At 35.2% G+C, this 72,089-nt stretch overlaps 1 pseudogene across 1 annotated transcript; it reads right to left on the bottom strand.

The window, feature by feature from the left end:
- Nucleotides 1-19,689: 19,689 nt before the first annotated feature.
- Nucleotides 19,690-32,767, bottom strand: LOC308343345 (large ribosomal subunit protein eL20-like; annotated as a pseudogene). The gene is made up of 2 exons: nucleotides 32,732-32,767; nucleotides 19,690-20,235 (listed from the first exon to the last, which is right to left on the bottom strand). The product of its transcript is annotated as a large ribosomal subunit protein eL20-like (transcript).
- Between the last annotated feature and the right edge of the window lie 39,322 nt (nucleotides 32,768-72,089).

Here is a 72,089-nt window from a genome sequence, read left to right as displayed (position 1 = left end):
GAGAATAAATGCATTAGTATTACTTTTTTGAGTAAATATTGTGTATTTATATATAATAGAAAATTAAGCCCTACTAAATCAGACTATGATCTTTGGAGAATCATTATTTCTTTCATTCTTTAAGCTTTTGATATCTATTTAGGATTATATGCTTGCTTATTTTTAAAATAATCACTCTCCTAAATGATCTTTTTGAAGTTTTGTGTGCTTATCTGTTGCTCTTATGCACATAAAAGATACATCTGTAGATTAGTTCTTCAGAATATTCAGTGAGTACAAAGATATAGACCCTGCTTTATGGAATTTATGTTTTCAATAGAAAGATACATAGGATTCATAAATATTCAAGTAACAAAAAAATCAGGAAGTCATACTTTTATAGTGAAAGAAAAATGGGGTGAAAATAAAAGAAAGTAAAATAAGTGATGTGATAGGACTGGAGAAGAGGTGTGGTTTTGCTTTGGATTAAAGCATCAGGGAAAATCTCAATATCTAAATCATAATATCTAAACTGGAACATAAGTGACAAGACAGTTGTAGATTTGTGAAAAGTCTGGTGACTTTTCTAATGGTGACTATGATGGTTAGTTTTATTTATTAACTGGGTTATAGAATGCTTGATAGCTGGTAAAACATTATTTCTCGGTGTGTCAGTGAGGGTATTTCTGGAAGAGATTAGTATTTGATTCAGTAGACTAAGTAAAGAAGTCTGCCCTCACCACTGTGAGAGGACTTTATCCAATCTATGGGGGCCTGAATGGAACAAAGGGAAAAGGAAGGACAAATTCACTCTCTTCTTGAGCTAGAATGTTAATCTTTTCCTTTCCTCAGGCATTAGAGCCTCTGATCCAAGAGCCTTTGGGCTTGAATTATACCAGTCTGTAGAGGGCAGATTATGGGACTTGCAGACCTATATAACTGGATGAGTCACTTCCTGTAGTAAATCTCCCCTCCCCTTCTTTCCTTTTGTCATTCCTATCTATCTACCTATCATCTATCTATCTATCTATCTAATCATTCTGTCTCTATCCTATTAGTTGTTTCTCCAGAGAACCTGACTGGTGATACAGTGACCATTTCAGGTAGAACAGCTTTAACAATCACCCCTGTTTTTTTGGCCATACTTTAACACTTGCTCCCTTTTGCCTATTTTCTACTTCTCCTTTTCAGCAAGAAAACAAACAAAAATTAAACAATGAAAAAAAAGTGAAACCACCTTATCTTTCAAGATCCAACTCAGTTATCAACTTGCCTTTTTTCACCTTACAAAATAGTCACTTTCCCGTCTATCTTTTCAGAATGTTTTACCACTTATATTGTATCACTAGTATTTGGCTTGTTGTTGTTTATTTTCTTACTAAATGGAACTTGACTGGAGTAAATGTGTTTGTTTTTGGTTTTACATGGGGTGGGATGTATGTTTGTGTTTACCTCAGTGTTTGGCACGTAATTAACTCAAAAAAATGTTTCTTTAATGTAGTTTTGAATCCAAACCCCATTTTTTTTTTTTTTTTTAATGTTGAGACTGCCATTTGATAGTAAATTCTTCATGGAAGACTTCAGTTCATTCAGTTATATTTGACCATGTGTTTTTGTGTCTTTGCCAATCCACTATAGATGATATGATGGGAAAAACACCTGATAACTCACCTGGAACAATTTTAAAACTTGAAAGAAAGTTTAATGAATTGACTATGTTTTCAGTCAGTGATAACCCCTGAACAAGAGAGGATTGATACTTGTTGTATGGGATTTGCACCTTTTCTAACACATTCCACCAACTAATCACCTCCTGTTAAGTGTAAATGTGTTTTCAGTGTCCTGCTATCTGAAGAGCTACTGTAGTTATTGTTTGGTAATTACAGGTTAGCTTGTCTATTAACAACTGTGAAAAAAAATAACAGTTGTGATAAAGCCATAAATGTACATTCTCATGCAAGAAAAAAAAAAAAAAACTGGGGAAGAAACATCCTTTTCTCCCCTTTGTTTTCCTAAAACTCTAGCATCCTATTTCTCCTATCTCTTCATCTGCCTTTTTTTTTTTTTTTTTGCCTACCTTGAGTTCTCTTCCTATTTAACTATGGTCCTTGTCTAAAGTCCTAAGTTTGTTTGATGATACTTTGTCTAAATTCTTGCTACTTAATACTGCATTGTTATTTTGTTATTTTGGTTTCCAAATTATAGGAGTGATGATAGTAACAACTGATAACTAGACTACACTTCAGAGTTTCTAAGGAAATTCCCACTAATTATCACATTTGATAAAGCTTTTATGAATCTATTGCCTGCAAAATAGCATTTTTAAAGTACCTGTCCGTATTTTAATTTTTTGTGTCATCCACCTCACTGTTATGCTAAGGTTAGTTTCCTGACTGACTGCTCTGTAATGATGGCGGTGCTGATACTTCTTCATTATGATGACTTGTTAGTTGCTTTCATTTCACTCTCTTACAAATATGCTCTTTATCAATTTTAAAATTTCAAATTCTCCTTTTTTGAAACATTCTCTCAGCCTTCATCATCATCTCCATTCCATAACATTAGGAAAGCTGACCAAAGTTATTATTTTATCCTATTGTATGTTGTTAGAGGTTTTTAAAAAATATTTATAAGTAATAATGGAAATTCCTCAAAAGAGGTAACACAACTTTAACTTCTTATTACTTAAGGTCTTGTATATAACAGGTTGTACAATAAAGCATTGTGGCAGATTGACTTTCAGGAGAAATGGTTTCATTAAATAATTTGGTAAACCAAAATATAAGTGAGGAAGATGACTTTTCACATGTTCTGATAAAATATAAATGTTCTTATATTAAAATCCAATACTGTTACACTTTGATATTATAGAGCCCCTGAGTTCCTATAGTCCCACTAAAGCCTGCTTGAAGTTGATAGGTTTTACAGAAAGGCAAAGTTTAAATGAATTAATCTTGGATTAGGAATTGTATTCAAAGCATGGATTCGGTGCAGAACCTGAAGAGTGAAGAGCTGCTCCTTGAGAGGTTATTAATAACACAATGAAGATGGTAGCATAATTCTTGTTGAGTTGATGACCTTCTTAATTAGATGTTGACACATGTATTCAGTTGAATTTAGTTATTTTTTGAATTACTGATCATCAGCCTGGAAATTCTTTTTTCAGCTAATAGATCAACACTTAGTACACTTCCTATAATAGGACTTAATGTTGAAAGCCACAATTTAGAAAACTGAGAAGGGAAAATGAATGGTGCCCATTACTTTTATCAGCCAGTTGTTTTTCTTACCAGTCAACATAATCAGGGGTTACATCTTAAGTGCCAGACTCTGGTGAACATGTATCTTATGGTATTTAAATAAAAATAAAATACTTGTAACTTTGAGGTGGGGGAAATGTTAAATGTAATTAATACAGAATATGTTGATACCTAGTTCTTTTGGCTCTCAGTTGGATCTGCATTATCTAGGTAGAAAGGGTTCTTTCAGTTAAATGACATGGCTTATGTATAAAGTCCTATCACTGAAGTAACTGAGGCAAGAGTTAGAAAAACTATTGCCATGTAATCAGAGAGCTGAGATGATGGGGGGTTTGGATGGAGAGATAGTACCTTTTATGACATTCACAGCCATCTAATTAGGAATAAAAAATCCTAAGTGTTAATAACAGAGATAGAAATTTGTTTGAAGGGCACCTGGGTTGCTCAGTAGGTTGAATGTTCCAACCCTTCTTTTAAAAAAAAATAATTTAACTTAATTTTTTTTCCGTGTTCCAAAATTCATTGTTTGTGCATGACACCCATTGCTCTATGTAATACATGCAACTATTATTGGAACCTATGTTCCAACTCTTGATTTTTGGCTCAGGTCATGATCTGAGGGTCATAGTATTGAGCCCTGTGTAGGGCTCTGTGCTCAGTAGAGAGTCTGCTTGAGATTCTGTCAGTCCATCTCCCTCTGCCCCTACCCTCTGCTCTCACTCTCTCTCAAATAAATAAATAAATCTAAAAAAAAAAAAAAGATAAATTTGTTCAAAATTAGAAAATTAGAAAAATGTAAAAATGAAAAATGTAAAATGTAAAAATGTAAAAATTAGAAAATTAGAAAAATGTAAAAACCAATGATAAATAAAAATGTAAAAATTAGAAAAATGTAAAATTAGAAAAATGTAAATTAGAAAAATGTAAAAACCAATGATAAAGACTCTACCTAAGAGGTCAACTTTAAAAAAATGGTAGATGCAGACAGACATTTATGCAATCAGTAATTTAGACCAAATACATAGAAGTAACTTCATAACACAGACTGGCATAAATGATGATTGTAATATCCAGAGTTACAGAATAACATTAAGTAGGTGATATCGAGGGAATATTTGGCCTGATTGGTTCAAAAATAATCCTTAGACTGCTGTAAGGATTTCCAAGGCTTAAGGTACTAAGAAATTATATCAGAAACCCACTTTTTATCATGAAAATAATATAATTATACTTTCAGTAAATAACACAATAAATAAAATATCCTGTCAGGGAATTCTCTCATTCTTTTTTTTTTTTTTAAAGATTTTATTTATTTATTTGACAGAGATCACAAGTAGGCAGAGAGGCAGGCAGAGAGAGAGAGGGGGAAGCAGGGTCCCTGCTGAGCAGAGGGCCCTATGCAATGTGGAGCTTTATCCTAGGACCCTGAGATCATGACGTGAGCCGAAGGCAGAGGCTTAACCCACTGAGCCACCCAGGATCCCCGAATTCTCTCATTCTTAATCAGTTGTGTTGTTAATATGATAAAATTCATTCCCAGATAATATGTGATAGTTAAACAGGAAAGATATTTGACATGGTGAACCTCCCTTCTCTCTTATTATCATAGTTAAGGTGAGAAAGTAGGGTTAGATGTATCCTTAACAGAACTTGGTTTCAATAAGTCTTGTTTTTGTCCCTATGTGTCATATTCAAACTTAGACTTACGGAGAATATATGCTGGTGTCAAAGTATTTAAAGAAGGAGGCCATTAGTCTGGGATGGCTCTAATGCCTCAGTAATCTATGTAAGCAAACCAAACCTATGCCAGAGTCAATGCACCTGAATCCAAGAAAATGAAACCTAACGACAATCAATCACAAACAGATGCTGAGGCTTTCTCAAGGCACGCAACTGCTTAAGCTATAACCAATCAAATAATTGCTTTGCTTCATTGTCTTCTCTATAAAAACCTTGCCCCTAGCTTTTGTCTGTTCAGTGCTTTCAACTGTTCTTGGTTTGCCTATGTGATTCCATTAAAAGTGTGCTCAAATAAGCTCTTGAAGATTTTAAGGTGTCTCAGTTTTCCTTTTTATACAGGAGAACATGGCTAATTATAAAATTTTCCTTGTAGAAATTAAATCCCATCAGAGAGATTAAAAACAAGCATTTATTAATATATGCTAAATAATTTAAGCCTATATATTAATAAATGATAATTCTTACAGTTTCAATTTCTATAGGAAATCTGAAGTGACAGTGATCACTGCTGTGTGTCAATTAAGACTTTTGGTTGCAAGGTACAGAAAATTTAACCCGGATTGGTTCAAACAAAAGGCAAAATCATTGTCCCTAGAAACTGACACTTTTAACCGTACATGTAAACTCATTAGCTGCTTGAGTCAGAGGATCAAACAATGTCCTTCAATCTATTTGCTTTCTAGATCTTGGTTCTCTTTCACATGAGCTCCATTCTCAGACAGACGTACTCCTTGTGTTTGCAAGTTGGGTACCACTAGGCCAACTACTGCAAAGAAAGCAGATGAATTCTGTCTGAGAAATCTTAGTAAAACCTGCTCAGTTGGTTCTGATGAGGTCACATATTCATCTTTGAGCCAATCACTGAGGCAGAGAAACGTGAGTCTTTTATTGGCCAGGTTTGTCACATGCCAGGCATATAACTACAAATGGAATCATTTTCATGGGAACCACACGTGTTGAGAATAGGAGACGGCTATTTCCCAAATGAGAATAAATAGCCAAAAATATGTATTAGCTACTGCATGACAGATCTAGAATAACCTGGGAGTTTTATAAAGGAGCCTGGAATAGTTTGGCCTTGAAGAATGGACAGACATGATGACTCTAATAAGTAAGAAAATGGAAATTGAAGAAGGATTCAGAATCTTGAATGTTATCGCCACTAATAGAATTACTGTCAGTGAAATAATGCTTTTAAAGAATAAAAAAGATCATACTAAATACAGACAAACTAATAAAACTTTTACTAAATCATAATCAATCATAAAAGATAATTTACAAACTAATTTATTCCAGAATCAACTGTTTCTGAATTCCAAAAAACTAGAGAAAGATTTGGATTATTTTTGTTTTTAATTATATGTTTTTTAAATTGTTTAGGAAAAGTTAAAATTTAAACACCAGATTATTATTGTACCCTAAAATCTCTCGTGGATTTTCTTAGGCTTCCTGAACTTCAAGTTTGCAAAAAATAATCAAGTGAAAAATAACCAAATAAGAGGTGAATAGAAGGAAGGATTGCCACTTTGAAAATGTAAGCTGTACTATAGATGTTGTATCCTTAGTTTTATTTTCTACAGAGACTGTTGTAAATCTTTGGTGCTCAATCATTTAATCGATTTGATTGGTTTATGCATATTCGATTAAGGCAAAGTTGAAACTTATTGTTTATGGTGTGATTTAGTAAGGAAACATGGTTGGGAGTCAAAGAGGAGATAACAGGGAAGGGGAGTGAAGGGAGAGGAAGAGGGAGAGAGAAAGGAGAATAGTCTGGAACATGAAATGAAATATCCTCATATGCCAGATATGAGAGATTCAAATACCTTTTGATCTGTAGAACGTGTGAAGTATATTTCTATTAGAATGGAAATGCCTTGCAGTGTGAGTTTTCTGCATTATAAAGAAGGAGATTGGTTTTCTGTTCATGCTTCGGCTTTATCTTTTTATCATCAAAGGTGCTGCTATTTTGGTGTCAGGTCCTGAAATGTGATGACAACATATGACCTTCACAGATTCTGAGTGAAATCCAGTGGGTGGCATGTACACTCACACCTGTGTTCTCTCAGACACAATTACTTATACTCAGGATAACTTTACATCAGCTGTGTTAATGATGTTGTATCATCAAGTGATAACATGATCACAGCTTTTGACACTGATTTTCCTAAGTATGGCATCAGTTTTCTTATAAACTTATTACCTTCTTCTTTTCTTCCATTAAGCTCCATTTTATTTTGACTGTGAGGTTAATTTTCATTAGGACTGAGTGAAATACTGAAGGAAAAATATAGACTCTGACAACTTCAACAAGAAAGGGAAAAGAAAGTGGCAGAAGATTTCACAACAAATGTAAAGGAAGACAAGGCAACATTGTGTGGTTAAAATTAAAAGGAAAGAAAATAGATGCTTGGAAACTCAGCTGTGGGGGAGTACTGGAGTTTATGTACTGTTTTTAAAGGGAGGTTGAATGGGCCTCAGAGTCTGTTTTATTTAGCTTATTAGGCAACTATACAATATGTAATTAGAATTGTCAGTTAATTTTTAAAAAATATTTTAACTGTTGGAAAAGATTGAAATGTAAATAATGAGATGAATAAAACAAAGGATGAATTTATTTTAGTGTATGATCTACCTTGAACTTGGGGATATATTATTTGAACTTTATGAAAACATTATTCATTAAAGATGACTCTAGAGAACTGTACTGGATATGTGTATATGGATATGTGTAGTGTTTGTATTTTATCTTTCTTTTTAATTCACATAATTTTGTGTTGATGTGTTTTAAGTTTGGGCTTGCTGAAAGTAGTTATTACCCCATAAGAACTACCTCTTGAAGATCTACTCATTTAGTGTTGAGGACAGAATTGTAAAGCTTAGAAAATTAGAAAATATCACACACTGTACACACATTCTCAAGAACTTACAAGTAAATAAATAGGTCCTTTACCTGGGAACTTTGAAGCTTAAATCAAATTTGCCCAATTTTGGTACATATTGAAAAATATTTTGTTTGTTCTATTTGTTTGTATTTGAAACAAACAAAATTTATGTGTCTGAGTATTTTGAAACAAAAAAATGGGTCAGACACAGAAGTTTCAGAGAATTTAAGGAACTGCAGTGACTAAATATTTAATATAATGAGAATTTTCAGTTTTCCTTCTTCTCCCTGCAAATAGAGGTGATAAACCTGGAGGATTACTTAAAGCTTGTATCTCAATAATATCATCAGCATTGTTCAGAGATTTCAATATATAAACCCAGTAATAATCTAGAAAAATACTATCTCATTAGTTGATCTTATCAGATTTGTCTTAAGTCTGTTTTTTAAAGGGTGAATTTCTTTTTGTATTTTTATAATTAAAAAATTGGAAAAGTTGAAAATGAAATTATGGAAGAAAATAGTATTGGAAGCATCCATAATCCTCTACTCAGAGAAAACATTTTGTATATTTTATTATTACCTTTGCATAAATACAATTTTTATTTAAATTGAGTTTATATCACATATTGTTTTTGCATTTTTTAAAGATTTATTTATTTATTTACTAGAAAGAGAGAGAGGAAGAGAGAGGCAGAAGGAGAAGGAAAATTTTCTCAGATTCCATGCTGAGGGCAGATCCCAACACAGGACTTGAGTTCATGATCCTGAGATCATGACCTGAGCCGAGACGAAGAATTGGTCGCTCAACAAATTGAGCCATCACTGTTTTTTTTGCATTTTATTTTAAAATTTTATCATAGATGATTTCCAAATCATAGAGAATTCTCAGGATCATTTTAATGAATACATGGTATTTCAGTCTTTGAATATGCTGTAATTTATTTAAAATTTCCAAAGAATTTGAGTATGTTGTTCTTTTTCTTTTCCATTTTAAAACAGAATTATAAGTATTTATATACATTAATCTTTACAAATTAGATCATTTTAATATATATGCATATATATAAAAGCAACCTTAACTGCTAACTGATAACGATACAACACTAAAGGCACAATGCATGAAAGAAATAAATGACAAAATAGATTAAAATTAAAATTAAAACCTTTTGCTCTGTGAAAGATAATGTCAAGAGAATGAGAAGACAAGCCGAACAGAGAAAATGCTTACAAAAGACTTATTTGATGAACAACTGTTGCCTAAAATATACAAAGAACACTTAAATATCAACAATAAGAAGACAACTCATTAAAAAATGGATCAAAGACCTTAAGAGACACCTCACCAGAGAATATATATATAGATGGCAAATCAGCATATGAAAAGATGCTTCTTCACATCATATGTCATCAGGGATTACAGATGAAAAACAATGATGTATTGCTATATACCTATTAGAATGGACAAAATCCAAAACTATGGACAACACCAAACTCCAGTAAGAACGTGGAGCAATGGGAATTCTCATTCATTGTTGGCTGGAATGCAAAATGATGCAGCTATTGTGGAAGAAAATGTGGTTGTTTCCTTACAAAACTAAGGATGACCCCAGTAATCTACTACTTGGTATTTACCCAAAGGAGTTGAAAGTTTATGTGAAAGTCTTACGTCCACACAAAAACCTTCACATGGATGTTTGTAGTAATTTTACAGAGAATTCAGCAAAACTTGAAAGCAACCTTTTAATGTCCTTCTGTGTGAATGACTAAACAAATGCTGCACATCTAGACAGTAGAATATTATTCAGCACTTAAAAAAAGAAGTTATCAGGCCTTAAAAAGGCATGGAAGAGATATACATACCTGTTACTAAGTGAAAAAAGCCAATTTGAAAAAGCTATATATACTGTATGATTCCAACTATATGACATTGTGGAAAAAACAAAATTTTGTAGGCAATAAAATGATATGTGGTTGCCAGACATTTGGGGGAGGGAAGGGAAGAATAGGAAGATCATTGAGGATTTTTAGGGCAGTGTAATGATGGATATACCTCATTATACATTTGTTCAAACCCATAGAATATTTCAGTAAGAGTGAGCTGCAGTGTGAACTGTACACCTTGGGTGATTGTGATGCTTCCATGTAGGTTCACCATTTGTTAACAAATGTATCATTTTATAGGGGAATGTTGATAAAGGAGAAGGGTGTATGTGTGGGGAGCCATCATGTAAATAGGAGATTCCTGTATCTTCCTCTCTATTTTGCTGTGACTCCAAAACAGCTCTAAAAAAATTCTAAATTAAAAAAAAAATGCTGACTAGATAGACAAAAATCATATTATATTTTAATTTGCATTATATGTCTAGTAAGTGAGAAAATAACTTTTTTTTTAAAGATTTTATTTATTTATTTGACAGAAATAGGGGCAGAGAGAGAGAGCACAAGTAAGGGGAGCAGGGGGGGAGAGGAAGAAGCAGACTCCCTGCTGAGTAGTGAGCCCTAGGTTGGGCTCAATCTCAGGACCCTGAGATAATGACCTGAGCCGAAGGCAGATGCTTAACCGAGTTACCCAGATGCCCCAGAAAAGAACTTTTAAAACAAATGTATTATTCAGTCTGAATTTTGTTTCTTAATTGCATATTTATATAATTTGCCTCATTTTTTAATGGCTTTTTAGTATTTTTTTTTTTTTTTGGTATCCATATTCAGTTGTAAGAGCTACTGGGACTTAAAGGTTTTATGAAGATTATAAACATTCTTTCAATAAAAAATAATTAAGTAGCATTTTCATACCTAATTTTTGAGCTAGTAGCCACTTAACTCTTTTTTTTTTTTAGATTATTTATTTATTTATTTATTGGACAGCGAGAGAGAGAGATCACAAGTAGGCAGAGAGAGAGAGAGGCAGGCAGAGAGCGAGAGGGGGTAACAGGCTCCCTGCTGAGCAGAGAGCCTGATGTGGGCCTTGATCCCAGGACCCTGGGATCATGACTTGAGCTGAAGGCAGAGGCTTAACCCACTGAGCCACCCAGGCACCGAGCCACTTTACTCTTTTTGCTAAAAACATCATTTGCAAAGCTTGACCTTGTCCAAGCTACATAACATGACTGTAGTGGTATTGCTAGGGACAAGTCTTAATTAATGGGGAGGTAGTCTAAGGTAAGCTGCTATTGTCAAATGTTTTCTAGAATTTCAGATTTGCTATTGTATTTTGATAACATATCAAACATTCATTCAACATGAAATTGAGATGACAGAAAACTTTTGGGGGGTGAAAATAATTTTGACACATAAAAATGTTTATGTAGTTATAGGTGTGTTCAAGACTATGTATTTGTCCAAATTATCATAGGCCTGTTCCAAAACCAAACAAACCAAACCAACAAACGAAAGAATTAAGGTCCTCCAAAGATACCAGAGTGTATGAGTCAGATGGGACTATCATAACAAAATATCACAGGCTTGGTGGTTTAAACAATAGAAATTCATTCTCTCACAGTTCTGGAGGCTAGAAATCCAAGATGAGGTTGTTGGCAAATTTGGTTTCTTGTAAGGCCTCTTCTGGTTTTTCAGAGGGCCACCTTCTCATTGAGTCTTCACATGGCATCTTCTTGTTGACAGGGAGAGACAGTTTTCTCTTCTTAAAAGGAAATTAGTCCTATTGGATTAGGGCTCACCCTTATGACCTCATTAAGCCTTAATTACCTCCTTAAGGACCCCAGCTCTAAATAGTTTCCCTGGGGGCCAGAAATTCAACATAAGAATTCTGGGGAGATAAAATTCAACCCATAATAGATATTTACAGCTTTTGCTAAACCAGTTTTTTAATTTATAAGGGAAAGAAAAGATTCTGGGCACCAGATTTGTAATATGTAAAATTTCTAAAATATTAATGAGGAATTGATATCAAAATAAGTGGAGTAGTACAATAAAGAAGACTCTGTTTCCCACCACTCACAGTTCATTTCAACAAGTGGGAGCTGTTCATAACTCTGAGTGACCATGTTCTATGACATAGTTTCTTGCTTAAGAAAAATGCAATGCCGTGGACAAATTTAGGCAAAATGTGCACTTTATTGTGAAATTTATAATGTGGGGTACCTGGGTGGCTCAGTCATTAAGCATCTGTGTTTGACTCAGGTCATGATTCCAGAGGCATCGGGGATCAGCAGGGAGCCTGCTTCTCCCTCTGCCTGCTGCTCTTCCTGCTTGTGCTCATTTTCATTGCTGTCTCTTTCTCTCTCTCTGACAAATAAATAAATAAATAAAATCAGCCACAGCAACTTCTTTCAAGATATGTCTCCAAAGGCAAAGGAAACAAAGGCAAAGATGAACTTTTGGGACTTCATCAAGATCAAAAGCTTCTGCATAGCAAAAGAAACAGTCATCAAAACAAAGAGGCAACCCACGGAATGGGAGAAGATATTTGCAAATGACAGTACAGATAAAAGGTTGATATCCAGGATCTATAAAGAACTCCTCAAACTCAACACACACAAAACAGATAATCATATTAAAAAATGGGCAGAAGATATGAACAGACACTTCTCCAATGAAGACATACAAATGGCTACCAGACACATGAAAAAATGTTCATCATCACTAGCCATCAGGGAGATTCAAATCAAAACCACATTGAGATACCACCTTACACCAGTTAGAATGGCCAAAATTAGCAAGACAGGAAACAACGTGTGTTGGAGAGGATGTGGAGAAAGGGGAACCCTCTTACACTGTTGGTGGGAATGCAAACTGGTGCAGCCACTTTGGAGAGCAGTGTGGAGATTCCTCAGGAAATTAAAAATAGATCTTCCCTATGACCCTGCAATTGCAGTGCTGGGTATTTACCCCAAAGATACAGATGTAGTGAAAAGAAGGGCCATCTGTACCCCAATGTTTATAGCAGCAATGGCCACGGTCGCCAAACTGTGGAAAGAACCAAGATGCCCTTCAACGGATGAATGGATAAGGAAGATGTGGTCCATATACACTATGGAGTATTATGCCTCCATCAGAAAGGACGAATACCCAACTTTTGTAGCAACATGGACAGGACTGGAAGAGATTATGCTGAGTGAAATAAGTCAAACAGAGAAAGTCAAGTATCATATGGTTTCATTTATTGGTAGAGCATAACAAATAATATAGAGGACAAGGGTAGATGGAGAAGAGAAGGGAGTTGAGGGAAATTGGAAGGGGAGGTGAACCATGAGAGACTATGGACTCTGAAAAACAACCTGAGGGTTTTGAAGGGGCGGGGTGGGAGGGTGGGGGAACCAGGTGGTGGGTATTAGGGAGGGCACAGATTGCACGGAGCACTGGGTGTGGTGAAAAAAACAATGAATACTGTTACGCTGAAAATAAATAAAAAATTTAATTAAAAAATCAAATCTAAATAAAATAAAATTTATAATGTGTATAAGCAATATAAGAACTTTTAAAGAATAACTTAAATCCTTCATTGTGTCACAGTAAATGCAGGAAATGCCAGTTTATCTCTGTTTCTTTTTTCCTTCTTACAACTTCTTATATACCCACAGGTTAGAACAAAGTTATTTAAAATGTAGTCTCCAGGAGCCATCTGCCACTCCCGTTCTCAGATTCTGTTGGGTCACCTCTGAAGTTTGTAAGAAAGTGTACCCCTTTAAGACCATTCTAACAGATGGTTATTTTGATGGTTTCCCAGATTATTCTGTGTTTTAAAATGAATGTATTGGTGCCCATCTGAGAAAGTGTCCACTGAGAAAGTGACATTTTTCTTTGCTTTTGTTTTTTAATTTCCATCCAACTGAAACATCTATTTATGAAAATGGCTTTATGGGGAAATTGTGACATTCCCTAAGGCAGTCCTCTCACATTATCTGTAGTGAACCACCCTATAAGCAGAAGCAGATCTGGTTGCCTAATAGAGCTTTTATATAGCAAAGACTGTATTACATATTATTTTTCTGACTGTTTTCAGGGTCATGGTCTTTCCTTCACTGAAGACTATATTATAATGGTAGTCTTGAAAATAAGTATTGCTTTTCTCCTTACAGATTATAGTATTTTATAGGCTAAGGGTGTAACTTTTCTCTGCTGCTTGGAGTTATAGTGGTTTAGTATGCCTGTGCTTTTTTAGATTTGGGTGTGTAATTAATCTTTGAATTCGTGTTGTTGTTTGTCTGAATCGTGTTAAATATGAATATGTACCAGTGGCTACAGTTTAGATCTAGACATAAACATTTTAAAAGTATTTTAAAGGTTAATTTTAATGTACTGTTTTATTCCTTCTTTCAGAATTAATATGAAATTATAATATTAAACATCATGAAGTTGAGATACATGGTATGATGAGTAAGTTGTAATGAGGGAATAGATAGTGCTCAGTGAAGTTAGGGAAGGCTTTCTTGGGCAAAAGTGTTTTTCCTGATATCTGAACTGTGAGGAGTAATTAATTAAGCAAGGGTATGGTCAGCAGAACCCAGAATTTGTAGCCAGTGGTTGACCACTACTAAGTCTTCTGAGCTTTTACTAAATAACTAGAAAAGGCAATGCAAAATATTTGAGCAAGGAGTTACTTCATCTTCTTTATATATTTAAGTAAACACTTTGATTGCTCAGAGATGAGCAGAGGTTATCAAGAATGGATGCAGGCAGACCATTTAGAAAGCCATTGCCTCCATCTGGGTGAGAGATAATAGAAATTAATCCAGAGAATTGAGGAGATTGCTGGAAAGAAATCCTGGGTTTTAGCAAATATTTAGGGATGAGGTTGATAAGACATGGCGACTGATGGGATATGGGAAGTGAAGAAGAAGCTGATCTAAGAATGATTCCATTTTGAGTAAAGTCACTCATCAAATTTGGGCATAGAGGTTTCATTTTCAGTGCATGGAGTTTGAGATGCTCTAAAGACTGCTAAATTTAGTATGCCTGTGCTAAATGGAGAAAAAAATGAAAATAAAAAGTTGCGGGGCACCTGGGTGGCTCAGTGGGTTAAAGCCTCTGCCTTCGGCTCAGGTCATGATCCCAGAGTCCTGGGATCAAGCCCCGCATGGGGCTCTCTGCTCAGCCGGGAGCCTGCTTCCCTTCCTCTCTCTGCCTGCCTCTCTGTCTACTTGTAATCTCTGTCTGTCAAATAAATAAATAAAAAAAATCTTTAAAAAAAAAAAAAAAGAAAAGAAAAAGTTGCATGGAACTAGAACACAGAAAGAAATGTTTTAAGCTATGTATCTATAAAATATATATGATTGTGAGTGAGATTACCTACAAAAATAATATAAAGTGCTAAAAAATGTTAAGAAAGTACTTCAGTTTACATGTAAGAGAGATTATACTTGTTCTTTGTAGTTCTAATGTAAATTAGTATCAGTAGGTATGAATTACAGATAAGATAAATCCATATAGGTATTAAAAAAAAAGTTTTAGATCCTCATAGCTTTAGGAATAAGAAATTAGTTTTGGAAGTGGTAATTCATCATTGACATTTAGACATTGAAGATTATATTTTAAACCTGATATTATTATTTCTATTATAAAATCAAAAAAGAGGGGGGCCTGAGTGGCTCAAATGGGTGACTGACTCTTGGTTCCAGCTCAGGTCACGATCTCAGGTTGTGAGATCAGGCCCCATGTGGGGTCTCCATAGTCAACGTGGATTCTGCTTGAGGTTCTCTTTGTCCCTCTCCTATTATTCCTCCCCCTACTGTCTTGCTCCCTTTCTCATATTAATAAATCTTTAAAAAAATCAAAAGAGGGGTGCCTGGGTGGCTCAGTGGGTTAAAGCCTCTGCCTTAAGCTCAGGTCATGATCCTGGGGTTCTGGGATCGAGCCCAGCATCGGGCTCTCTGCTTGGTGGGGGGCCTGCTTCCCCCTCTCTCTCTGCCTGCTGCTCTGCCTACTTGAGATCTCTCTCTCTCTCTCTCTGTGTCAAATAAATAAATAAATAAAATCTTTAGGGAAAAAAAAAAGAAATAAAATATTTTCACTTTGTTTTTTTGTAACTTGTCATAAAGAATATTGATTCTTTAATGATTTTAAAAGAATACTATTGATGATTACAAGAAAATAAAAATGAGAGGAAGAAATAAGAAAAAGAGTTGACAAAAGTCAATAATTTTCTAAATCATTATATGCCATCTGTAGTTACAAAGCTAAAATTATCATACTTTCAAAAAAATCCCTATTTAAAGCAGAGGTTTGATGTTTCCATGAATCCCAAGGTTAGTCATCATACTTAGAGAAATGGAGAAATTATTCCATGTTTCACTTAAATTTTATGGAGCATTTTGCAGTATTATTTAACTGTTTCAGGTTTTATGTCCATCATGGTAATTGTCCTCCCACTAAGATATGATAAGAAATAGAGCAATGGGAATAAGTCTGCAGATAAGTTTTATTTTTTATTTATTTATTTTTAAAGATTTTATTTATTTATTTGACAGACAGAGATCACAAGTAGGCAGAGAGAGAGAGGAGGAAGCAGGCTCCCCGCTGAGCAGAGAGCCGGGTGCAGGGCTCGATCCCAGAACCCTGGGATCATGACCTGAGCCAAAGGCAGAGGCTTTAACCCACTGAGCCACCCAGGCACCCCTCTGCAGATAAGTTTTAAAAGCCACTGTAAACATCACATAACCCAGCAAATTTGGTATTTGGTTCTTCTTCTATGAATTATTCACGGCCAGGGAGTGCTGCATCATTTACAGGAGTGGGGTACTTATAAAATGTTACATGAGGAATCATTGTACATTTGTCACCAAAAGAGTAACTATGTGAGTGGCCATAGTTTTTTTGTTGTTGTTGTTGGTTTTGGTCTGCTTTTACATAACCATTTTAATGTGTAAAGAATGCTAGAGTTAGGAGATACAGAGTTTCTATTCAACTTCATACTCCATCAGCTATTTTGAATGTTATTTCTACATAATAACACATTATGTTGTAAGCAATAGAAATACTATATAATTATTGGATTGTACTCTGAAACACTTTAAAACTTGGTTCTTGTCCATTCATACCTTTAAACAGCTGTTTTAAAATCTTGGTTATTTTTAAAGAGGAAGAATGAGCAAAACCCATGAGAAATGGTGGGGCAGATAATAGGGTTTCCTATAATATTCTCCATATCTGCATTCTTTTGTAGGATACATTTACTGAGTGTACTAATTTTGATCTTTGTGCTCAGGCAGTACTGCCCAATAAAATTGTAGTGGGAAATGGAAATGTCAATCATATATGTAATTTTTAAGTTTTTATAACCATACCATTATACTATACTTGGTAAAATTATTTTCATATGTTTTATTTTAACAAATATATTAAAATATCAGCATTTCAACATCTAATCCATATAAAAGTTAGTGACATATTTTACCTCTTTTGTTCTAAGACATCAATATCTGCTTCTAAACTTACAGCACATCTCAATTCAGACTAGTGACACACTTCAAGGGCTCAATAGCTGCACATGATTAGTGGCTTTTATATTGCATGCAGAATTGTAGGTACTCATACATGGCCTATTCATAATTTCTGATTATCCCAATAGATATGTGGAAATTGAGAGATAAGACTAAGGATTTCGGGATTGAAATCTAATTGCTAAGAACATAAAACATTACTTACATATGAAATCAATAAGTGAATTGTTTGTGAATAAAACAGAGTATAATGCTAGGTAATAACTGATAAGGTTCTTGGCTTTGCAGGTAAATCATAACTGTGACATAAGAGTTATTCATATTTGATAGTGGAATATGTACAAGTAGAACTCTTAATCACCCATGGTGGAGTTAGGGTCATAATGGTATACAGACCCAAGGAAAATTAGAAGGAAGAGGCCTCAAAAATTAACCAAAAAATATCCTTTGAAGTAAGGAGTGCACCTTCATTTAATTATCTCCAATTCCCAAGAGAAACTAGAGAAAATTGGTCCATCTTTTGGTAGCTTATTAAAAACTAATTCAGATGAGTTAAATGAGTCAATTATAATCAGTTATAACATTGCCTGGGGATTCCAGAAGAAAAATTAAATTAAAAACATGTTGACTTTTTCTATCTTTTAGTTATAAACACCACCTAAAAATCACCTAATTTTTGTAAAAGATATTCTACATATCAAATAAGACTGCCTAGATGACACAAGTTTGTTTTTTTTTCCCCCAATATAGCCTATTTAAGTATTTTTTTTTTATGGCATTTCTTTGCCATCTTATCTTAGTGGTTCTGATTATTCTCCTAGTATGATGATCAGCATCAGGAAAAAGGCAAACCTTAAAATAAGCTCTTACTAAATGTAGCAAAATTAAGATGTTAAAAATTAAGACATATATTTTTTCAGGGATGTAATCAGGTAACTTTTCTCTGTGGAAATGGGATTTAATATTTCGTAATTACAGTTTACAGTCTTCTTTGTAGCAAGTAAAATATGGGTATGTTTTATTTTCTGCCCTACTAAGTCACCTCTAATAGCCAGACATTTTGGAGGAACAGTTAGGTGTAATGAGTCATTCTTTAAGATTTCACCAAGAGTGAGAATACTGAATTTCTTTTCAGGGCTAAGTAAAGCTTCAGTGTAAGTACCAAATATTTACTAGGGTCACTAGATTTGTCCAGTTACTTTTCCTATTAAGAACTTGATACACAGGGATGCCTGGGTGGCTCAGTTGGTTAAGCAGCTGCCTTTGTCTCAGGTCATGATCCCAGGGTCCTGGGATTGAGTCCCACATCAGGCTCCTTGCTCAGCTGGAAACCTGTTTCTCCCTCTGCCTCTCACTCTCTCTCTCTCTCTTTCCCCCTCCCCTTCTCTCTGACTAATAAATAAAATCTTAAAAGTAAAAAAAAAGGAATTTCATACATAGAAAAGTGGCATAAGAATTATATACTGTTCTTTTAGCAATGTAGCTTCTTAAATCTTTTGAATATGTTTTAAAGTTGTATCAGTAGATACCAGCAAATTTATTCATAATGTCTATGTGTGGCAAATAAGCATTCTGTAAAAATAATTCTCACTGTATGAAACTTATCATACAGTATGTACTGTATAAAACTTATCATACAGTAGTGTAAATTTTCTGAATTATAATATGAAACATTAAAAGGGTTTTCTTTTTCTTCTTTCTTTTTATAGTATACTAGGACTCTTACATTCCCTGAGAAAATTGAGTAACTAATATTTGGTAATTTTTTCAAAATTTGTCTCATTAATATTTAATACCTTTTATGGCAGCTAGGGTCTTGGAACTTTTCTCTGGTACTTCTCTCCACACCACTGCCCAACTTCAAGGACAAATTTCTAGAGTATTGTATGCATCTCACTATCCTTTACAACTCTTCAGTTTCTAAAATCTTAAACTTATTATCTGAAACCCTGTATCCTTCCAACTTTCCAGTTCCCTCAGTGGCACTGCTACCTACCCTAGCCATCATTCTTCCTCTCCCCTGCATCTCCACCTACTTACCCCATCCCGCACCTCCAGTGACCTAGAACTTTGACTTCCATTAATGAGTCAGTCTGTAGCTGGCTTTGCTTACCTGTTACCAAGTCTGGACATATTCATTGCTTATTTCAACGGGGCTCTCTTCAGATTTTTTATTCTTTTGTTCCCTTAATTAACCTTACACCACAGAAAACTTGCCACTGAGAAAAGGAATCAGTCCAAGCATTTGATTTGTCTTTTCCTTATCTCAGCTGCTGAGGACTTCTAGAGAAACATTACATAGCCTCACTGACCAGGACCATTAAGGTTATGAATATAGAATCTTTTGACTTAACTGAATTCTTCCCCTCTCTCTCTCTCTCTCTCTCTTTTTTTCCCTGGTTTTTCCACGGAGTTTATTTGGGCAGACCTAGGGACAGGGAGGCTCTGCACGTAAAAGAAGCTGCCTCTTGCTGGTGAAGCGTGGCTTGTGTTGGCAGCTCAGGACCTGGCAGGGCATTGGGAATTTGACCTTGGAGTCATGGAACTGCTTGGCTGCCAGTGGGCACTTGCTGGCTGCAGTCTCCTCCACCATTATGATCTGGATTGAGTGGGGCCAGACACAGTGCCATTCATCCATGTGTCAGTAGCACTGGGAGACACTTCCTGCAGTGGTCAGGTCCTGGTCCTCTCAGTACATGTTGTGGTTGCCACTTCCAGAGTCATAGCATAGTCAGGTGCCGAAGTTCTTCACCCACAAGGTGGATTTCTTCAACACCTGTCCATAGGCAGACAATTTATAGATAATTTCCCCTGAAGACTTCAGTCTTCAGCTGAGATGCAAAGTACCAGAAGTGAAACTTGGCAATGCCATGATTAGGAGCAAAGATTCACTTGGATAGAAGATAGGAGTGTGCCTTTTGGAGGTGGGCAGGCTTCGCCACACCACCTTGTACTCTCACAATGTGCCTGAGGCCTTCAGGGTGCACTATCTGCTCTCACTGCCACCCATGAAAGGAAGTGTTAACTGGATTCTTAATAGTGCCTGATACCTTGTTCTTTCCTTTCTATTGGTTCCACTTCTCTTTTTGTTGTGGCTCTTCCAGTGTTACCAAGCTACTAACCCTTACCCTCAACAGATGTCTTGGATTATTTCCTGACTGAGAAAACAAGTCATCAGTGATAAAATTTCTTACTGACTTCTCCCTTTAGCATCTATCACAGATCCCTCACATTGGGCAATACTATTTATCTCCCTTTCTCCTCCAATTTCAGAGAGTGAAATACCTTTTCCTTTTCAGGGTTAGTTCTCCAACTATGTTCTTGATATCTCTTTCTTCTATGTACTCTAGGAACTACATTCATCAAATTTCTCCTCACTCTCTTGGATCTTCAAACACATCTTTCCCATGGACCCTTTCTTAAAGCAAACTAAAATGTTTACTTTTCCCTGTCGTTAAGTAATCTCTCCTGCAACCTTACATTTCCCCAAGTTAAATTTCCATCTCTGTCCTATTCACATTTATACTTTAAAAATGACTGAATTCCCCATCTCCTACTCATCAATTTGCCCAATGTAATCTGTCTTCTATTTTACCCATTTTCTCAAATACTCTTTTGAATACTGACTATTGCACTCCCTATTTAATAAATGAAGGTTTTGTTTTTTGTCTCACTTCAACATGGTCACAAAGTGACATTGTTGGAGCCTCATGTTTTTAGTTAGATTGTTTATATTCAATAAGAGAACATTATATTCTTAGCTGTGAGTGCCAGGCCAGCTTCTAACAGTACCCAGGCCTTGGTGTTAGTGTCAGCCAATTCCTGGATATTAAGGGGGTGATTTTCTCCTTCTCAACAACAATGATGGTGATGATGTCAGTAACAAATGATAAGTGCATTTGATGCTTATATTGTTACTGTTTTAAATGATTGATAATATTAAATCCTTTTAATCCCCACAGCACTCCTCAATAGGTACTGTGGTTTTCTCCATTTTGTAGAAATTAAGACACCGGAAGGGAAAATAACATAAGAGAACAACAAAGCTGATAATATTTAGAGAACAGATATATCAGCTATTTCTTACATACCATTGCATAGTTCCCAATCGTACTTGTCTCAGGAACTTGGCCTCTTATTTTGCATTAGCTTCCTTGTGATTGTGTAACCAACAATTCATCAGTGCCTTTTCCATTCATGCTGAATCTTTCTTGCATCCTGCCACAAGACATCTCTGTTGCCACTGAGGCCCACTTCTATCTTTGCATGAGCAAACTAGGAAAGACAGGGAGCTAAAGCTTTTGGAGCAAATATTTAATGTTGCTGAGAGTTGGTGAGTATTCTCCATTTCATCCTCCACATGGACTAGTCTGAAATATGATAGTTCAAATGCCCTCTTAGAAGACTGTCCTACAATCAAGAGATCAAGTGTGTTTAACGTAATACTGAATATTTGTTCTCTGTACATCCTTGACTCACCCAAATTTCTCTTCACTTCTGCTTCTTTGGAATTGTCCTTCCTAATAAACTGGTAGTATACAAGCTTTTATGCCAGGTTTTGCTTTTTGAAGAACCTAGGCAAATTGGATCCAAACTGTGAAAATTCCACCGGGTTGTCTATAGTCTGTTCTTATCATATAGAGCATAGAGGTTGACAACATTGGCTTTAGAAGGTAAGTCTCAGTTGGAGTCTGGATATTGCCTCTAATGAGTGATGTGACCTTGAATAATTTATTTAATCTCTCTTATCCTGTCTTAAAAACTAGGGGTAACAGTACCTATTTAAATAGCTCTATCTCCCTATCAAGGGTTATGACAAATTTAATAGTTTTCTGTGTCTAGCACACTGTCTGACATATAACATGAAAATATTATTTTTTGTTATCATTATTAATATCTTTCAAAACTTGTTCTTTTTCCTTCATTCCAGTATATGTGAACATTAATACCACCCAAATGAAACAAATTTTAAGGAAATCATTGTCTCTTCCATCTGCTTCAACTCTTTCTCCTCCCAAACTTTCATCATATAATTGCTGAATAACTTAATAATTATTTTATCTTTCAAATACTCTCTCATATCCATTCTTTATTAATCTTTCTATCCTTTTCCCAGTATCTCACCATAATTTTCAATAATAGTGTACCAAGTGAAATGATTTTTCTTGCCTACTCTCCTTGACATGTCATAGTCTATCCTTTACTTTTCTCAGTCTTTTAAAGCATATCCCCATTCATCACTAATACTACTGAATTGTAATTGATTACTTATTTCTCTGTGACTCTAAAGGGTTTACCTGTCTTGGCAATATTGGTATTTTGGGATGTTTAATTATTTTTCATGGGGGCTACTGTTCTATTTATTGTAGGATGTGTAATAGTACCTCTGGCCTCTACCTAGTAGATGAAGGTAGTGTCCCCTCCCCAGTTGTGACAAAGAAAAATATCTCCAAACTTTGCCATATGTCCCCTGAGGGTAAAACCACCCTGGTTTAGACCACTGCTCTAGAAAGTGAGTCCTGTTTAGAAAACTCTCTAGAAAGTGAGTCCTTTACAGACAGGGGTTATGTTTTATTGACATATATCCCTAACACCAACCACAATGTTGGAAAAATAGTGAGTATTCAACAAATATTTTAATAAATGAATGAATGAGTCCTCTCTCCAAAGCATTTTTTTAACCTCTAGCCACTCTTCTATCTATAGCTTTTAGCAGTTTGCTGTGCCTATGTCTGTTTCCCCAATTACAATGTATGACTTCCTTATATCCTTAACCCCCACAGAATGAATGGAATACATTAGGTTCTCAATAAATCCTTATTCAGTTATATTTAATTATAAAATTATGTCTGTATAGTCCATGAATATGTTCAGGCCATGTTTTTCTCATTTTGAAGCTGCTATATAACAATTGTATGCTCTCACATCTTGCATAACTTTCCCTTTGTGAGACTTGTGGCAGCTATAATTAACAACTGTGTACCCAATTGTTTAATACCTATCTCTGTAGGGTATTTGAGACTGAAGACAGTGGATACGTCTTTTTTCCCCCTCCCACGTGGCTAACATAGAATTTGTGCAGAGTACATATTCAGTAAATTATAAATCTTTGTCAAATGAATGAATCGAAATGAATTCATGCTATTTCTAAATGACATGGAAAACTTATGTACTTGGAGAATTTGGTTCAATATATGTATCATGGTTCACTGATTTATATGATGCAGCATCTTTGAGCCTATATTATGAAGTTTTAAAAAGTCTCATCTTTGTCAAATTAGTGAAAAAGTAATTTGCCTCTCTAAATCACTTCACAAAAGAGAGGACTTGAGGCTGTCATAAGTCAATACAGATGTTTGATATCCCAGACTTGCAATCTCTTGTTGCTCAGCATGTTCATTTTTTTCCGGTACTAATGAATTAGCCCACAGATCTTAATTGACATATTGACCTTGAAAACTCTAGAAAATGATCTCTTCTGCCAGCTTCATTATCTATGGCTTTATTAGCCAAGGAAATTTGACAATAAAACATGAAACAATCACAATTAATCTACATACAAATACTATAAATTATACTTCTATCAAGTAAAAAAAAAAAACCAAAACAGTGTAATCCCTAACATTGGATTGCACAAAAACATTTTAGTCTCATATTCCAAATATAAAATGAGTAGCTTTGTTCTGTTATTGTCTGAAACTACTTATTAGCCTATACTTTTAAAATCTCAACAATGAATGTTTTATAAGAATTTCGTAGAAAAGAATATTGTTTAAAGACTCTAAATTTAGTGTCTTTGAGGAAAGTTCTCACATCAGAGGAAATCAGCATGCTGTCTTAAAGAACATTAAAACTAAGAGAGAAAAAATTCTCTTTTCATGCATATTGTTGTGTATTTTCTTTCCTTACCATGGTTTCCAGTTGTTCTTGGTAGGGATCCCAATTTTAGAATATGCGGTAGACATCTGTACTATAGAAGCTAAAACTAAAAATTGCTCAGGAGAGACTAAGATATGGCTTTTCATTTGACAAGAAATTGGAAGCAAAGAAATCATAGTATACAGCCTGCAATAAATAACCTCTAATAGAAGTTTGACATTTTTTTTTCAATTAACTGACTTAGAATTTTTTGCTGGAAATATTATGCCAAAATAAATTTGAAAGTGATCCTAACCACAAGCACTCAATTTGGGCACCTGTTGACTCTTCTATATCACACATAACTTAATGAAAAAGACCATTCTATCTCACAAAAGTGTGTGACTATGTTTCTGACAAGGAGTAAAAATTACAAAAGTAATAAACTGTCTTTTTAACTTAAAAGCTACTGAAACTTATGTGGATATTTTATTTTAGCTAAAAGCATGTCTATTATGTATGATTTTATTCCTTTTTAACTTATACTGAATACACAGATATTTTCCTGGACATAAAATGTGTTATTATTTTGTTGATCAATTGCCTGTAGAATCATATCCGAATCCCCGAGATAATAATGGTCATTCTTCTATCTACCTTTCTGATCTTATTCCCATTTGTCCCTTTGTTCCTGTCCTTGTAATTCTATGCAGTATGAAAGCATGCCCAAACAGACAGTGTTTCTGGTTGTGTTACTCCCTGTGCCTAGAATGAAAACCCCATTGTTTGTCTCCCCAGAATATTATACCTTGCCTTTCAAACCTCATTTCGAGCCAACCTTATTTCCTCTCTGAAGCTATCATTGACTCTTCTAGGCAGGCTTAGCTGCTTATTCCTCCACATACTCAACTTCTTTGATCCCCGCCCCTGCCTACCCCCACCACACTCTCTTCACTCTAGAACAAATTATCAGATGTGTTAGTCGTAAAATCAGTGGACCTGGTAGAGTCACTTGCTTCTGCACTGATCAGACCACATTTAGAAAATATCTTTAATTCTTGGCTATTGTAGAGCAACATTGATGAATCAGGGTATGTTCAAAGAAGAAATGTATCTTAAAGCCATTATATCATGAGCTTCCATTTATGCATTTATAAATTGGAAAGAGTAGTATTGGCACTGTTATAAAAGTGCATTAAAATAACACATAAAAATACTGTTAACTTGAAAAGTAAATTTTTATGAAAGTGTTCTATGCCTGTTTACCAACTTTACTCTCCCCGTATTTACTGCCCACCATCTTGAAAGAATAGACTCCCCTCTATGCTTTTGTTTCCTTTATTTATAAACTTGCAGCGAAATTATTTTTAAATTTTTGTTATTTTTTATTAATTATTTTTATTTACATATGATGTATTATTTACCCCAGGGGTACAGGTCAGTGAATCGTCAGGCTTATACACTTCACAGTGCTCACCATATCACATACCCTCCCCAATGTCCATAACCCAACCACCCTCTCCATAACCCTCCTCTCCCCAGCAACCCTCAGTTTGTTTTGTGAGATTTAGAGTCTCTTACGGTTTGTCTCCCTCCCAATCCCATCTTGTTTCATTTTTTCCTTCCCTACCCCCCAAACCCCCCCACTCTGCCTCTCAAATCCCTCATGTCAGGGAGATCATATGATATTTGTCTTTCTCTGATTGACTTATTTCACTCAGCATAATACCCTCTAGTTCCATCCATGTGGTTGCAAATGGCAAGATTTCTTTTCTTTTGATGGCTCCATAGTATTCCACCGTATACCACATCTTCCTTATCCACTCATCTCTTGATGGACACCTAGGTTCTTTCCATAGTTTGGCTATTGTGGACTTTGCTGCTATAAACGTTAGGGTGCATGTGCCCTTTGGATCACTACATTTGTATCTTTAGGATAAATACACAGTAGTGCGATTGCTGTGTTGTAGGGTAGCTCAATTTTCAACTTTTTGAGGAACCTCCATGCTGTTTTCCAGAGTGGCTGCACCATCTTGCATTCCGACCAACAGTGTAGGAGGGTTCCCCTTTCTCTGCAACATTGCCAGCATCTGTCATTTCCTGACTTGTTAATTTTAGCCATTCTGACTGGTGTGAGATGGTATCTCATTGTGGTTTTGATTTGTATTTCCCTGATGCCGAGTGATGTGGAGTACTTTTTCATGTGTCTGTTGGCCATCTGGATGTCTTCTTTGCAGAAATGTCTGTTCATGTCTTCTGCCCATTTCTTGATTGGATTATTTGTTCTTTAGGTGTTGAGTTTGATAGTTTCTTTATAGATTTTGGATACTAGCTCTTTATCTGATATGTCATATGCAAATATCTTCTCCCATTCTGTCAGTTGTCTTTTGGTTTTGTTAACTGTTTCCTTTGCTGTGCGAAAGCTTTTAATCTTGATGAAGTCCCAATAGTTCATTTTTGCCCTTGCTTCCCTTGCCTTTGGTGATGTTTCTAGGAAGAAGTTGCTGTGGCTGAGGTCAAAGAGGTTGCTGCCTGTGTTCTCCTCAAGGATTTTGATGGTTCCTGTCTCACATTGAGGTCTTTCATCCATTTTGAGTCTATTTTTGTGTGTGTTGTAAGGAAATGGTTCAGTTTCATTTTTCTGCATGTGGCTGTCCAATTTTCCTAATACCATTTGTTGAAGAGACTGTAGGCTTTTCTAGATGAGAAAACTGGCTTTCAAAAAGTGAAGTGATTTTCCCCAGGTCTCATATTTGTAAGAAGGACTAAATTCTGTTTCCTGAATCACAGCCTTAGACTTTGTGATATATATAGTCCTCATTAACGAAACAGAAAAATGGCAAACAAACAATAGAATGAAAAATAGAGAGAGAGATGTAGGAGATGGAGCAAATTATCCTGAAAAGGAAAATCCAGTGCTCAACCACCAACAGAAAAGAGGGTGCAAAATAGACAGTTATTGTAAAAATTAAAAGAGAATGATAAAAAGGGGGGGCTGTCCAGGTGACAGGTTAATATATATAACAGGATTGAAAGGACTTAGGCAAATCCATCAGATTTTGCCATTATGTGAATGAACAGCAGAATGTTTAGAAATATCTTCTTGAAATAGAAAGGGTAATGATTTTTATGGATAGGTTCACATTTGCTTAGAATGGTCTATTTTAAGCAGGGTTTTGTTGGTATTAAGGAATAGCTCCACTCAAGTTCAAGAAAAATATGCTTATAGTAAGAATAGACATGTGTTAAAATTTGTCAGAACCCTGGAGAGTAGACTTTTTTGTCCATTTTGGCTTTTATCCAGCACATATCCTCTATCTGTTAAATGATTAGCTACCTGTTGATTACTCATCCTCTTACATAATTATTTATGTTTCAGAACATGGATATTTAGTTTGCCTGGTCAGCTCCAAGTCAAAATCAAGGAATTCTTATTGGTAATACTCTGATACTCCACCTCTACCTGGTAAATGTTCTAGAGAGAGAGAAAGCATTTGTTGGAGCTGACCTCTCCCCCTTTTTTTTTTTTCCTCCAGTCATGGAGGGCTTGGACTAACCTTTGCCCAGTGATCATCCCTTTTACTAAACAGTGTACAGGGAAAGTCACACACTGTACAGCTGAGTCATTTACAGTTGTGTTTCAGAAAGATTCCCTTAGAAGTCATTGTATGTGGGACAGGTTATTATAACTGTAAAATCTTATGTCAGAAAAAGATGATATAACATTTAGGGGGGTGTACTGGGTCATATAGGTAGAAACTGTATTAAATATAATGCAGTGATTTTAACAATGTGTGTTATTTTAAAAAATCACAGATTAAAGTTTTATTGCAAAAGTTAGATGAACATTAATTGTTGGCATTATACCCTAAATGCCATAAAATCTCAATTAAACAAAAAAGAAATACTTTTCCTTTTAAAAAGTAGTTTCAAAGGTATACTAAGAAAAAAATATAAATCATATTGAATGAACTACATGCTGATTTATATTTACTAACCTGTGATGGGAGGGGAACCTGAAAATAAAAGTGATTTTTTTAAAGTAAGTAAGACTTTAAGTAAGACTTATCTGGAAACATGATAACAGAACTCTTAGGAAAGCTACACAATGTTTTTTTTTCTTTTTACTTTCCTTTTTTTTTTTTTTCCCCTTTGGTATCGAGTTCAGATAAAAAAGATGAAATATTTTCTCCTCAAAAATTTGACTCCATTATATTGTACTATTTTGTTTTTCTTCCTGGGCTAAACTGTGCAACTGGAAACGTTTACAACTGAAGTGGAATTGGTAGGGAATCTTGCTTTCACTAACATACTTTATACAGGCCATTTGTCCACATGATCATTTCCCATAATTTGTCACAGCTAACCTACATTCTTACTCCATTTGTTGGTAGTATTCTTAAAAGTCATAGTTACTGACCTACTTTTCCCTGTTCCCTTGCTGGTACCTGCATTCCAGAACCTTTTAGTCTTGCAAGACACTAAGTATTCACTGGTTGCAAACTCAAGGTCATTTCATGAACTGCTTTGGACTTACAGACACTCATCTTCAATCAAAGAATATTAATTTAATATCAAATAAAAGGAACACTTCAGATACTTTTATCAATTTTGGTTTATCCAAGCTATATTTTATTTGATATGCAACTGTAAGTAAGCCACCTAAAATTTCAACCAATTCAGGGGAAAATTATTTAATTTCAATTTTGTAAAAAGTAAGGAGTCTTCCTATTTAAGAAGTTCTTCAGTCAATAACTGCAGTTCGTTTGCTAGGAAGAAGTTGCTGCGGCTGAGGTCGAAGAGGTTGCTGTGGATGAGATCGAAAAGGTTGCTGCCTGTGTTCTCCTCAAGGATTTTGATGGATTCCCTTCTCATATCAAGGTCTTTCATCCATTTTGAGTCTATTTCCGTGTGTCGTGTAAGGAAATGGTTCAGTTTCATTTTTCTGCATGTGGCTGTCCAATTTTCCCAACATCATTTGTTGAAGAGACTGTCTTTTTTTCTTTTGGGCATTCTTTCCTGCTTTGTCAAAGATTAGTTGAACATAGAGTTGAGTGTCTATTTCTGGGCTCTCTATTCTGTTCCATTGATCTATGTGTCTGTTTTTGTGCCAGTACCATACTGTCTTGATGATGACAGCTTTGTAATAGAGCTTGAAGTCTGGAATTGTGATGCCACCAACTTTGGCTTTCTTTTTCCACATTCCTCTGGCTATTCAGGGTCTTTTCTGGTTCCATATAAACTGTAGGGTTATTTGTTCCATATCTTTGAAAAAAATTGATGGTATTTTGATAGGGATTGCATTGAATGTGTAGGTTGCTTTAGGTAGCATAGACATTTTCACAATATTTGTTCTTCTAAACAATGAGCATGGAAAATTTTTCCATTTCTTTGTGTCTTCCTCAATTTCTTTCATGAGTACATCATAGTTTTCTGAGTACAGATTTTTGTCTCTTTGGTTAGATTTATTCCTAAGTATCTTATGGTTTTGGTTGCAATTGTAAATGGGATCGACTCCTTAATTTCTGTTTTCTCTGTCTTGTTGTTGGTGTATAGAAATACAACTGAATTCTGTGCATTGATTTTCTATCCTGTATGAGTTCTAGCAGTTTTAAAGTGGATTCTTTTGGGTTTTCCACATAAAGTATCATATCATCTTCAAAGAGTGAGAGTTTGACTTCTTCTTTGCCAATTTGGATGCCTTTGATTTCTTTTTGTTGTCTGATTGCTGAGGCTAGGACTTCTAGTGCTATGTTGAATAGCAGTGGTGATAATGGACATCCCTGCTGTGTTCCTGACCTTGGCAGAAAAGCTCTCAGTTTTTCTCCATTGAGAATGGTATTTGCTGTGGGTTTTTCATAGATGGCTTTGATGATATTGAGGTTTGTACCCTCTATCCCTACACTGTGAAGAGTTTTGATCAAGAAAGGATGCTGTATTTTGTCAAATGCTTTTTCAGTATCTATTGAGAGTATCATATGGTTCTTCTTTTATTAATGTATTGTATCACATTGATTGATTTGTGGATGTTGAACCAACCTTGCAGCCCGGGAATAAATCCCACTTCGTCATGGTGAATGATCCTTTTAATGTACTGTTGGATCCTATTGGCTAGTATTTTGGTGAGAATTTTTGCATCTGTGTTCATGAAGGATATTGGTCTGTAATTCTAGTTTTTGATGGGGTCTTTTTCTGGTTTTGGGCTCAAGGTAATGCTGGCCTCATAAAATGAGTTTGAAAGTTTTCCTTCCATTTCTATTTTTTGGAACAGTTTCAGGAGAATAGGTGTTAATTCTTCTTTAACTGTTTGGTAGAATTCCCCTGGGAAGTTGTCTGGCCCTGGGCTCTTGTTTTTTGGGAGATTTTTGATGACTGCTTCAATCTCCTTACTGGTTATGGGTCTGTTCAGGTTTTCTATTTCTTCCTGGTTCAGATTTGGGAGCCTATATGTGTCTAGGAAAGCATTCATTTCTTCCAGATTGTCAAATTTGTTGCCTTAAAGTTGTTCATAATATGTTCTTATAATTGTTTGTATTTCTTTGGTGTTGGTTGTGATCTCTCCTCTTTCATTCATGATTTTATTAATTTGGGTCCTTTCTCTTTTCTTTTTGATAAGTCTCTCCAGGGGGTTATCAGTCTTCTGAATTCTTTCAAAGAACCAGCTCCTAGTTTCGTTGATTTGTTCTACAGTTTTTTTTTTTTTTTTTTTTTTTTTTTTTTTTGGTTTCTATTTCATTGATCTCTGCTCTGATCTTTATGATTTCTCTTCTGCTGGGTTTTGGCTTTCTTTGCTGTTCTTTCTCCGGCTCCTTTAGGGGTAGGGTTAGGTTGCATACTTGAGAACTTTCTTGTTTCTTGAGAAAGGCTTGTATCACTATATACTTTCCTCTCAGAACTTCCTTTGCTGTGTCCCACAGATTTTGAACCGTTTTGTTTACACTATCATTTGTTTCCATGAATTTTTTCAATTCTTCTTTAATTTCCTGGTTGACCCATTCATTCTTTAGTAGGATGCTCTTCAGTCTCCATGTATTTGAGTTCTTTTCAACTTTCCTCTTGTGACTGAGTTCTAGTTTTAGAGCATTGTGGTCTGAAAATGTGCAGGGAATGATCCCAGTCTTTTGGTACCAGTTGAGACCTGATTTGTGACCCAGGATGGGATCTATTCTGGAGAGTGTTCCATGTGCACTAGAGAAGAATGTATATTCTGTGCTTTGGGATGGAATGTTCTGAATATATCTGTGATGTCCATCTGGTCCAGTGTGTCATTTAAGGTCTTTATTTGCTTGTTGATCTTTTTCTTGGATGATCTGTCCGTTTCAGTGAGGGGGGTGTTAAAGTCCCCTATTTTATTGTATTATTGTTGACGTGTTTCTTTGATTTTGTTATTAATTGGTTTATATAGTTGGCTGCTCCCATGTTAGGGGCATAGATATTTACAATTATTAGATCCTTTTGTTGGACAGACTCTTTGATTATGATATAGTGTCCTTCCTCATCTCTTATTATAGTCTTTGGCTTAAAATATAATTTATCTAAGAATTGCCACCCCCCAGCTTTCTTTTGATGTCCATTAGCATGGTAAATTTTTTTCCACCCCCTCATTTTAAATCTGGAGGTGTCTTTGGGTGTAAAATGAGGTTTTTTTTAGACAGCATATTGATGGGTTTTGTTTTTTTGTCCATTCTGATACCCTGTGGTCTTTTGATTGGGGCATTTAGCCCATTTACATTCAGGGTAACTATTGAAAGATAAGAATTTAATGCTGTTGTACTGCCTGTAAGGAGCAGGTGACTGTTACTGTATATTGTTTCTGTTCCTTTCTGGTCTGCTACTTTTAGTCTCTCTCTCTGCTTAGAAGACCCCTTTCAATACTTCTTGTAGGGCTGGTTTGGTGTTTGCAAATTCTTTTAGTTTTTGTTTGTCCTGGAAGCTTTTTATCTCTCCTATTTTCAATGATAGCCTAGCTGGATATAGTATTCTTGGCTGCATATTTTTTATTTAGTGCTCTGAATACATCATGTCAGTTCTTTCTGGACTGCCAGGTCTCTGTAGATAAGTCTGCTGCCAATCTCATACTTTTACCATTGTATGTTACAGACTTCTTGTCCCAAGCTGCTTTCAGGATTTTCTCTTTGTCACTAAGACTTGTAAGTTTTACTATAAGATGACGGGGTGTCAACCTATTTTTATTGATTTTGAGAGGGGTTCTCTGTGCCTCCTGAATTTTGATGCTTGTTCCCTTTGCCGTATTAGGGGAATTGTCTACTATAATTCACTCCAATATACCTTCTGCCCCCTCTCTTTCTTCTTCTTCTGGAATCCCTATTATTCTAATATTGTTTCATCTTATGGTATCACTTTTCTCCCAAATTCCCCCCTCATGGCCAGTTGTTTGTCTCTCTTTTGCTCAGCTTCTTTATTCTCCGTCATTTGGTCTTCTATTACCACTAATTCTCTCTTCTGCCTCATTTATCCTAGCAGTAAGAGCTTCCATTTTTTATTGCACATCATTAATAGCTTTTTTGATTTTATTTCTCCATAAAGGTCTTTTATTACTCCAGACAGGTTTCTCTAATATCCTCCATGCCTTTTTGGAGACCAGCTCTCACCTTGAGAATCATTATTCTGAAGTCTAGATCTGACATATTACCAATGTCCATATTGATTAGGTCCCTAGCCTTCAATACTGCCTCTTGTTCTTTTTTTTGTTGTTAGTTTTCCACCTTGTCATTTTATCCAGATATGAATATATGAACAAGAGAATAAAATACTAAAAGGGTAGCAAAGACCCCAGAAAAATATATGCTAACCAAATCAGAAGAGACCCCAAATTGGGAGAAGAAAGGGGGTAAAAAGAAAAAAAAAAGATATAGATATATAGATATAGATATAGATATAGATATAGATATAGATATATTAGACTGGTGAATAGAAAAGAGTCACCCATTTGATTTTGGGTGCATTTTGGTCTCTTAGAAGAAACTACCTCCCAAAATTTTAAAGAAAGAAAAACTTATATAAATACAAAAATAAACGTAAACTCAATAAAGGAATGGGATAAGACTGTAAAGATGAAAATTTAAAAAAAAATCAAGAAAAGGAATTCATAAGATAAGTTGGTTGGAAAAGGAAAGAAAAAAAAAAAAAGTGGTGAGAATATGCTCAGGCTGGAAACTAGAACAAAGCCCTGTGCTAGATTTAGAGTATATTTTGATCCATTAGAAGAAATTGTATCCCAAAATTTTTTGGGAAAGAAAAACCCTATATGTATACAAAAAATAAGGTTAAATACAATGAAGGATAAAAAATGACTATAATAATGAAGGTTTAAAAAGATTTTTTTTTTTTAGAAAGGTATTGTTAAGATAAAGTCGTTAAAAAACGTTAAAAGAGAAAAGAGAAAAAGTTTAAAAAAATTAGAATAAGAAAAAATAAAATTAAAAAAAAGATTAATTTAACTTGCAAGACTAAAGGATCTTAGGGAGAAAGCCATGAATTCCATTCATTACTTCCTCCCAGCTCTGAAGTTCCACGGTTCTCCTTAATCGGTGAGCTTGGTCTTGGCTTGATGTTCTTGCTGATCTTCTGGAGGAGGGACCTGTTGTAGTGATTCTCAAATGTCTTTGCCTGAGATGGAATTGCACTGCCCTTGCCAGTGTCCAGGCTAAGTAATCTGTTCGGGTTTGCTCTTGGGACCTTTTGTTCCCTGAATGCTTTCTGTAGAGCTCTGGAGGATGGGAATGAAAATGGTGGACTCCCAATCTCTGGCCTGGAGGAGCCAAGAGCTTGGGGCCTTACTCCTGAGTGTACCCTCAGAGAAAAGTGATCAATCACTCCCGTGTCCCTGATCTCCAGACATGGTCCAAGCTCACACACCCTGTGACTGAGCGTTTCTGTTTCTGGCACACAGCCCCATTTGGAGTCTCCAAATCCAGCATATTCCTGCTGCGCTGCTCCTCCAGAGGAGGAAGCTGAGTATCCCTTGATCTGCCAGTTGTGGGGTCCCTGCTCAAAGAGCAGTGGTCCATCTGTGCTGCAGATCATGGTTTAAGGTAACCCTGAGCTGAGAGCTCACTCCTCGGCTCTGTCTCTGTAGTTGGCTTCCCCACTCTGATACCTGTGAGCTCTACCACACTCAGACACCCCCAGTCTTTTTGTGACCCCGTGGGACCTGAAACCACACTGTCCCCACAAGGACTCCACCCCCGCTTAGCCTCTGGAGCAATGTCTCTCAGTGGAGTAGACTTCTAACTAAAAGTTCCAATTTTGTGCTCTGCTGCTTTGTGGCTTGCCAGGAGCTGGCCCCTCCCCCCATGGTCTATGTTCCCATCCCTTCGGATTCACTACTCTGCACATCCTACCTTTCAGAAAGTGGTCCATTTTCTGTTCCTATTATTGCTGCTGTTCTTCTCTTCAATATCCTGTTGGGTTTGTAGGTGTTCAGAATGGTTTGATACCTATGTAGCTGAGCTCCTGCGACCTGATGTCATCTCAGTCTACTAGTTCTCCTCCATCTTGCCTCTCTCCTCCTCTTTGTTATTATTTTTATCTCCTTCATTGTTAATATAAGCTTCTTCATGGCAGGATTTGGTGAAATTATGTTTATATTCTTCAATTCCAGCACATTAATACCAAGCACACAATAAACAATCTTTAAGAGAATATGAAGAAGAATTGAAATGAGTTTCTGCCAAGGGAAAACATTATTGTTTCCTTTCAAATAGCCAACAGACCCGTATATGGAATTTTGTTAGCTCTAAATGGTAGCAAAAGAAAAGGTGGGTAGCTAATTTCATATCAGTACTGGGAAAATAAGACTAAAAACTTTAAAAAGGGGGACACAAATGGTTTATTATCCCGATATCCAAATAAATTCTTCTAGTTGAAATATATGAAAGCAGTTCATACAAATGATTAGATACAGAAGTAATTTAAAAGGTGTAAACTAAAAATAAAAGCCTAACCTTATATTTCTTAGAAACCGATCTTCACCATATTCTTCAAGAAGGTATTATTTATATAAGTGTACATACATGAACGTAGGTACATCCTTAAAATATTTTACACTGAAGGTATTCTCTCTATTCCCATTTATGTTGGGTAGGTCCCTCTCTCCCTCTCTCTCTCTGTATCCCCATTCTTTATTATTGGATATTATTGAGCTTATTAATATAAACAATGTTATCATAAGCAGGATACTTTGAAGTATCTTGGGGATTTTTTTCTAAAGATTTAATGTTAAAAGGAAACCAAAGATATAGACTGCCATGAGGTAACAATATGTTCATTAGTGTAACTTTTCAGAGGCTTTTCTTTAAAATATTCCTGCATTGTTAGTGAAGTTAGTGAAACTAGACTAAATGGTTCCTAATAGCTCTTTATAATTCTAGTATAAAATTAAAAAATGTTTGTTGCTATTTACCTCAAGTAATTTTTCTCAACTTTAGCTTTATACTACAATCATCTGGAGAACTCCCCCGCCCTCCCCTTTTTTCCCCATCTGGAGAACATTTAAAAAAATAATAATAATGCTCAGGTTCCAATCCTGATGAAGTAAATCAGAATCTGTAAGGATAGGTCTCAGACTCTCTTAAAAGTTCCTAGAGTATTCTAATGTGCATTTAGTGTTAAGAATTACCGACCTAAATGTCAAGTCATTAACATTGTTTATCAATAAGTTTGAAAACAAGAATGGCAGTAGCAAAGGTACAAGAACCTTACATAATTGATTTTCTTCTCTTATAGCAAAATGTAGGAAGTATGACAGTGATTTAAAGAGCAGAAACAAACTGGAGAGAATCTCAGACAATGTTGATACAGGACTTTGGTAAATGCTGGTCATTTTCTCAGAGCAGATACTCCTTTTTTCCAACTCTTTCTCTGCTCATGCCTTATAGAGGAGGAAAGGGTCCATATCTGCCTGCAGTCTTTCTCATTGTTATTCATTGGTCCACGGAAGCTGAGATGGGCATCTCAGTTTATTTAATCAGTGGTTCTCTACCAGAAGGTTAGGAATCATCTCTGTGTATCAGAACTGATATGTAGCAACATCCATCAGAAGAGATTAGTAGGCTTCTGTCAAAGTAGATGCCATAGGGTAGAATGAAACCTGAAGCTAGGTTAAGTAATTGGGTTCTTGTTCAATAAAAGTGCTTGTTTGTGCTGTGTAATGAAAGATCTTTGGTGCAATGGATGTCTGAATTCAAATACCCTTCGGATTTTCTGATGGATAAAGAGATAAGGGTGAAAGGGATTTAATTTAGAACTATTGAAAAACTTTAAAGAGATTAGAAAAAAATTGGTAAATGTACTCTTTTTAAAAATCAGGATTCTTTGTTACTTATCAGGGCTTTTTTTTTTTTTTTTTTTAATTGACAGTAAAACTTTTTTGTTGGTTTTGTTTTGTTGCTTCTTTTTCCCCCATCCATTTACCATCATTGACTGACCTTTGAGATTCAGGTTATAAAGAAGATAATGGAGAAACTGTTATTTCCCAGCCCATGTGGAAATAACCTGAATTTAGGAAGTGTTAACTCTTTGGATCTCGTTGGAATGTTTTATCAAAGTTGTAGGCACAGCATTGGTAAATAGAATAAACCTTATATTTTGATTCAAGTGATATTTTTTTCCAAAAAAGTCAATGCTCACTCATGTATCTAAGCTTCTTTTTAAAAATCATCATTTAAACCAGATTCTTTTAAGAACACACTTTAAAAACTTATCTAATTAAAAAATTCACATGAGCAGTCAGAGTGGTGTGGAATAGTGGGTAGAATTTGGTGGAATGTATTAATCTCAACAATAAGATCATTCATGCATAGGGTTTTTAAAAGAATTGTCCCAGATAATTTCAGTAAGTAATTTGGGATAACAAATCTGTTTGGGAAACAAGAAATAAAAAAAAAAAAAAAGGCCTTTTTCTTTTTATTCCACTCATTTAACACTTGAGATAAAAGTTTTGTTTTGTTGTTTTTTTTTTTTTGGTTGGGGGGAAGGTTAGAGATACACAACTTGAAGGGCGGGGAATTCACAACTCAGAGGGAAAAAATGTGTTAACTGAACGTTTGTTAACTGAACAGGATCTATATTTAAACTTGCTGCACTACATGGCACATTCAGAGTATTTTGATCCTTGGTGCAAATTACATGCATCTTGGCCTCTCAGCCTCTTACTTCGCATCTAAATATCATACTCCAACTCTCCCATCAATGGGTAATCTACTCATTCATACTTTATCTATTTTTGTTCTTCTCTCAGGTTTCTTCCTTTTCCTTTCTCTCATCTGGAGATAGATTATGTTGTACTATATTACAGTATTATATAAATCTCCAAGATCATTTGACGAGCCAGAATTATAACAAATAAATGCTTATTGAAATCAGCTTCTCTTCAGAGTTGCCTAGCAGGTCACATGAAACAGCAGAGCTAGGAAATAAGAACACTGAGTTGAAGCAAAATTTCAACATTAAAAATTTGTAAGTCTTGGCAGCTCCTAAGCACTTTAGAGATACCTTTTCTTTTTTTTTTTAATTTAAATTTTTTTATTTATTTGACAGAGAGAGAGATCACAAGTAGGCAGAGAGGCAGACAGAGAGAGGGGAGGAAGCAGGCTCCCTGCTGAGCAGAGAGCCCGATGTGGGGCTTGATCCCAGAACCCTGAGATCATGACCCGAGCCGAAAGCAGAGGCTTAACCCACTGAGCCACCCAGGCGCCCCGAGATACCTTTTCTTTTAGCAGAGGGTCAAAGGCACAACAGATGATGCATAGCTGTGCTGAAGACAGGAGTGTCTCCTGATGAAAAACATCAGTCCCCACCTCTGGGAGGCTGTCATGTGAGGGGCTGAATTAGTAATACTTTTATTTTTTTATTATTATTTTTTAAAAGATTTTATTTATTTATTTGACAGAGAGAGATCACAAGTAGACAGAGAAGCAGGCAGAGAGAGAGGGAAGCAGGCTCCCTGCTGAGCAGAGAGCCCGATGTGGGACTTGATCCCAGGACCCTGGGATCATGACCTGAGCCGAAGGCAGCGGCTTAACCCACTGAGCCACCCAGGCTGAATTAGTAATACTTTTAAAAAGAGACAACTGTCTTCTGGAGAGTAACCCTCCTTTTAAAAAATTTAGGAGTTGGACTTCCCATTTATCTCTCAATGAAGAAGGAGACCTTCTCCATTTTCCCTGACTCACTCTTGACTTCATTTTAGAACTGACAAGTTTAAACAAGATGAGAATCAGATTGCCTCTGCCTATCTCATTCTTTGGCTCTAGCCGACAATGTAATTAATGTTGCTGTAGGAAAAAGAAAAAGCATTCCTGACGAGAACTTTTTTCTCTGTCTTTTGCAGGCACATTCTTAAGAGGGTAGGTAGTTTTTTTGACACATTAGTGGGGGAAGTATTGCACACAGATGTCCTTGATGATTTTTTTGTGTGTATATTAATTTGTCAGTTAGGCCCAAACTACATTTGTCTTTTATTCTTTTTATGGCACACGGAGGTTAATAATTACCATAGTGTAAAAAAAAAAAAAAAAAAGGTAACATCTAAAACATACACATGCACATTTCTTCTGCTGCTTCCCTGTAACATATGATTCTTTAGCATGTTTGTTTTGGGATATGTTTCTGGGGAAATTCACTATAGCTAAGTGCTAGAATTATACCAATAGCTATCAGGCTGCTGTTATAACTAGTTACCCCCAGTTCAGGGCTTTTTACATGTTCTTACCTAGACTATCAAAATTGTCTTGCAACATCATTCCTACAGATTATAGTAGATTTCCCATCTTCTCTTGCAAGTTGGGTTTCCTCCTCAGTATCCTTTAATTTCTCTTTCTTACATACCAAATAAATTGTGAATGCTTTATCTTGGCACTCAGTTGTCGATAGCTACACCCATATTTGAGTTCCTATCCTGATGCTTTTATATGCTTCAATTTCTGGTCTCTAATTAAGTTATATACATGGGAATATTCAGACCTCACCCATCATATTCAATCGACATGGATTGTCTTTATAATCCACCTACTTACTATAATTCTTCTCATTTATCAAGACCAAGTTTAAGTGCCGTTTCATCCATAACTTCTTCCCCTCTTTTATATTCTTCTCAACGTCCTTGCCTACCATCCACTACCACCATGGGGGCTCTATCATAATTAACTGCTAAAATATTTTCTATATTTGTTCCTGTACTATTGTAAATGCAGAGTACTTTGTGATATATTTATTCACATATATACATGTATATCTGTCTGCCTTATAAGGACCATGAAATAGGAATAAAGACTTTGTACCTAATATACTCTCTACTTAACTCTTTGTAGATATATGAAATGGTTTAAATACTTGTTATAGAGAATACATATAAAGTTTGTTCTTATATTTATTTTTTAAGGGACTGATTAGATTATTATGAAGAATGTACTGAGAATGCCTCGGATGCCTTCTATAGATAAACTTACATTCTCTCAAGAAGAGAACCCAATATCTGTTTTCATAGGGAGAATATTTTCTTTTTTTCTTGGTACCAACCAATAATGGGAAACACTTCAGCCATCTGTTTTTTAGTCAAAAGTAAAATGGTGTTATTTAATCATGCATTGACTTGTTGTCTCTGAACCCACAAAGTAGGTGGTTTGGCTGTGTACAGTCAGTGTAAGATGTTATATATGTTCAAGTTTGCAGATGAGGACCATTAGAATAAGTCCTTTGGGACTCCCAGATATGTGGCAAAAACTTATCATTCAAATAATTAAGGATGCAAAAGAAGGAAAGTATAGAAAGGTATTGATGGTTTTAAATGTAAGCTGTCTTCCAATGAAATTGATGCCATACCACTGTTTATAGAACTCTATGTAGAATAAAATTCCAAAATTCTTATTTTGTGATCATAATTATATTTTGAAATGATTTCTCTTTATAATAAGAATCAATATTTGATCTAGTGGATCCTAAGTGTGCTTAAAATTATTTAAGCATTTGTAAGTTGGAAAAACTGAGGAATATAATAGGCATGAATCACTCTGTCAGTTTTAGTTTTTATGAAATATATTTGATGTTTACTATAAGCTTATTGTAAGTAGTAATTTTCTCCTGCTGTAACTAAGGGAATATGTAATTGATAATGTATGTAGAATTTTCAGTAAAAATGATTAACCAAATCATCTTAGTACATATATTCTGCATATAATTCAAAATTTCCATTTGCATGGAATGAGGGTATGACAGGATTCATATTATATGGCTATAAAATACCTACTTAATGTTATCTAATCTTCCATCAAAAGCTTGTTTAGTTTTACTTTTTTTAAATAGAAGTATCTTTATTTTAATAGATTTTATTATATTATAAATTTATACAAAAAAATAATAAATTATTCATTGAGTTAATGCAAATAAAGCACTTAGCAAACTGTTTTCCGCAAAGTAAACAGTAAATGTTTCTCATTGCTATTAACATTATTTTCATAGCTAAATATTACAGCATATAATTTATTTAATAGATCCCCTATTAATGGACATTGCCCCTAAAATTTAAATTGAATTCTAATTGAGTGTTCCCAATTACATTTCTGACTTTAATTGAGCTTTCTTTTTTTTAATTTTTTAAAGATTTATTTATTTATTTGACACAGAGAGAGAGAGAGAGAGAGGGAGAAAGAACACAAGCATGGGGAGTGGGAGAGGGAGAAGCAGGATCCCTGCTGAGCAGGAAGCCCAATGCAGATGCATTGGATCAATCCCAGGACCCTGGGATCATGTCCTGAGCCAAAGGCAGAAGATACTTAATGAACCGAGCCACCCAGGTGACCCTAATTGAGCTTTCTGATTCAAGTTGTCTGGCAAATGAATATATTGTTCCCAGTTTTTCAAATAGTGTGTGATAAAATATGATATACTATTCTTAAAAACTATACAAAAAATAAATCCATTTTTCTTTGATGATTCAGTAATCCCTTTAGGGATTATCTCCTCTAGGTTCATTATTTTGACCCTGAGTTTCCATTTTGCTATTGGTATATGCAATTATTAATACATATTTTTATTAGGAAATATTTTTATTTATTAAATATTTTTATTTATTAAATATTTCTATTAAGAAATATTTGCAGAGGGGTGTCTTTGTGGCTCTGTCATTAAGTGTCTTCCTTTGACTCAGGTCATGATCCCAGTGTCTTGGGATGTCATGATCCCAGTGTCCTCCAGCTCCCCCTGCTTGTGTTCCCTCTCTTGCTGTCTCTCTCTGTCAAATAAATAAATAAAATCTTAAAGAAAAGAGAAATATTTGCAGAGAAGAAAAAGATCTTTTGTAAAGATAAATAACATGAATTAAACCTTAAAAGCCATCTTTTTATTATTCTGCATTTGGCTCATGTGAACTTGTGATCAAAAGTGAGAAGCTCCCTACTCACAAGGAACATATAGTCTAGTGTGGGTAACATATTAAATGAATAACCACTAAAAATTCATGTTCTTATTATATCTCCCTTCCTAATCAGTTCACTAAATACTTTGTTATAAAATTAAACTTTCAGAGATTCCTGTGTTGGCTTCCACAGACCTGACCACCACTAGGGTAGAGAGGTAAAATTGAATTCTTGAGCTTGTACTTTGGTGAACCAGCCGTATTGAACCACATCTTCTTTGAACCATAGCCTTCAATAGCCAACAAACTAATGCTGCTGTACCAGATTTCCTATTGGTATTTAGTTCTATTCCTGCCCTCTGTGCTATAACCACAGGGCTAAAAGCCTAATGATCCTTGGTCAACATTGATTCCACCAATGAGAATGGAAGACTAGTAAAAGGCACATGTTGGGGTTTCAGCAGATAGAAATTTTTCATCGCCTGTGGCTTTCCCCAGTGGACTTCCCGCCTTGTCATTACAACAGCTGTGACTTTTAGGGTCCAGATACTCCAGAGCTAGTAAAGACTTTCCCTGACCTCACTCCTACAATGCATTGAATGGTCTTTGTTATGCCCCAATAATGGGTCCGTGATTAAAGGAGCGAGACTGATACAAAGCGAAGGTCAAGCAAAGCTTTATTTCGCGCCGAGCATCAAGAATCTAACCGAACTTTCGGGGCCACACCTCTTACAAGAGAGGGCGACCCTTGTCTGTTTCACAGTCTAGCTTTTAAGGGCAAAGACCATGCGGTCGGGCCTGGCCACGCACAGGTGGCCAATGAGATTGTAACACACACAGGAAACTCCACAGTGATGTTAGGTGACCAATTGAATTATAGTAGACATTTGAATCAGCCTATTACACCTTGATTAGGATTGGCGCCAAAAGGGTACCCAAAGGGCGGGGGCCCATACTCCTTGGTAGCTAGGGAGACAGTGTGCAACCCCCTACTGATCGGATGTCTCCACCTGGCCTGACCCACCTTTGTATCTGGGCATTGTTACCCGGAGCTGGTTTCCGGACCCGCCTTTAAGTGAATCCCCTGGGGGAAGGGGAGCGAGGACAGTTCAAGGGCTAAACAAGGTTTTGTTTAACCTCAGTGAAAGCCTCTTGACAAAATATAAACATAAAATAGGTCCTTACAGTCTTGTAAATACTTAATACCCTATGTTGAATCATTTTTTTTGTGAAGTACCTAGAATAGTTTTGTTTTCCTGATTGACCACAGAATGATAATTTAATCTTCAGTATTTAACAGCAATATAGTTAAATTTTGCAGCATGTATGATCTGGTTGGGTAAAGGCACACCTCTAACCTCTATCCAGAATCCCTAGGTATATCACCTTAAGTTAGAGAATTACAAAAACTTGAATACTTTCCCACTTAATCACTTATTTGGATGAAATGGTTTGTCCTTATTAATCTCTGTTTTGTATAGTTTCTCTTGGTATATCACTTCAATACTTTATTTATCAGATTTTCCTTGTTTTAGAACCATTATTTGGAGCTCCTTTCTAAATGTTTCCTCCTAGTTGTCTAAATCAGACCCCAAAGTCATCATTACCACCCATATGTGAGTTATTTACTCACTTCACTCTTTGTATTAATGATAACAATATTTTTCATTCTTCAAAATCAGAATAATGTTTGCTATTTCTCTTTTGTCCTGCTGTCACCAAATCATGTCAACTATTTATTAAAAATCTATTAGAACTAAGTCTTTCCTTTTTATTCTCATTGTCCTACTATCCAACCATTTGACAAGACAAGTTCTACATTGTAGGTGGGAATTGCAATGCTAATAAGCTTAATTGTGCTGGAATACCTGAATCTTACAGATTCTGTGAGCTAATGATGCATAAAGCTATAAAGATGTTAGAGAATTATTTTATGGCCAGAAGAGATACAGTAAAGAGGAAGAACAAGGGATTAAAATATTTGTCAAAAATCTATTGACATTCCTTAGGCTGTTTTATTCATTCAGTAATCTCTTCATTAATCAATGAGCCCCATAAAGGCATGAACAGTTTATATTTATTCTAAATAATACCAGTGTCTATCACTTGGAAAATGCTCATTGAGTATTTATTTATTGTGTGACTGAGGGAATGCTGTAAAAATCATGTCCTAAAGGAAATGATAGCTTGAGCATATGCTACAAAGTTCAGAGTACATCTGGACAGTTTTATTCTTTATGATACTAACAAGTTGAAATGTATGTTTATTATAGTCCATATTATATAAGTATCATATCTGTTTATGTTGTCTTTTATAGTAGACTTTGATTTATAGGTTTTTTTTTTAATCTTTATGTCCCTGGTACTTATAGAATATTGCACATAGCATATAGTTGTTGCCCAACTAATCCTTGTTTTATAGATGGATACTCCAGGTAGAATTCCAGGCTAATCATAATAGTATACAAGGGAAGGTTAAGAAATTTTCCTCCCTCTTTCTCTCTCTCAAAGAAAAAACTAATAATTAAAAAAAAGGGGTGCACTCCTGGGTGACTCAGTTAATTCTCTGGTTTCAGCTCCGGTCATAATCTCAGGGTCTTGGGATCTAGCCCCATGCTGTCAGACTCCCTGCTCAACGGGGAGCCTGCTTCTCCCTCTCCTTCTGCTCCTCCCTCTTTCTCTCTCTCTCTCTAACTAACTAATTAATTAATTAATTAAGAAATCAAAAGTATTCATTTTGAAATAGAGAAGAAAATAACAATGATGATTTTTAAAAGATTTAAACTGTCTTAACATGAGTGGGTTAGTAAACTTGGTTTATGATATACCATAATGTTGAACCTGGCCAGGTCGAAGGAAGTTCTGGGAACAAACAGTAAAAAAGTTATGAAGCATAAAATTGAGCATTGTTATGCTTAGTCTTAGCAATACATGGACTATTTAATGTTATATTAACCATATATAAGTGGTATATTCACATTACAAGTGCATTAATGAAAATGACACTAGTTTCCATGGCAAACAACACTTATTATAATTTATTTATAATCAAGTATATAATTACAAATATATTTATAATTAAGTAAAATTTAAAAAACGATGTTCTTAATTGTCAGGCACTTTCCTACATGGTAGTCTAGAGACACAGGATTATCATAAGGTAGCTTTTCTCTTCTCTAGCCTGAAAGTCCTTTGCGTTCAGCCAATGAATGAATGGGGAAAAACATGGAAGATTATGTTTGGGTGGTTTTAAGACCTGAAAGTAGTGCAAATCATTCTCACTCAGGTTGATTTGAAATTAGTCTCTTGGTTACCTGTAACTTACAAAGAAGCCAAGAAATTCAATCAAGCTGTATGCACAGAAAGAATTTTAAAAAAGAATTTTAAAAGAGCATGCATGCATGTATCCAGTCTCTCTCAGTGTGTAATTGTTTAAAACCTGGAATGTAAGTAGAGTTTTGTTTCATTCCAGAGTCATCGAATTCTTTCTGCTATAGTGTGGTAGCACCATTCAAGTACCAAGAGCTGGGTTTATGTAAACAGAGCCTTTGACAGCCCCCAGCCACACTGAAATTAGAGCCAAGATCACCATCCAGATGCAGATTAACTCCCCTGACTTCACTCTTTGTGTTGATGAAACACAGACATGATATATACATTAAGTAGGCTCTCAGACAAGATGACCTCTAAGTTTGATATAACTGTAAGATTAAATGCCCGTCACCTCTGGGTTCTACTTTGCTTAATGGGCAATGAAGGGACCATTAAATATTCTTAATCAAGAGAATGACTGGATGAAATCAATTTATGCTTTAGGAATATTATTCTCTTTTGTTGCAATGTATATTCAACTTCATAGAACAGGGTGCCTGGGGCACCCGAGTGGCTCAGTGGGTTAAAGCCTCTGCCTTCGGCTCAGGTCATGATCCCAGGGATCTGGGATCAAGCCCCGCATCATTGGTCTCTCTGCTCAGCAGGGAGCCTGCTTCCTCCGTTCTCTCTCTGCCTGCCTCTCTGCCTACTTGTAATCTCTGTCTGTCAAATAAATAAATAAAAATCTTTAAAAAACAAAAACAAAACAAAACAAAACAAAAACCAGGGTGCCTGAGATCCAGTATTGTTTTTTTAAAAAAGAATAGTAAAATGCTAAATAAATTTAATTGAAAGAGAATTAGTTCAAAATTATTTAATTTCATTTAGTTTGTTTTGATAAATAATCCTTAATAAATTTAAGGACAAGTCCATATTGCTACTGTGTGTGATTCTATAAAATAATTTAATTCCTTCCATGTATCTAATTACATATCAAAAATCTGTGTTACTCTGAGAAAATATCATAGTAAAGTGTATATGTGATGGGTTTGTGATTCTTTAAGGAATAGAAAAAATGAAATTAATTTTAAATGAGCATAAGCATTCTTCCTGTCCTTTCTTTGAGATTTCTATAAAAATGTCAATAAATTTCCATTGTTACTGGTGAATATATACACTGACTATGTATTCATGTATTTTGTCCAGTTAAGGAAGTTTCCTTTAGTGGTGATAAGTGCTATTATTTCTCCTTACACAAGAACTTTTAGCTTTATAAACTTCTTACAAATAATGTTATTAATAGATTATTATTTTTTATTTATACTCATTTGTATATAAGCAATTTTGTATAGTCATACTGCCAATCTTCTCAGGTCAAGTTATGTAATATTATTTATTCATATATAGTTCTGAATTTGAATGCTATATATGATATAATTTTGCCTTTGGGGACTAGAAATCACATTTCTTTTATAATTCAATATATAATAACATAGCATTGTGCATTCAAATAGTATATAACAATTTCTTATTAAATGAATAAAATATAAGGAAAATTTAATCATTTGTAGACATTAAAATTTATATATTGATACAACAGGAAAAAACCCTTGTGTTCATGTTGAATAGCAAACTCAATTTCACTTATGCGATAGAGAACATTTTCTTAATATAACTTAAGGATAATTTCAATGTGCAGAATATAGATACAAAAGCAAACGGTAGAGCTTTGGACAATGAAGAACTGTGTTTTTTAAAGAATACAAATCATGTATGACAAGCAATATAGCATTTGAAAAATAAGAGATGAGTTATTGGATAAACCCAGAAAAGTTTAGTTCCTTTTTAACATATTATTCATACTATTCACTATGACCTGTGATTTGTTGGTGATTCTTATCACGTGGTTTGCAGTATCACAGAAGTTAATAGTATAGCAAAATATCAGTGTCTGTCTCTGTATCACTCCTCTCCCCAATGTAAGTTATCTTCTCTCCCTAAACCGTCAGTGTCATCATGACCCTACTTATAAAGAATTAAGGTACTTTAGATCAGAATTCTATAATAAGTCATTCTTAGTTCTATTCTGGAAAATTGACTTCTGTGGCCTGTATCCTGTAACTGTGGTAACTAGATCCCAATTTCAAGCCACTTTTGCTTAGATCTTACCAATCTCCAGGCCTCTCAACTCCAGAGTCTTGAATCCTGACCCTATGCATTTGTTTCTGTCAAAACCCTGGTACTTGCTTATAGACTTTCCTTTCCTTTTTTTTTTTTTTAATTAATTGCCCCAGTGGATTTAATTTTTAATTTTTAATTTAAATTCTATTAGCCAACATATAGTATGTCATTAATTTCAGATGTAGTGTTCCATATTCATCAGTTGCATGTAACACCCAGTGCTCAGCACATCATGCACTCTCCCCAATGCTTACCACCCAGTCATCCCATCCCCCCACCCACCTCTTCTCCAGCAACCCCCAGCCCACTTTCCATAGTTAAAAGTCTCTCATGGTTTGTCTCTACCTGATCATCTCCCATTCAGTTTTCCTCTGTGCTGCTTCCTATATTCTACATATAAATGAAACCACATGACTATTGTCTTTCTCTGATTTACTTATTTTGCTCAGAAGAATATCTCCAGTTCCATCCACATCAATGTAACATAAATATTCATCCCTTCTGATGTCTGAGTAATATTTCATTGTATATATATATACCATATTTTCTTTATCCATTCGTCTGTCGATGGACATCTAGGCTCTTTCCACAGTTTGGTTATTGTAGACATTGCTGCTATAAACATTGGGGTGCATGTGTCCCTTGGGTCATTACGTTTGTATCTTTGGGGTCAATACCTGTAGAGCAATTGCTGGATCATAGGGTTGCCCTAATTTTAACTTCTTGAGGAACCTCCTACTGTTTTCCTGAGTTGGCAATACCAGCTTGCATTCCCACCAATAGCGTTCTGCATCCTTGCCAACATTTGTTGTTCCCTGACTTGTTAATTTTAGACATTTTGACTGGTGTGAGGTGATATCTCATTGTGTTTTGATTTGTATTTCCCTGATTCTGAGTGATGTTGACCATTTTTTCATATGTCTTTTGACCATTTGTATGTCTTCTGTGGAGAAATATCTCTTCATGGCTTATAGACTTTCCTTTCCTTTTGTTTTCCTACCTGCTAGAATCTCCAGATGTCACTTCCTTCTAAAAGAGCCCTTTTCCATGCTCTTTATGTTTATTGGATTATTTTTTCTCTATATATTAGACTTCTTTTATGAAGTTTGTGCCAACTTCAATATACTAAGATTATGAGATCTTTCAGTATACCCCTTAATCCATATACATGGGGATTTATGAGTAAAATAGAAGCCTAATGTCATCCTACTAAATTCTTACTAAAATATTCAAAGGGATATAAAGAAGAAAATCTATGTTAGCTGTGGAATTTTGTGAGGAATGCATGCCATACACTAAATATAAAAGTTTGTCATGCATAATACCTATAGGGAAAGACCGAAACAAAATACTGGCAAAAAGATTGTGAATGACTTTCATTAGGGGCTTAACAGAAGGCTGTAAATAATCACTAACTTGGTGGTGTCAAATCTAGGGGCTAGAGAAAACTGGGCTAGGTGTATGTCCTCCTTTTAGAAGTTCTTTAGGCACTTTAGATCAGTGTTTGGGGTGAGTACCCAAAGAGCACACATGGCCACTAGAAACATCTTGATATAGTGAAGTTTGTCTGTGATCCACTGAGCTGTGTCATGAGAATGAAAGTTCCCCACAGTCAAACCATTTATCTAGCTTAAACAGAAAAAAAAATATATATGTGTGTGTATATATATATATGTGTGTGTGTGTATATATATATATATACACATACATATATATGTGTGTGTGTGTGTGCGCGCGCGCGTATTAGTTTCATCGTATAAACATCACATAAATTATTATATTACTTTTGTTATATATCCCAGAAAAGTTCTGATAGGTTGGATATACAGACTGAAAATCATCATCAATATATGTATGTACATAAAATTATTTCTCTAAGATCTTTCTCTCTCCTCCTTGGTACCTGTTATCTGGCTGAATTGCATGAAATGTGTCATGAATCATAATATCACGTGTGTTGTTTTATCATATAATGGAAATCTCACTATATCATGAGTACATTCAAGGTAAAAATGTCACAGAGGGGAACACTGAGTGGACATTTTTAAGCAATGACTTATTTGCATGGTGTAAACTTTTAGAGCTTGTTACCTTTCATTTCTGCAACACCAGTTGAAGACACAACATTTTGTGGTTCTGAAAGTGTGGAGTAACATTGGGGCAAATATAATTTTTTTTTTCTTTAAAGATTTTATTTACTTATTTGACAGACAGAAATCATAAGCAGTGGGGCAAATATAATCTTACAAGTAAGTTGGGAAGTATGTTGGGGGAAAGGGGAGGTAAGTATATGAAAAAAGGAAGATCGATTTTTCTTTGAAGCTATTTCAAAATGTTTTAACTGTTGAGGTTTTGCTTTGCTTCACTGATTGTTGCAGATGGTTATCTCACATAATCAGGGCAGTATACTTAGCCTAGGCTATTATCTGTAGAGCTCTCAAGTCTACTGTGAATTTCATCATTTGACTCTAAAACCCATTTTTTTAAGCTTAAAATTTTAGAGTAAAATTCCAACCTTGGCTTTTCCATATTTCCATCCTGGGGTTGGGACCTGCTCTATCATCTGATGAGAGAGAGAGAGAGAAAAAATAACCTGGAAATGGAGAAACTGTATCTTCTAACTCTTAATCCAGATGTTCCTAGTAAAAATCTAGCATAAGAATTTAATGAAAAAAAATTTTTTTTAAAGATTTTGTTTTATTTATTTGACAGAGAGAGACACAGCGAGAGACACAGCGAGAGAGGGAACACAAGTAAGGGGAATGGGAGAGGGAGAAGCAGGCCCCTTGCTGAGCAGGGAGCCCAATGCAGGGCTCCATCCCGGGTTCCTGGGATCATGACCGGAGCCAAAGCTAGACGCTTAACAACTGAGCCAGCAGGCGTGCCTTAAAGAAAAGTTTTAAATAACAAGCATAAAAGGAACTCTGCATAATCAGAGGTACCATTTGGGCAGTTTCTCAGGACAAAGTTTATTGTAAAGTTAATGTAATCTAAGTACTTATTGACTACAGTGGAGTAAAGGATTAACAGTAAAATAAACACACCAGTGCTAAAAATGTCTTTTGAATCACTACACATTTGGACAGAATTCTAATGTGTGTACATTATTACCTTACTTTCAATAAATTGTGTTTGTAATTTAAAGATTGTAATTTAATTTAAAGATTGAATAACTATGGGAAGGTTTAGAAGCTTTGCTATTATATTCAAAAATATTATTTAAAAATGTTCCTTAGGGGAACCTCGGTGGCTCAGTCAGTTAAGCAACTGCCTTCAGCTCAGGTCATGATCCCAGAGTCCTGGGATCGAGTCCCTCATCGGGTTCCCTGCTCCGTGGAAGCCTGCTTCTCCCTCTGCCTACTGCTCCCCCTGTTTGTACTCTCTCTCTGTCAAATAAATAAAATCTTAAAAAATTTTTTTCCTGATATAATTAACTATATGCTCCTATAGTAATTGTAGCACATCACCTTAGAATTTACTTGAGAATTCAACAGGATTAGTAACTTCATACTACAAACAGAAATTGGGTGAGACATGACTACCTGTACTTTTTCCCTCTCTTCTCCTTTCTCACTGTGTTCTATGAACACTGCCCTTTTTTCTCTCCTTCAACCATGCCAATCTCTTTCCAGCATCAAGGCACTACATATACTATTCCCTCCATGGACATTGCCCCCCAAGCCCCATTTTTATATGACTGCCTACTTCTTGTTATTAGACGAGAGCTCAGATCTTCCCCTCAGTCCCACATGCTACATGTATAGGCATGCACTTGAGTGAACATACACACAATCCTAAGGCACTTACACATTATTTCCTCCATGGGAATTGTTCCCTCCATCATGTCTCATCACTAGATGAAAGCTCACATCATCCCCTCTGTCCCATATGCTTAGATGAAAGTATTTTGTCTGTTCTTATTTATTGTATGTCTCCATCTGTTAGAACAAACTTTGTGCAGAGCAGTAACCTTTCTTATCCTCTCCTGATATTCCAGTGCATAGATCCGTATCTACTTAGAGGGGAAACTCAATAAGTGTTTGTTCAATGAATCTAGTCTTTTAACAAGGCAAAGTACAGAAATATATGCCTATATCTTCAGGAAATGTTTTACAATTATATATTAATATTCTCCTAATGTTCTGCTCACTTTGGCTGACAGATGTTGACCATTTCTTCATTAGCTAGTATTAAGATGAACAGGACTTATACAGGTATATGCCATTACTATGGAGACCAGCATGGGACTGAACATTGTTGTAGATTGCTAAGAAGATAGCAAATTTGTGTTAAAATTACATCTATCTGTCTATCTATCTATCTATTCTTTTTAACCCTTGGGTATTGTGTGATCTGCATATTTATTATTAAGTTTAGCTTAATTCATTGTTGCCCTTTGCTGAATGTATTTAAATCAATTCCTATGTTTTTATGACTGAAGATAGATGTTGATATACACATGTATGGCAGAGTTTTGAAGACCAAATACTTATTTGTGAACCATTGCATATTAAACTGTCAATGATTTGTATTTAGAAAGCATTTATATTTAAATATGTTCTTTATTAGACAACTACCAAATGCCTAAACTCAACTGCATATTTTAAATTTTCCAAGGATGGTTGAAAGTGTAAGATGGTAATTATCTTTTTCTGATGTGTTGGTGCTATTAAAATCATATCATGAGAACTTATCATTTACATTTAAATCTTGTTAAAATTCCAAAGCCCTGTGCTGAAAATATAAAAATAAGTGTATTTAATATAATTGACATAAGATTGCTATTTTCCACAATTTTTCTGAAGGTAATAAGAGAGATCCACTTTTGCATGCCTCTTCAAACAGCATTTTGAATTCTATCAACATCACACTCCTTTTATCCCCAGTAGTTGAAGTCCCAAAAGACTATCTCACTACAAAAATATCTGAAATATCAACTCTATGCATATAAATACAGTTGGAATGAGAAAACACTTCATGACTTAAGAGACATCAATTTTATTACAAATTGTTCCATCTACACACAGCAATGTGAGCATATGAGAATATGTGTGTAAATTAGTGTGTATTTCTTTCATTTTCCATTATAATTCAGTGTGCAAAAGAAACATAAAGGGAAGTATACTGTAAAATCAAGAGTTGCCACAAATTGGTTTACATGTGAATCCTTTGTACTTTATTTTCTAAATTTACCAGAGAGAACTCAGGTTAACAAATGACATGCGGGCTCTCATCAACCCTAAGTTCAATTCTTCTTTCTCTTATTTTTGTCTTCTTTCTCTAGAAATTTTACAAGCCAGTCAAAATGACCTGCCTCTTTTTCTCCTCCCTCCCATATATTGCACACACACACACAATCTAAAAAACAAGATTTCTAATTTTTCTTCCCTTTTGTTTTTAAATCATCATTAGCAAGATCTTCCCAATTGTTCACACTGAAAAGCATGGTTGTATCGAATATATTTTCCCATCATCTCACACAACTATTTAGTAACAATGACGAATTAAATCCATCTGTGAGACATATGCATACAGTTCATTCCAGTCTCACTGTTAGTCCCTGGATCAGGATAAATAACTTGGATTGCTTTCTTCAGTTTTTGTTTGTTTGTTTTCCCCTGCCAATCTATCCTATGTAGCTCATTAGGAAAAAAAAAAAAAAAGCACAACTATAATTATGATGCTTGTCACCCTACAAACTTTCCATGATTCTTCATTGCCAAAAAAAGCAACTCATACACTTCTGTTTATTAATACTTTTAAATCAATCAATCAATTATACTTAATTGCAAAAATTCAAACTGAAAAACATATATAGAAAGGGAGGGAAAAGAATCCCCTTTACTATCGTTGTTTGTAATATTATTCCCCTTTCAATTAACATAATAATAAACAATTTGGATGGTATGATTCCATACTTGGTTTTAAAGATTGTGTGAAAGAAGCTTGTGACCATATTAAAAAAAGAAAAAAAAAGGTACTGGTATGGTGAATTGACTGCTTTTTAACAGCTGGATGAATTTCAATTCATGTAGCCATTTTTCATTTAAAAAAACAAGCATGGTGTTTAGAACCTAGAAATCATCTTAAACTCAATAGAATTTTTTGTATTTTACCAATATAAGATCAAATATTAATAAAGATATTTTAATTTTTGAACTGTTATATAATTAAAATAATTAAAACTTAGTTTTCTCTAAGTGTCTTGTTTACTGATAGAATGATAAAAGAGTCTTAGATTTAATAGGTAATCAAAAAGTATTTGAATCATTCAATAAATATATGATATAGACATCAGTTTAATTGATTTAAAGAACTTGGGGACATACTTTAATATTTTAAGACATTCTGATATATTTTTATTAACAGTATTGGACAAAATGATCTTTATTGCAGTATATACAAATTAGGAAAAATGACTTATTAGAAATGAAAATATTGTTCTTTTTTTGTTCTTTTGTTACCCTTACTTTCTTATACTATGATGTTTGTTACTTAAGTTTATATGTATTTTCACAAACCCCCTACATAGTTGCCATGCACAATTAACTTTAAGAACTGGTGTCCTTATTTGGTATGCAATTAATAGTACTTGGTATTTGTGATTTCATTTTTTTAAAAGATTTTATTTATTTATCTGACAGACAGTACAGTCGGGGGAGTGGTAGGGAGAGGGAGGAAGAAGATCCCACTGAGCAGAGAGTCCCCCATGGGGCTTGATCCCAAGACCCTGGGATCATGACCTGAGCTGAAGGCAGAGCCTTAACCAACTGAGCCACCCAGGCACCCAGATATTTGTGATTTCAACTATGTGTTTCAGATTTAATTGAAATCTTTCTAGGATTTATAGAACAGTCTTACAACTCCACAAAATTTCCCTGCAGGATGATAATGTTGAGTATCTGATTTTTAGATATTTATTGGACATTTGCATATTTTTAAAAAATTCTAATATAGTTAACATACAGTGTTATATTAGTTTCAGGTGTACAATATAGTGATTCAACAATTCTATGCATTACTCAGCACTCATCAAGATATTTTGCCTTCAACTGTTTTGCCATACCCCCACTGGTAACAACCTGTTTTTCTCTATAGTTAGGAGTCTGGTGTTTTGGTTTGTCTCTTTTTTTCTTTTGTTTTTTAAATTCCACATATGAGTGAAATCACATGGTATTTTTTTCTCACTGACTGATTTTGCTTAGCATTATACTCTAGACCCATGCACATTGCTGCAAATGGCAAGATTTCTTTCTTTTTTATGACTGAGTAATATTCCATTGGAAAATTACATATATATATACACACACATATATATGTAGTAATATATAGTAATATTCCATTGGAAAAAAATTACATATATATATGTAATATATATATTTGTAATATATATATATTACATATATATATGTAATTTTTTTCCAATGGAATATTACTATATATTACTACATATATATGTGTGTGTATATATGTGTGTGTGTGTGTGTGTGTGTGTGTGTGTATCTAACTTCTTTATCCACTTGTCTACTGATAGATACTTGCTTTGCTTCCATATCATGTCTGTTGTAAATAATGTTACAATAAATGTAGGGGTGCATATATCTTTTTAAATTAGTATCTTCATATTCTTTCAGTAAATATCCATTAGCAGAATTACTGGATCATAGGATAGTTCGATTTTTAATGTTTTGAGGAACCTCCATACTTTCTGCCACAGTGACTACACCAGTTTATATTCTTGGCAACAGTGCACAAGGGTTCCTTTTTCTCCACATCCTCACCCAACACTTGTTATTTCTTGCATATTTGATTTTAGCCATTCTGACATGTATTAGACAATATCTCATTGTGGTTTTGACTTGCATTTCACTCATAATGAGTGATGTTGAGCATCTTTTCACATGTCTATAGGTCATCTGTATGTCTTCTTTGGAGAAATGTCTGTTCATATTTTCTGCCCATTTTTTTAGTTAGATTATTTGGGATTTTTTGGTGTTGAGTTGTATAAGTTCTTCATATATTTTGGATACTAACCCTTTATTGGATATGTTGTTTGCAAATATCTTCTCCCATTTAGTAAGTTGTCTTTTAGCTTCATTGATTGTTTCCTTTATTTTTGATGTAGTCCCAATAGTTTATTTTTGCTTTTGTTTCCCTTGCCTTGGGCGTATATAGAAATATGGTACTATAGCTGATTCAGAGAAATTATTGCCTATGCTCTCTTCTAGGATTTTTAGTTTCAGGTCTCATGTGTAGGTTTTTAATCCATTCTGAGTTTATTTTTGTGTATGGTGTAAGGAAGTGGTCCAGTTTCATTCTTTTACATGTAGCTGTTTGGTTTTCAGCATCATTTGTTGCAGAGACTTTCCCCACCCCGTAATGTATTCTTGCCTCCTTTGTCAGAGATTCATTGATAGTAGAAGTGTGGGTTTATTTCTGGACTCTCTATTCTGTTCCATTATCTTTGTGTCTGTTTGTGTGCCAATATTATAGTTTTTTGATTATTACAGATTTGTAGCATATCTTGAAATCTAGGATTTTAATGCCTCTAGTTCTGTTCTTTTTTCAAGATTGTTTTGGTTATTTAGGGTCTTTTGTCTGATATAAGTATTGTTTCCCCAGCTTTCTTTTCACTCCATTTGCATGATAAGTACTTTTCCATCCCTTCACTTTCAGTCTGCATGTGTCTTTAAGTCTGAAGTGAGTCTCTTATAGGCAGCATATAGATATGTATTGCTCTTTTATCCATTTTTTCACCCTATGTCTTTTGATTGGAATATTTGGTCCATTTACATTTAAGTTAATTAAGTTAATTTTGTCCATTTACATTAAATTAATTAAGTTAATTTAATTATTGATAAGTATGCATTTATTGTCTTTTTGTTATGTATTTTGTGATTTTTTTTTGTTCTTTCCTGTTTCTTCTCTTACTTTCTTCTTTCATTATTTGTTCACTTTCTTTAGGATATACATGGATTCCTTTCTCTTTATTTTTTGCATATGTATTATTGATTTTTTATTTGTGGTTACCATTAGGTTTGTATCTAATATTTTATGTATATAGCAATTTATGTTAGGTTGATGTTCTCTTAAGTTTGAACCCATTATTTACTCCTCTTACCCAGCATGTTTTAAATATATGGTGTCATACTTTATATTCTTTTATTTTTTGAATCCTTTGACTTTTATAAATATACTTATTTTTATTGCTTTTATGCTTCCTACTTTTCTTAATCCTATATATGGTCTTCCCTCTGCACTTAGAGTCCCCTTCAACATTTTTTATGAGGCTGATTTAGTGACCATGACTTCCTTTAACTTATGTTTGTCTGGGAAACTCTTTCTTTCCCTTTTCCTGAATGATAGCCTTAGCTGAGATAGAGCATTCTTGACTGCAAGTTTTCTCTTTCAACACTGAATATATCATGCTATTCTCTTCTGGCCTGCAAAGTTTCTGCTGAAAAATCAGCCTTATTGGGTTTCCTTTGCAGGTAACTGTTTTCTCTTGCTACTTTTAAAATCCTCTCTTTATCACTACTTTTGGCCATTTTAATCACTGTGTGTCTTAGTGTCCACCTCCTTGGGTTGATTTTATTGGGGCCACTCTGTACCTCTTGGACTTGGATTTCTGTTTCCTACACCAGATTTGGGAAGTTCTCATCTATTATTTCTTTAAATAAATTTTGTTCTCCCTCTTTTCTTCTCCTTCTGATATCTGATTCAAATGTTATTATACTTGATGGTGTTGCTGAGTCTATTTTCAATTATTATTATTTTTTTCTCTCCCCTGTTCAGCTTGATTTCTTTTCATTACTCTGTCCTCCACGTTGCTGATCTGTTCTTCTTTCTCTAGTCTACTATTCATTCCGTCTAGTGCATTTTTAATTTCAGTTATTGAATTCATCTCTGAATGGTTCTTTTTTGTTTTATGTCTTTTTGTTAAGCACATCACTGAGATCCTCCACTCTTTTCCCAAGTTCTATGAATATATTTATGACTGTTACTTTAAATTGTCTATAAGAATACGACTTACCTCCATTTCATTTAGATTTTTGTCATGCTCTTTCGTTTGAGACATATTCCTTTGTCTCCTTATTTTGTTTAACTCTTTGTTTCTATGTGTTAGGAAAGACAGATATGTCTCCTGCTCTTAGAGGAGGTAGGCTTAAGAAGAAGAGGTCCCATGGTGTTCTGAATTACAATGTTACCTGTTCACCAGAACCAAGTGCTTCAGGTGTGTCTCCTATGTGTGTTGTGTGTACCCTACTGTTGTGGCTGAGCTGCATTGGCCTTCAGTCCAGTCATCTATAATTGCTGTCTGTTGTAGGCAGAGCTTGGTTAGCAGGCCAATCATCTGGCCAGTTTGGGCTTAAATTGAGTCAGGCCCGGATTTTTACTAAAGATGCAGTAGCACTGAACAGCAGGATATTTTCCATGTGTCGTTCTCTGAGAAGCTTTTTCTGATTCTCAGTGTCTGCAGTCACACCTGATGTCTGCCCCCAACCAACTGCTGGAGCAGCAATTGGACTGGTATATGTGATTATTTTCCTGTTTCCCTGGGAAGGGAGTCACTTTGGAGTGGCGCTGGCCCCTGTCAGGGCTGCTTGCATACATGAATTTGGATTGGCTCCAGCCTAGAGCTTATCAGAAGGGGCAGGATTTTAGGAGAACAGTGGGTAGGGTGAGTAGGTGTTAGCAAGGTTTGCACAGGTCCACTGTGGGAAGGAACCTTTAGCCACAGGGACTGAGGCATGCCCAGTTGTAGGGAGTGGATCTGCAGAAGCATGCAGGGGTAGGATGAGGTGTTAGCAAGGTTTGTGTGGGTCTGCTGTGAAAGGAGACCTGAAGCCAAGGCCTGACTGGGGGTTGCCTGTTCTCAGGAGAATGCAGTGGCACGATGTGCTTTTAGCTAGTTAGATGAAGAGTGTTCAAGTTTTGCTAGTTCTTGAATGTGTCACTGTTTATAGGCTGGGGAGCTGAGTAGGGAAATGTCTCCTGCCACCTCCTTTTTCCTGAAGAAGTCTCCCATGATCCTTGCCCCTTCAGTTCTGAGGTATTATGACTATTAAACAAACTCCCTACCATGTATTTCAGGCATTTTTCAAACTCCTGCTTCTATGTTTTATCTCTTGGGAATTGTTTGTTGTACTGCTTCTTTAAGGGCAGGGACTCAGTTTTCTCTTACATCTCACCTCTCCCAGAGACCAGCCACTGATTTTTAAAGTTCCAGGTGTTAAGCTCTGTTGATCATAAGAACTCATGAAATTCTGCCCCTATGGTTTTCAAAGCCAACTGTTATGGGGATTTGTTTTCCCTGTGTGAGCTCCCCAGTGTGCAAATCTATTTTTCTCTCTCCATTCCTGCAGCATCCCTCCCTCCAGTGGACACTGCCACAAGTCTGTTTAGCTCCCTACCACATCTCCACCTTTCCTACACACTTGATGTGGCCTCTTCTCTCCATTTAGCTGTGAATTTTATTTTGTCAGTCTTTGGGTTGTTTTCTGGGTTATTTGCACTGATGTGGGTGTTATCTAGTTGGATCTCTGGGAGAAGGTGAGTTTAGGGTCCTCCTACTCTACCATCTTACCCATAAGTACTTTTTTTAGAGAAATACCTAAATTTTATATATTTGAGAATAATGTCTAAAATTCTTTCCTTTTCCTTACTTGAGCTGTGTTTTTATTGTTCAGTTATAAGAATTATTTACATATTCTGTAAATTATTGATTTTAACCCTCATATAAATATTAAAACTCATGTAATGTTTTAAATTATTTTGAATATTTGATTTAATCCTCATATAAATGTTAAAACTCATGCCATGCTCCCACTGAATACAAGTCTTTTATCAGACATAAGGTTTGCAAGCATTTTGTCCCATTCTATGAGTTTTCTTTTCACTTTTTTAATCATGTCTTTTCAAGCACAGATTTTTAAAAATTATATTCAGTTCTTCTGTTTTGTTCTTTTGTTGCTTTTGGTTTTGGTCTCCTATCTAAAAAAAACATTGTCCAATTCAAGGTCACAGGATTTAAATCTGTTTTCTTCTAAGAATTTTAGCTTCCATTATTATACTTATATTTAATCTATAGTGTGTTATTTTTCATATCTTATGTTAGTTAGTGGTTCAACTTCATTATTTTGTTTTTGAATGTCCAGTTATCCTAGTACCATTTGTTGTAGCCTGTCCTTCCTACACTGAATTGTCTTGGTACTCTTCTTGAAAATGAACTGGCCATAAAAATTAAGGTGTATTTCCGGACTCTTGATTCTACTTTTTTGATTGTTAGACCCATCTTTATGCCAGTACTACTATACAGTCTTGATTATGGTACTTTGTATTACATTTTGAAATGGGAGATTTGTGAATCCTCCAGTTTTGCTTTTCCTTTTCAAGATTGTTTTATATGTTCTGGGTCCCTTGCATTTCCTTATGAATTCTGGGATCGGTCTGCCAATTTCTGAAAGAAAAAAAAAAGCAGCTACAATTTTTATAGGGATTGCATTGAACCTATATATTGGGGATTATTGCCATTTAAAAAATAAATATTCTAATTAATGAACTCAGGATCCTCCACACATTTAGACATTTTAAATTCCTTTAGCTTATGGTCTTACTCTTCTTATGTTAAATTAATTTCTATAAATTTGTTAATAGTGAAACTAATATATTTTACTCATTTTGGTGCTATTGTAAATGGAATTGTTTATTTTAATTTCATTTCTAGATTGGTCACTACTAGCACTTAGAAATGCAACTAGTGTTTAACTATTGATGTTATATCTTTCAACCTTGCTGAATATGTAGAACAAATCTTACATTGTAGGATAAATCCTGCTTGGTCATAATATATAATACTTTTATATATTTTTGGACTTGGTCTTTAGTCTTTAGTCAAGAATATGTAAGTAATGTGTAATAAGTAAGTAATATATGTAATACATAATATGTAATATGTAAGTAATACCAATCTGTAGTCTCTCTCTCTCTGTCTTCCCCCACCACTGTTTTTTTGTTTTGTTTTGTTTTGTTTTGTTTTTGTGATGTCTGTCTGGTTTGGTATCAAGGTAATATTTGCCTCATAAGATAAACTGAGAATTGTTGGTGGCACTTCAATAAACATTTGATAGAATTCACAAGTGAAGCCATGTGGCCCTGGGTTATTGTTTGGGAAGTTAAAAAAAAAAAATTATCAATTCAGTTTCTTCATTATAGGCTCTTGATTTTCCTGTTTATTTTTGAGTCAGTTTTGGCATTTAGCATCTTTTTTAGGAATTTATTTGTTTTTTGTACGTTATTTAATTTGCTGGCATAGAATTTTTTATATAACAAATACCATTATAATCTTTTAAATTCTATAAGTGTACTGGTAATATGACCTCTTTTATTGCTGATTTTAATAAGTTGTTTTTTCTCTTTCTCTCTCTCCCTTTTTTCCCCCTCTTTTGGTCAATATAGCTAATGGTTTATCTTTGTTCTTGATCTTTTCAAAGAAACAACATTTGATTCCATTGATTTTCTCTGTTTTTCTATATTCATTTTCATTTATATCTGACCTAATTGTCATTATTTTTTTCTTTCTACTACCTTTTTATTTAGTTCTGCTCTTATTTTTCTAGCTTTTAATGGTGGAATGTTAGGTTATTGTTTTGACATTTTCATTTTAATATAAGAGTTTGTAATTATAATTTACCTCTAGGTACTGCTTTCACTACATCTATAAATTTTGATACATTCTGGTTTTTTTCATTAATCTTAAAATATTTCAATATTTCACAGTGATTTATTAACCACATCAGTTATTTAGTGATGTGTTCTTTAGTTTCCACATATTTGGAAATGTTCAAATCAACTTTCTGATTTCTGATTTTATCCTCTTGTGCTCACAGAAAATGCTTTTAAGTATTTCAGTCCTTTAAATTTACTGAGGTTTGTTTTATGGCCTAGCATATAGTTTCTTCTGATAAATGTTTCCAGTCCACTTTAGAAGAATGTATATTCTGCTTTTGTTAAGTGTAGTGTCACTTGTCTGTTAAGTCTTTTTGTTTTATGGTGTTTTCAAGTCTTCTGTTTCTTTTAATATTCTGTGTAGTTGTTTTATTTATTACTTAAAGTGGGGTGTTAAATTATCCAAGTATTATTGTTGAATTTTCTATATCTTTCTTCAGTTTTATGAGTTTTTGCTTCATATATTTGGGATCTTTGTTATTAGTTACAAATGTTTAGAATTGTTACGTATTTTTATATACTTTTGGTGGATTAACAATTTCACCTATATAAGATGTCCTTATTTGTCTCTATAAAAATTTTTGTATTAAAGGTTTTTTTGGGGGGGCACTTGGGTGGCTCAGTGGGTTAAGCTTCTGCCTTTGACTCAGGTCATGATCTCAGGGTCCTGGGATTGAGCCCCGCGTTGGGCTCTCTGCTCGGTGGGGAGCCTGCTTCCTCCTCTCTCTCTGCCTGCCTCTCCGCCTACTTGTGATCTCTCTTTGTCTAATAAAAAAAAAAAAAATCTTAAAAAAAAAAGGATTGGAGGAGTCAAGATGGTGGAGAAGTAGCAGGCTGAGATGACATCGGGTAGCAGGAGATCAGCTAGATAGCTTATCTAACCATTGCGAACACCTACAAATCCAATGGGAAATCGAAGAGAAGAAGAGCAACAATTCTAGAAACAGAAAATCGATCACTTTCTGAAAGGTAGCACCTGCGGAGAAGTGAATCCAAAGCGATGGGAAGATAGACCGCGGTGGGAGGGTCCGGCTCCCGGCAAGCGGTGGAGCAACAGAGCACAAAATCAGGACTTTTAAAAGGCTGCTCCACGGAGAGACATTGCTCCAGAGGCTAAACCGGGGGGAAGCCCACGCGGGGTCAACGTAACCCCAGGTCCCGCGGGGTCACAGAAGGACCGGGGGTGTCTGAGTGTCACAGAGTTCACAGGTATTAGAGCGGGGAAGCTGGCTACAGAGACAGAGCCGAGGAGTGAGCTCTCAGCTCAGGGTTACCTTGAACCGGTCGCAGGGTGGGTGAGCTCGGAGCGCGGCCGGAGGCCATGGAGACGGAAGCGACAGGGAGCTTTTCTCCAAGTGCAAGCGACTGAGTGCTTTCCACCAAGCGCAACCAGAGGCCAGGGAGACGGGGGTGGTTGGGCGCTTTTCTCTGAGGACACACTGAGGAGCGGGACCCCGAGCTCTCGGCTCCACTGGGCTGGAGATTGGGAGGCCGCCATCTTCATTCCCATCTTCAGAACTCTACGGAAAGCACTCAGGGAACAAAAGCTCCTGAAAGCGAACCCGAGCGGATTGCTTAGCCCGGCCCCTGGTAAGGGCGGTGCAATTCTGCCTGGGGCAAAGACACTCGATTATCACTACAACAGGCCCCTCCCTCAGAAGATCAACAAGAAACCCAGCCAAGACCAACTTCACTCACCAAGAACATCAGAATTCTAGAGGAGGAGAAAGCAAAACTTATCTGGACAAAATAACAAGGCGGAAAAACTCACCACAAAAAAAAAAAAGAGGCAGTACCGAAGACTGGGGACCTAATCAATATGGATATTGGTAATATGACAGATCTAGAGTTCAGAATAACGATTCTCAAGGTTCTAGCCGGCCTCGAAAAAGGCATAGAAGATATTAGAGAAACGCTCTCTGGAGAGATAAAAGCCCTTTCTGGAGAAATGAAAGAACTAAAATCTAACCAAGTTGAAATCAAAGAAGCTATTAATGAGGTTCAATCAAAAATGGAAGCTCTTACTGCTAGGATAAATGAGGCAGAAGAAAGAATTAGTGACATAGAAGACCAAATGACAGAGAATAAAGAAGCTGAGCAAAAGAGAGACAAACAAATACTGGACCACGAGGAGAGAATTTGAGAGATAAGCGACACCATAAGACGACACAACATTAGAATAATTGGGATTCCAGAAGAAGAAGAAAGAGAGAGGGGAGCAGAAGGTATATTGGAGACAGTTATTGGAGAGAATTTCCCTAATATGGCAAAGGGAAAAAACATCAAAATCCAGGAGATGCTAAGAACGCCCTTCAAAATCAATAAAAATAGGTCCACACCTCGTCACCTGATAGTAAAATTTACAAGTCTTAGTGACAAAGAGAAAATCCTGAAAGCAGCCCGGGAAAAGAAGTCTGTCACATACAAGGGTAAAAACATTAGATTGGCAGCAGACCTATCCACAGAGACGTGGCAGGCCAGAAAAAACTGGCATGATATATTCAGAGCACTAAACGAGAAAAACATGCAGCCAAGAATACTATATACAGCTAGGCTATCATTGAGAATAGGAGAGATAAAAAGCTTCCGGGACAAATAAAAACTAAAAGAATTTGCAACACCAAACCAGCTCTACAGGAAATATTGAAAGGGGTCCTCTGGGCAAAGAGAGACCCTAAAAGTAGTAGATCAGAAAGAAACAGAGACAATATACAGTAACAGTCACCTTATAGGCAGTACAATGGCACTAAATTCATATCTCTCAATAGTTACCCTGAATGTTAATGGGCTAAACGCCCCAATCAAAAGACACAGGGTATCAGAATGGATAAAAAAACAAAACCCATCAATATGCTGCCTACAAGAAACTCATTTTAGACCCGAAGACACCTCCAGATTTAAAGTGAGAGGGTGGAAAACAATGTACCCTGCTAATGGACATCAGAAGAAAGCTGGGGTGGCAATCCTTATATCAGATCAATTAGATTTTAAGCCAAAGACTATAATAAGAGATGAGGAAGGACACTATATCATACTCAAAGGATCTGTCCAACAAGAAGACCTAACAATCTTAAATATCTATGCCCCTAACATGGGAGCAGCCAACTATATAAACCAATTAATAACAAAATCAAAGAAACACATTGACAATAATAGTAGGGGACTTTCACACTCCCGTCACTGAAATGGACAGATCATCTAAGCAAAAGATCAACAAGGAAATAAAGGCCTTAAAAGACACACTGGACCAGATGGACACCACAGATATATTCAGGACATTCCATCCCAAAGCAACAGAATATACATTCTTCTCTAGTGCACATGGAACATTCTCCAGAATAGACCACATCCTGGGTCATAAATCAGGTCTCAACTGGTATCAAAAGATTGGGATCATTCCCTGCATATTTTCAGACCACAATGCTCTGAAGCTAGAACTCAATCATAAGAGGAAATTTGGAAACAACGCAAATACATGGAGACTAAACAGCATCCTTCTAAAAAATGAATGGGTCAACCAGGAAATTAAAGAAGAATTGAAAAAATTCATGGAAACAAATGATAATGAAAACACAACGGTTCAAAATCTGTGGCACACAGCAAAGGCAGTCCTGAGAGGACAATATATAGCAGTACAAGCCTTTCTTAAGAAACAAGAAAGGTCTCAAATACACAACCTAACCCTACACCTAAAGGAGCTGGAGAAAGAACAACAAAGAAAGCCTAACCCAGCAGGAGAAGAGAAATCATAAAGATCAGAGCAGAAATCAATGAAATAGAGACTAAAAAAAAATAGAACAAATCAACAAAACTAGGAGCTGGTTCTTTGAAAGAATTATTAAGATTGACAAAACCCTGGCCAGACTTATCAAAAAGAAAAGAGAAAGGACAGAAATAAGTAAAGTCATGAATGAAAGAGGAGAGATCACAACCAACACCAAAGAAATACAAACAATTATTAGAACATACTATGAGCAACTCTATGCCAACAAATTCGACAATCTGGAAGAAATGGAAACATTTCTAGAGACATATAAACTACCACAACTGAACCGGGAAGAAATAGAAAACCTGAACAGACCCATAACCAGTAAGGAGATTGAAACAGTCATCAAAAATCTCCAAACAAACAAAAGTCCAGGACCAGATGGCTTCCCAGGGGAATTCTACTAAACATTTAAAGAAGAATTAATTTCCATTCTCCTGAAACTGTTCCAAAAAATAGAAATGGAAGGAAAACTTCCAAACTCATTTTATGAGGCCAGCATCACCTTGATCCCCAAATCAGACAAGGATCCCATCAAAAAAGAGAATTACAGACCAATATCCTTGATGAACACAGATGCGAAAATTCTCACTAAAATACTGGCCAATAGGATCCAACAGTACATTAAGAGGATTATTCACCACGACCAAGTGGGATTTATTCCAGGACTGCAAGGTTGGTTCAACATCCGCAAATCCATCAATGTGATACAATACATTAACAAAAGAAAGAATAAGAACCATATGATACTCTCAATAGATGCTGAAAAAGCGTTTGACAAAGTGCAGCATCGCTTCCTGATTAAAACTCATCAAAGTGTAGGGATAGAGGGCACATACCTCAATATTATCAAAGCCATCTATGAAAAACCCACTGCAAATATCATTCTCAATGGAGAAAAACTGAAAGCTTTTCCGCTAACGTCAGGAACACGGCAGGGATGTCCGTTATCACCACTGCTGTTCAACATAGTACTAGAAGTCCTAGCCTCAGCAATCAGACAACAAAAAGAAATTAAAGGCATCCAAATTGTCAAAGAAGAAGTCAAACTATCACTCTTTGCAGGTGATATGATACTATATGTGGAAAACCCAAAAGGCTCCACTCCAAAACTGCTAGAACTTGTACAGGAATTCAGTAAAGAGTCAGCATATTAAGTCAATGCACAGAAATCAGTTGCATTTCTTTACACTAACAACAAGACAGAAGAAAGAGAAATTGAGGAGTCAGTCCCATTTACAGTTGCACCCAAAACCAAAAGATACCTAGGAATAAACCTAACCAAAGAGGCAAAGAATCTATACTCAGAAAACTATAAAGGACTCATGAAAGAAATTGAGGAAGACACAAAGAAATGGAAAAATGTTCCATGCTCATGGATTGGAAGAACAAATATTGTGAAAATGTCTATTCTACCTAAAGCAAGTTACACATTTAATGCAATCCCTATCAATATCCCATCCATTTTTTTTAAAGAAATAGAACACATAATCCTGAAATTTATATGAACCAGAAAAGACCTCGAATATCCAAAGGAATATTGAAAAAGAAAGCCAAAGTCGGTGGCATCACAATTCCAGACTTCAAGCTCTATTACAAAGCTGTCATCATCAAGACAGTATGGTACTGGCACAAAAACAGACACATAGGTCAATGGAACAGAATAGAGAGCCCAGAAATAGACCCTCAACTCTATGGTCAACTAATCTTCGACAAAGCAGGAAGGAATGTCCAATGGAAAAAAGACAGCCTCTTCAACAAATGGTGCTGGGAAAATTGGACAGCCACATGCAGAAAAATGAAATTGGACTATTTCCTTACACCACACACGAAAATAGACTCAAAATGGATGAAGGACCTCAATGTGAGAAAGGAGTCCATCAAAATCCTTGAGGAGAACGCAGGCAGCAACCTCTTTGACCTCAACCGCAGCAACTTCTTCCTAGGAACATCGCCAAAGACAACAGAAGCGAGGGCAAAAATGAACTATTGGGATTTCATCAAGATCAAAAGCTTTTGCACAGCAGAGGAAACAGTTGACAAAACCAAAAGACAACTGACAGAATGGGAGGCGATATTTGCAAATGACATATCAGATAAAGGACTAGTATCCAAAATTTATAAAGAGTTTAGCAAACTCAACACCCAAAGAACAGATAATCCAATCAAGAAATGGGCAGAGGACATGAACAGACATTTCTGCAAAGAAGACATCCAGATGGCCAACAGACACATGAAAAAATGCTTCACATCACTCAGCATCAGGGAAATACAAATCAAAACCACAATGAGATGCCACCTCACACCAGTCAGAATGGCTAAAATTAACAAGTCAAGAAATGACAGATGCTGATGAGGATGTAGTGAGAGGGGAACCCTCCTACACTGTAGGTGGGAATGCAAGCTGGTGCAACCACTCTGGAAAACAGTGTGTCTTTTGGTTTTGTTAACTGTTTCCTTTGCTGTGCAAAAGCTTTTGATCTTGAAATCCCAATAGTTCATTTTTGCCCTAGCTTCTATTGTCTTTGGCGATGTTCCTAGGAAGAAGTTGCTGCGGTTGAGGTCGAAGAGGTTGCTGCCTGCGTTCTCCTCAAGGATTTTGATGGATTCCTTTTTCACATCGAGGTCCTTCATCCATTTTGAGTCTATTTTCGTGTGTGGTGTAAGGAAATAGTCCAATTTCATTTTTCTGCATGTGGCTGTCCAATTTTCCCAGCACCATTTGTTGTAAAAAACTGAAAATAGAGCTACCCTATGACCCAGCGATTGCACTATTGGGTATATATCCTAAAGATACAAACATGGTGCTCCGAAGGGGCACGTGCACCCGAATATTTATAGCAGCAATGTCCACAATAGCCAAACTGTGGAAAGAACCTAGATGTCCATCAACAGATGAATGGATAAAGAAGAGTGGTATATATACACAATGGAATACTACGCAGCCATCAAAAGAAATGAAATCTTGCCATTTGCAACCACGTGGATGGAACTAGAGGGTATTATGCTTAGCGAAATAAGTCAATCGGAGAAAGACAACTATCATATGATCTCTTTGATATGAGGAAGTGGAGATGCAAGGTGAGGGGGTTTGCGGGGAGGTAGGAAAAGAAAAAAATGAAAAGATGGGATTGGGAGGGAGACAAACCATAAAAGACTCATTCTCAAAAAACAGACTGAGGGTTGCTGGGGGGAGAGGGGATGGGAGAGGGTGGTGGGGATTTGGACATTGGGGAGGGTATGAGCTATGATGAGTGCTGTGAAAGGTGTAAACCTGGCGATTCACAGACCTGTACCCCTGGGGATAAAAATACATTATATGTTTATTAAAATAAATAAATTAATTAAAAGGTTATTTCTTTTGATGTTAGTTTAGTCACTTCAGCTCTTTTTGGTTACTATTTATGTTATATATATATATATATTTTTTTTTCTACATATTTTTTTTCTACGTATTTTTTTTACAAATGTATGACTCTTCTGAATATAACATAGTTAGAACATAAGTTTTTTTTTCTTCTTTTATTTCTTTTCAAAAACTTTATCCATTTATTCATTTGAGAGAGAGAAAGCACAAATGAGGGGAGGAACAGAGGGAGAGGAACAAACAGACTCCATGCCAAGCTCAGAACCTAAAATTGGGCTTGATTCCATCACCCTGAGACCATGACCTGAGCCCAAATCAAGAGTCAAATGCTCAACTGACTGAGCCACCCAGATGCTCTTAGAACATTTGTTTTTAAAAAACCCATTCTGCTAATATCTGCCATTTGATCTGAGGGTTTAAATAATTTACATTAAATGTATTTATTATAAATTAGGATCTACCTCAGTCATTTTGTTATTTTCTCTATTTATCATATGTCTTTTTTGTTCCTCAAGCCCCCCAGTATTCCTTTTTATGTCAGATAGTTATTTCTGGTGTGCCATTTTAATTTCCTTGTCATTTCTTTTACTATATGAGCTATTTGAGTTATTTATTGAGTGTTTTAGGAATGAATATTAGCATCTTATTTCAAGATAAATTGTTTTAGGAATGAATATTAGCATCTTATTTCAAGATAAACTAGAAAGCTGCAGTAATCACAACAGTATGTTATTGGCACAAAAATAGACATACAGATCAGTGGAACAGAAGAGAGAGCCCAAAAGTAACTCTACAATTACATGGTGAACTAATCTATGACAAAGGAAGTAGGAAAATGCAATGGGAAAATGACAGTCTCTTCAACAAATGGTGTTGGGGAAACTGGACAGGTAGATTCCAAAAGAATGGAACTGGACTACTTTCTTGTATCATATACAAAAATAAACTCAAAAAACGGCCACCTGGGTGGCTCAATCGGTTACGCTTCCAACTCAGACTTCAGAAAAAGTTGATTTTGACAATTTTTCTGCTGTTCTCATTGCATTTATGGAGGAGAGGATTTTTTGAGTTCCGTACTCTGTCCTTCCTGCTGATATCCATTAGTGGCCTCTGTAAGTAAATATTAATAATTTCTACTATAATTAAGCAACAAATGAAACAAAAATTAAAATATTAGGGATATTGAAATTAATTTTTGGGAAATAAAACTCCATCACAAGAATCATTCCTTTAGAAAAAAAAAGGGATATGATAAACTAATCATCTCTTTTTATGCTATCCATTGCCACTTTGGTTTTTTTACATATTCAAAGAAAATATACAATGAATCATTGAAGGAATTGAGTGTTTTATACTTTTCACATTTTCAATCGAATAGACAACTTAGTCTAACTTCAGTTGTACAGAGTAATTTCAGTTATTAAGAGTGAGAAAATATATTTGCAATTTACAATGCATAATTGATGACAATTATACCAACTTAATGTAATGTTTTTATTGGTGGCATAATAGAACATTATTGTATAACAGCATCATTAAACAATAAAGTATCTTCAATAAAATTAAATGTAATTTTATTTATATCATTATATAGAATATAAAAATTATTTTTTAAGAGAAAGTCTAAAATAGCCTCTGGGATGAAGTTGAAATATACCATTGCTTCTTTCTATACTTGTAAAAGAAACATACTGTATGCATTAAAATCAATTTCTATTGTAACCCAGTGTATAATCATGCTAAATAGTTTAACACTAGAATGATAAAAATATCGTTTAGTACATTAGAAAATATTTAGAACTAAAAAGTTCCCTTACAAAACAAATAAATCCTTTAAAGTGTCCAGTGCAGTTACTTTGTTTTCATGGCTATGAAACATTTATATTTTCTTTCTGATCCAAGATTAAAACTTTTTGGTTTTAAAGCAGTTTATTTTTGTACCTGTTACAATCAGCATCAAACGAATATGCTATGACACATTTTTTACTTCAAATTATATTTAGAATGGTTATTGCATTTTTTTAATTGACAGAATTATGTATATATTTTAACAAATATTTGTTGTTATTATAGAACTGTAATTATGCATATATAATTTTATCACTAAAGAAATATGAAAAGATGATATAAGAATCATTTTAAGTATAATGACTATATTCTAAGTATGTTTATGTAAACATATATAGTCTTAATATATCTGTTTCTTATAACACCAGTTCGTGTGTCATTTAGAGCTCTTACCTTGGTTGCAAAATAGAAATCAACCTTACCTTAACTAAAATTTCCGAAAGTGTATCTGGAGGATTAAAGACTTGACAAGAGTCAGGAGTCTGAGGGAAACAAATGAAAAGAAATGAAGGCAGACCTGGGGTGCCAAAGAGATAAGAGCTGGAAAAAGAATGTTTTCGTGGAGTTATGGGGTGGGAGTGGGGGGGAGAGTAGGGGAAAGGAAGGAAAGCGGGAAGGAAGACTAGTGAAATAATGGAAAAAATATCAAAGAGATATACAGTGAAGTTTTCTACAACTGAAGGGCATGATTTTTTTTAATTGAAAAGATCCACTAAGGTCTCAATAAATTAAGTGAAAAGTAATCCACACTTGGCACATCATTATGGAACTTTAGAATACCAGGGTTGTAGACAAGGTCACAAGCAAGAATTTCCAGAGGAAATAATCAGTTCACATTCACAGTTTCAAGGATGGGAATAACACTGGACTTATTAACAATACCCTAAGCTTAAGACGACCATGGAAAATTACTAACAAAATTCTAAGGTATCAAATAGCAGCATAGATAATTAGGATTAACCAAGTGACAATAGGAGATAAAAATTGAATTACAGTTTCTTTTTTGCATGTAAAATGTAGAAAAAACAAAAAACAACAACAAAAACTCCTAAAGCCCCTTCAGAGGAAGCTAATAGAGGAAGCCAAGTAACAAATAATGGGGTAAACTAAGAAAAAGGAAGAGCATGTCTAGTCTAATGACAATATTTACAAATTATTCTCTGTACTGCTTGTGTTTTTAATTTTTTCAAAATAAAAAAAAATAGAGTGACGTTTAGAGCGCAAGTTAAATATTTACTCTTTATCATAAAAAACAAATTATTTTTAATGTCTAAAAGTTCAGTCTTAAAATTATTTAAAAATACTCTGAGCATAAGAGATATATGTTATAAATATAAGAAGTTCTTAATATAAGAAGTAAGTGTTCTGACTTGAGTAACTCTAAACAGATAGTAATGCTTCCTAAGAGATCCCTTGAAAAATTGTGTATTAAATTTTGTTTCCTTTCAATTACATTTAATTAATTAAAGACAAATGGTATAGAGATATTTTCTGCCATTAAGACATAGGAGGAATGTTGGTATGTGTATTACACATTTAAATGATGCAGCTATCCATAAGTATGTTTTGGGTATGTATTGGTTCTTTGAAATGATAAAAATAAGTGTTCTAAGAACCTGTGAGTACCTGTGTCAAAGAACTATTCCTCCCTGCAGAAAAAAGTACCTGATCTCAACTTGTCCAACTGCCAGCTCTGCCAGCTCAGTGATTAAGAGAATAAGGGAAGATACATATAGCCACAAATTTAGCTATATATCCTGAGGATTTGGATTTATTAGGAGAGATAATATTTGAAATCAAACATATAAAATAATAATGGCAAGACTATGATAATACAAATTATTACTAAGGCCAGAAAATGTTAGAAAGGAAAGAATACTCTTATCCTAAGTATGTATTCAAAATATATATATTTCTATTATAAACTATATACTGTATACTTCAATCATTAGAATAGCTCAGTCTCAAGGACTTTCTCTTCCAGTAAAGGTGGATTAGCGAGTTGATACCAACCCTCTCTTTGAAGACACTAGAAACAGAAGAAATTTTTAAAAATCTCGTCAAAAATGCCAAACACAAAGAGCATGTATATGTATATGTATATGTATTTATATATGTATGAATGTATAACTGAGCCAAGAACTTGGAAATTTCCTGGAGGCATTTGCCAATATATATCAATATATATAGCTGAGAAGCTGAGCTGTGTTTTTGAAAAAGTCAAAGGGCTAAGTGGACCACAGTGAGAAATAAGAGTCACTTAGCACTGTAATTGTAAATGGCTGTACCCTAAAAGTAAGGGTGTTTTCAAAATTGCTTGATTTTTGAAAGGACTCTTTCCTAGTTTCATGCCATTTTCATACTTTGAAAAAATCTCAAACTCTTAACAAGGAT

The sequence above is a fragment of the Martes martes genome, assembly GCF_963455335.1.
Source record: "Martes martes genome assembly, chromosome: 5".
Classification (NCBI taxonomy): domain Eukaryota; kingdom Metazoa; phylum Chordata; class Mammalia; order Carnivora; family Mustelidae; genus Martes; species Martes martes.
This window is presented reverse-complemented; position numbering and strand designations above follow the sequence as displayed.